Source organism: Ovis aries, chromosome 25 (assembly GCF_016772045.2).
Source record: "Ovis aries strain OAR_USU_Benz2616 breed Rambouillet chromosome 25, ARS-UI_Ramb_v3.0, whole genome shotgun sequence".
Lineage (NCBI taxonomy): Eukaryota > Metazoa > Chordata > Mammalia > Artiodactyla > Bovidae > Ovis > Ovis aries.
The window spans coordinates 2,969,434-3,036,694 of NC_056078.1; the positions used below are offsets into that span (position 1 = coordinate 2,969,434).

General features: G+C 47.3%; 1 protein-coding gene across 1 annotated transcript; it reads right to left on the reverse strand.

Annotated features, from left to right (window-relative positions):
* Positions 1 to 2,783: 2,783 nt before the first annotated feature.
* Positions 2,784 to 37,763, reverse strand: C25H1orf198 (chromosome 25 C1orf198 homolog). Its single transcript, XM_015104321.4, has 4 exons — positions 37,417 to 37,763; positions 21,545 to 21,595; positions 8,724 to 9,269; positions 2,784 to 5,676 (listed from the first exon to the last, which is right to left on the reverse strand). The coding sequence occupies exons 1-4, from the start codon at positions 37,738 to 37,740 to the stop codon at positions 5,620 to 5,622; spliced, it is 978 nt and encodes a 325-aa protein (XP_014959807.2). The 5' UTR covers positions 37,741 to 37,763; the 3' UTR covers positions 2,784 to 5,619.
* Positions 37,764 to 67,261: the final 29,498 nt, after the last annotated feature.

Here is a 67,261-nt window from a genome sequence, read left to right on the forward strand (position 1 = left end):
GGGAAAAATCACCCAGGTTGAGAACCAGTGTTCTATCCCATTTCTCCCAACACTTGGCATTATTGAGCAGTTTTCCCCCTCTGATTATCAACTATTTTAAGCAACTTCTCATAGGCTTGACAGTTTTTAAGGATTTTCTGTAATGTTCATTCTGTTGAGGTTGCTGGACTCTTTTTGTTGACTTGCAAGAGTCCCCTCTGTACTTTATCTATTTCTGGCTGCACGGCATCTTCATTGCTGCATATACGATTCTCCAGTTGCAGCAAGTGGGGGCGACTCTCTAGTTGCAGTGCTCGGGGTTTTCATTGCAGTGGCCTCCCTTGCTGCGGAGCACAGGCTCTAGGTGTGTGGGCTTGAGTAGTTGTGGAACATGGGCTTAGTTGCTCTGCAGCATGTGGGATCTTCCTGGACCAGGGATCGAACCTATGTCCCTTGCTTCAGCAGGCGGATTCTTAACCACTGGACCACCAGGGAAGTCCCCTGTGTAGTCCCCTATGTACTCTTAGTACTTGTCCACTATTGGAATTGACATAGCACATATCTTCTTCCATCATTTCCACTAACTCTACTGAAACTGTACTTCACTGACAGAAATCCTTAACTTTCATGTATGAGATTCATTAGTATTTTGCTTTATGGTTTGTGTTTTTGAACTTTTACTAAAGAAGTCCTTCCTTGCTCTTGCCCTAGGTCACAAGGCATTTTGCTCTATTAGCTTTACACGTTTATCTTTTATAAATTGGTCTTTAATCTTCCTGGAGTCCATCTTCTATGTAGAACTGTGTAAGAATCCATGTTGATATGTCTTATAGTGAATCCTCCTTTCCCCTGCCAATTTCTGGTGTCACTTTGATTGTAAATTAAGTCTCCTTTAATGGCTGCATTTGTCCCCAAGCTCTGCATTGATCTAATAATCCATTCCTGCACTAAGACCCATAAACATGTTTCATAACTGACACACAAGGCTTCTCTCATTTTTCAATAAACTATTATTTTTCACCTACAATTTAGTGTAAATCTATCCAATTTCCGCAAATGCCCAACTGCAACTTTTGTTGAGGTTACACTAACTTTATAAAATGATCGGAAGAAAATGATGTTTTATAATATTGTTACCCCACCTAGGATTATTCAGCTCTTTTTCTATCCCTTATTTTCATTTTATAGTTTTCTTTGTATAAAAAAAAAAAGTCTTTGTGTACTGTTAAAGTTGATTACTGGATACCTTATATTTTCACTTCTCATTATGAGTTGCTTTTCTTTTATTTGTGTTTCTAGTTGGTATCGCTACTGTTAATTTTTAATTTTATATTCAGAATTGCTCACTTGCTTTCTACCTGAGTCTTGGTGGGATTCAGAATCACTGCCTCCCTCCTATGGTGCGCCCCCCCAACCTTTGGGATCAAGGCACCTGTAAGTTCATCAGATTACATATAAGCGTATGATCAGACTAATGAATATTTCTAGACAAGCCCCTGCGAATACCCCCACCCCACAACCGAGAACATTCTTGTCCCCCAGATTCAACATCTTTCCTCCAGGCTGCGAAGTGTTGAATACACCCAGATATATTTTGTGTCTGTGCTGATGGCTCCCTCTTGCACAGAAACACTTTCATTTCCTTTGGTAGCTATGTTGTTTCCATATATTGAGCTATCATAAAGGTTACCAAACCTAGGGGAAACCTACTTTGCCTCTTCTCATACATACACTTGCTGGTCCACACACCTCATCAAATCACTGTAATACCAAAGAGTCAGCAAGTACAATCACTTGCTCACCCAAAAATCTGTGGTCAGCAAGGCCCCACCGTGCATGATAACTTATAAGCCTGACACCTGGAACCCCCATTTTCTTGAGGGGGTATTAGGATTTTTAAATTTTTAATTGGAGAATAATTGTTTTACAATGTTGTGTTGGTTTCTGCCATAGAGGAATGTGAATCAGCCATAGGTATACATACGTCCCCTCCCTCTTGAAGCTCCCTCCCACCCCACACCCCATCTCACCCCTCTAGGTTGTCACAGAGGACTGGGTTGAGATCCCTATGCTATACAGCAACTTCCCACTAGCTATCTGCTTTACATATGGTGATGTATATGTTTCAGTGCTACTCAATCAATTCGTCCCACCCTCTCCTTAGCCTGCAGTGCCCACAAATCTGTTCCCTATGTCTGCTTCTCTGCTCCTGCCCTGCAAGTAGGAGGTGGATGAACCCAGAGCCTGTTATACAGAGTTAGTCAAGAGAAAACAAATATCATAGATTAACACATATATATGGTATCTAGAAAAATGGTACTAAGAGGGTATTAGTTTTTAAAACTGACATCTAAACATTCTGTCAGTCTACAACTGGTAACCTACCATCTGCACCTTAATGAACAAAATAGAATTCACGAGCCACGTTTTTATTTCTTTCAAGAAAAATCAGGTTCGATCACATTCGAGGCAAAAGCTTTTGGGGAGATGGTATCTGCCCTTCTGAGTCACTCACTCGATGCCATCAGCTTGTCTTGGAAAGACATGCCCTGGGTTGGCACAGGAGGGCCGTATGAGAGCTCTCTGGGGTACAGCCCACCTCTTCTGCTGGAGGCTGTGCACCTTGGCTACTGCTTCCCACTAACCTGCAGGGCCCAGGCAGGACTGTGCAAAGCGGGCCTGCTGAAGCAAAGTTTCAAGCTGGTTTTAACAAGTATGAATCCTTTCATTCCCCTCTGGGTTCAACAGCAATCATCCTAGCAGGCTTTCTAACTCCAGCAGAGGTCCCAAAGAGACACACTGAACAAATTTTAAATGGCTTTATTAAAGGCTGTTAATACAAAATACAACCGAGTTACAAGTAGTCAGTAAGAATTCTTCATTTTTGAAAATGTATCAAAGAAGAGGCTGTTCTGACACCCACGGGGGTGCAATGGGGCTGGGTGCCATGCCCCACTGTTCCCACAGCAGGTGGAACCCCTAAACCTAGAGGGCAGAAGTGGGAAAGGATCCCAAGTGAAAGAACTGAGACTGGTTTCTAACTTCCTGGTGGAGATTTTGCAGTTACAGTCACCCAAAGCAAGACACTTGGATCCTTGAGCTCAAACTCAGGAGCAGACAATGGAGTGGCCAGGATGAAGGAGGAAGGATGCAAAACCACACTAGGCTTCAACTGAAAAGTGTGAGTTTTTACAATAATACAAATGTCTGGTTTTAGAAATGCCATCTTGATATGGGGCAAAAAAAAAAAAAAAAAAAAGGTGGCAAACGTGAGTTTAATTTTCCCTTACTTGGACATACCAAACATAGACTTCCCAGGAGGAAGGTGAAAGGCATCATCTTAACATGGATTGCCCAGGGTTAAGGGGAGAATCGTAGTTCAGGCAGGATGGTGACCCATGAGCATGCATCCTCCAGGCCATCACCGCTCCCTCTCAAGTTTTATTACTTGGCAAAGCAAAGCAATACAATTGCAGAACTCCTGCTATGATTTCCCAAACTGTGACTTTACATTTAATTTCAGGAGGCTGTACCTTTATGAAACTTTAGACATTGTTACAGAGACCTGAATACCACCGGGCACTGGACCCCAGATGATGATAAAAGAGGCGGAACCTTTCAATAATCCCCAAATCCCCTCAGCTACCAGGAGAACTGGATAGGAATATTGGGTTTTATGAGAAAGAGGAAAAGAAATTAAGAGTTCTCTCTCGAACAGATTGATCACCTTGGCTAACTGTGCCAGGACACAGATCCTTCTTTCTTGATATGCCAACACTAAGGAATGCAACTTCTGGACATCTTTTTTTCTTAAGCAGACCCTGCTTTCAAGCATGGTTTCTAAGACAGTCCACTGCGCTCAAAGCTGGAAGTGGAGACAGGCGGCAAGCCCAGCTCTGAAGCTCAGTGGCTGACCTGCAGGGCTGGTACCCAGCTGTGCAATTCCAGCTAGGATTTCTAGGATTCTTTCCCCCTCATCACCATGCTAGGAATCTTTTTCCCTTCAGTGTTTCAACTCTACTTAAACAGGGCAGAAAGAACTTGTGTTCACCACAGTACAGTCAGTCACCAGAGGAGGAAGGTCAAACTCGAGACCCCAAGGAGCCAAATGAAGTTTAGGGACATAATGCAATTGGCAGAAACCAAACCAAAAGCTGGCCAGGCCACAGTTTTGGCAGAAACTTTCTGGGAAAAAAGTTGCCATGTGCTTTACCTTAGAGCAAGGTAAAATATTCTAAAAATCATTTCAGAATGTCATATGAAACAGAAAGGCATTTTAAAAAGACACACTTTGATACTGAAACCAGGTGCTCACTGGCAGGATTTGCAGGGATTAAGGCGTCAGGTGAGAACACAGTGAGAGGCAACGTGGAGATCACACCAGGGCATGGATCACAGGCGCACACCACTTGGGAGTCACTGAGCAGGGGCTCTCCTCTGACCTTACGCCATCCCATCTTGGGTGGAGGACACCTCGCCCTTCTGCGTAGGCTCAGAGCTGTCCTAACCTGCCCCGCTCCCTACCTCCCCAGCAGCAGAGACCACAGCAGTCAGCCGAGTCCACCTTCAGGAGATGCTGTTGCCCTGACCACGAAGGTCTCCAGGGGGCGCCGCTGGGGCCATGCAGAAACGACTCCACTTCCGTCGGTGGTCAGGATTGAGGGAGGGTCCATCGTGACACAGCTTGACCAGTCCTTGGGATGAAAGACATACGCTGCCCCTGCCAGCTTCACACCAGAAGGTTCCAAAGCAACTAATCAGAAGAGCCTGGTCTTCCAGCAATGCCTGTCATCTGCCCTGACTGCTGCAGATGTCCAGGACAGAAAATACCTAAAAGGTCAGGAAAGTAGCAAAGAACTTCCAAGGGGACACTGGTACAAACCCAAGAAAAGCGGTAGCCCTATAACTGCTAAATCTAGATACAAAATCATGTAAAGTTAATACAAAACTTTAAAACATGCAACTTGTTAAACAAAGATGAAGAGTCTGAGTAAGTAGCATGGCAGGCAGTTTAAAGATGACCCTGCCACGTGCCCATGATCCGTTTCCTGGAAGTGAAGTGAGTGAAGGGTGGCACATGATACAGAGGCGTGGCTTCCGCAGAGGAAGAGGCGTGGCTTCCGCAGAGGAAGAGGCGTGGCTTCCGCGCGGGAAGCCGGACAGCTGGGGCTGCGGGTATGGACTTCAGGGGCAGGCAGGTCTCCCTGTGGTCACAGCGGGCGCCCAGTGCCATGACTACTGAGAACATCCTCAACAGCCACCCGTCAAAGGAGCCCCATGCATTTTTAAAAGGGTGGGGACAGAGAGGAGGTGGGAATCACTCTATGAATTTTGTGACATGGTTGAGGAAACTCTTTCTCGAAGGAGGGGGAAAATTGGGTGGAGCTAGAGCACTGAATTCCTAAGAGTTTTTAAAAATTCCAGATGTAAAATTTGTTATCAAATTGTTGAAAATAGCACAGATATCTGGTCTTACCAAAAAGGGAAAAATCTGGAGAGCTGGCCAAGGCAACATTTACCAGCATCCAAATGATTCTGGAAAGAGTGGGAATCCTGCCCTTGTGTTTAATCTCCCCCTTCACCACACCACTTTGGAAAATACTTGGGGATTCTTGGTTTGTTTGTTCTGTCTAATCCACTTTACCAGTTGTCCAGAAAATCAAATCCTGTCTTCAAGATGACATTACTTGAGCTGACCTGTAGAAGGGACAAAAACACCAAAGTAAGGCATGAGGCCTTTTTCAAGTCAGCACAATCTAAAAACAGCATCTCATTTAAAATGACCCAAATGAAAGAGAGTACTTCGTCTCAGAGGCTCCCTGACCTCAATTTGCCTCAGTGCTGGGAACCAGAAAATTAAATAAAGCTCAGTGCAAGCCAAACTCTGCCAGGATCCAACACGTATCCCTTTCTGTCCCCAGGCATGTCTGAGGGCAGCCTGTAGACCCCACCTGGAGAGAAAAGGAGAAAAATGTATCTTTTCTATTTCTGAATGAGGGGCATGTTTAAATTTAGTCACCCATGCAGTAAGAGAACAAGTTAGGAAGGTAGTCTTTCGAATACGAAACACACATACACAGTGACAGACAAAACAAGTCACCAAGTTGAGGGAGTGAAAAACACAGAGAAAGATGTAAAACTTCTTTCTTTCAGATTATGCGGCAGCTTCTGGAGTGATTTTCCCTGACCCAGGACCATTCTTCAGGTCACAGACTGCCCACTTACAGGACATGGGGTTGGTTTAAAGGGCCATCTGTGAGCTGACTCAGACACACTTCCACAGGCTTCCGCCAGCCACCTGAGAGACCCTTCTGCTAGGTCTAACACAAGTACATGTTTACCTGGTGGCTGCAGCCTTCCTGGGCAAGGGAGCCTTGCGTCTGCGCCCTCCACATGCTGCCGATGGAAGGCACCGCCACAGAGGCAACAGAGGCAACAGAGGCAATGGGCTAAGCAGCTCCCCTGAGGCAGGTCTCAGGCCTTCGCTGCCCCTAGGTTGAGCCAGAGCTTGAAACGCCAAAGGGGTGCAGGCATACATTCCTCTTTCTGGTTTCCTACCAGTGTTCTCAGCGCAGCAGCATTTCACTGTGCTCTGCAGTCAGAAATCAGCTCTTTCCGAGGATTTCATGGGCTCTGTCCCACATTCCACCCCACCCCCCACACACTTTCCTGTATCTCTTTACAATTAAGATTCTCACATAACTTACATAAATGCTTCCCTCAGAGGAAGACCCCACTGCAGACTCAAGAGAGCAGTGGGCTGCCTGAGTCTGTGAGAGGGAGCCACTGGGCAGGAAGCCAGCCTCAGGGCTAGCATCACAAGGCGGTGCTCCTGGGGGACCTGGGGGCCTCCATCACCCCATGGCCGTCCTCCCTGTGCCTCCCTAGAGCTAAGCAAGCACTGCAGCCCATCCAGAAAAGCTCTGAAGGTCAGGAAACAGTAAAGCTCTGGGAAGCGCCGTCCATCTCCATGAACAATGCCTTGCTCATCGCCTCACCCAGGTCCACAAGTAGGCCACCATCTTCCCCCAGAAATTGTTCTCAGATATGCCTTGTCCAAGTATCTCTTTGTTCATTATAAAACAATGTCTCAAAACCACAGCCTCCCTCTGAAATACCACTATCTGTTTATTTGGGCTTCCCTGGTGCCTCATGAAATTAAAAGACGCTTACTCCTTGGAAGAAAAGTTATGACCAACCTAGATAGCATATTCAAGAGCAGAGACATTACTTTGTCAACAAAGGTCCGTCTAGTCAAGGCTATGGTTTTTCCAGTGGTCATGTATGGATGTGAGAGTTGGACTGTGAAGAAAGCTGAGTGCTGAAAAATTGATGCTTTTGAACTGTGGTGTGGAGAAGACTCTTGAGAGTCCCTTGGACTGCAAGGAGATCCAACCAGTCCATTCTAAAGGAGATCAGTCCTGGGTGTTCTTTGGAAGGAATGATGCTAAAACTGAAACTCCAGTACTTTGGCCACCTCATGCGAAGAGTTGACTCACTGGAAAAGACTCTGATGCTGGGAGGGATTGGGGGCAGGAGAAGGGGACAACAGAGGATGAGATGGCTGGATGGCATCACCGACTCGATGGACGTGAGTTTGAGTGAACTCCGGGAGTTAGTGATGGACAGGGAGGCCTGGCATGCTGCAATTCATGGGATCACAAAGAGTCTGACATGACTGACCGACTGAACTGAACTGGTGGCTCAGCAGTGAAGAATCCGCCTGCAATGCAGGAGCCACAGGAGATGTGGGTTCAATCCTTGGGTCAGGAAGATCCCCTGGGTGGGGAAGATCCCCTGGAGGAGGGCATGGCAACCCACTCCAGTATTCTTGCCTGGAGAATCCCATGGACAGAGGAGCCTGGCGGACTACAGTCCATGGGGTTGCAAAGAGTCAGACACGACTGAAACGACTTACCGTGCGCACACACACACTTACTTATTTTGGATTTGGGTGATCCTTCAACACTAGCTCCGTTTAAAGTCCTAAGCAAACACTTCCTCTTGGCTGCATTTTCTCCAGTAGTGCAGGGCAGCTCACACTCAGGGCTCCACGCATAGGGAGACGTGGAGAAGACAGTCGCGCCGCCTGTTCTCTTACAGGGCCCTTTCTTCACGACTCACTGCACCTCGGCAGTGGGACTCTCAGATCTTTCTTTTCCTTCTCCTGCATCCCCGGAAAGAAGTCCTTTCCTTAGAACTCCACTTGGGACACCTAACTCTGTTTTGCTTGGAAACGAGAAGCTGCCCATCACTACGGAAGCGAGTCTCCTGTGATCTGCAAAAAGGCACAGCTGCTCCTGGTGGAGGTTTGGGGGTCCTGCCTGCTTCCCGCCGTGTCCTCAGGACACCTGCAGCTCCCTTCCTCACCCACAGAGCAGCCCAGCCTTGCAGGCCTGTGCATAGAGCTGGCAGTCAAACCCCACCCACACTGCCAGCTTCCCCCTTGAGTCCTCTGCTCATTGGCCCCACGATCCTCCATCACCTGCCCTCACACAAGCAGGGAAGGGCAGGGGGCATCTGAGACACAACCACATAGCAGGCAGACGAGTCATGGCACCCAGACAGGCGCACTGAACACGTTTCCTGCATGTCTGTTGGTTGCCAAGCTGAGTGACAACCCAGCAGGCTGCCGAGGGATGGCAGAGGAAGAAGGCATGGACATCTGTGGCCCACCCACCCACCCCTGTGAGGCAGCCCTCATCCCTTCAGCAATAAGACCCTGGCTGAAGCCAGACACCCACCTGTACAGGCACGGGTTCCAGGAACAGAGCATCCTCCATGTCCTCCGCAGCCTCCATGGCCTCGGGAGAGACGGGCTTTCCCACGGGCCCAGAGGGGCCGGCTTCGCCTGGGGGGCTGGCGCAGGCCTGGGCAGGCTGGGGCCTCTCGCACTCCGCGCTGACGCCGGGAGCGGCCCGCTGCTCCTGGCGGAGGGGGCTGGGCTTCTCCGCCTTTGCCTCCCTGGCCTTCGGTGCGGGCTCCTGCCGGTAACAGGCCGGCAGGACCTTCTCCCCTTTCTCCATAGACTTGATCTGGCTGGGGGTCAGCGACTGGAACTCGGCCTCAGGGCCCTCCCCACGGGACCGCTCTGCGTTGATCTTCCAGAAGGATGCCTCCTCTTCCTTCCAGGCAGGACCCAGGGCATCCAGGCTGGAGGACTTGCTGCCCTGCGGGGGCCGGAGGACCTGCAAACCCTGAGGAGCTTTGGATGGTGGCCTGGGCTCGCCGGCGGTGCTGCAGCTCGGCTCTTGGATGGATAAGGAGGAGATGCTGAACTCCATCTGACTCTAGCGGGGTGGGGGGAGGGGAGGAGAAGTACAGCAACACCTTCAGTCAACAGAACGGGTATGCCGGCCCAAACATCTCTCCAGGAGCAGCCGCCCGCCTGCTGTCCCTCTGCTGGGACCGTCTGTCGGTCCTCAGCAGTGATCTGCAGGGCTGCCATCACATCTCTGAGACACGGAGGAGGCTTTGAGAGCTAGGCCCTTCACTCTGGATGCTACAAACATCTGAGACTCCTGACTCTGACTGACGACTAAGGCCTCTGCTTGGTGAGCGGATCACCCACCTGGCTCGTCAAGAGAGATTCCCACAGCTTCCTGAGGAGGGTGACTCTCCCCTTGGCAACAACAAGGAAGGGCACACAGTTAGCATACAGACCACTGCAGTGAGGATCCAAACCCAAAACCAAGTCCCCACCTCACAGGCCTCTTCCTTCCTGATCAATGACAGCTGGCAAGGATGAAAAAAAATCCAGCAGTCAGACCCTGCTTTCCTGGACTAAACCAAGAAAGTCAAAGGCAGGCCTCAGTGCAGCTACAAAGATTTCACCTCCCCCCTCCACGCCCCTCCGTTCCATGCTCTGCCTTCATGCCTGCTAAGGACCGCATGTTTGCATGCCTCAAATTCCTAAGTCGAAGGGCTACCTTCCAAAGTTAGTATTTGGAGACAAAGCCTTTAAGAGGTTTAGGTGAGGTCATGAGGGTAGAGCCCTCATGACAGGATTAGTGCCCTTGTAAGAAAAGACAGAGAGATGCTCACTTTCTAACGCCTACGGACACAGTGAGAAGACAGCCGTCTGCAAATCAGGAAGAGGAGTCTCTCCAGGACCAACCTGCTGGCACTGTGACCTTGGACCTCTAGCTCTAGAACTGTGGGGAGTGAACGTCTGTTACTGGAGGTCCCCAGCCTGTGGCATCTGCTGACAAGATAGGCTGCCTCTCCTGCGCCTTCCTCAGCATTGCCCTGCTGCCCTCAGCCGATCCTGGTCCTGTTAGGTGGGGAACCCCCGAGGGCAGGGCCATACCCCACATCCAAGTGCCCCCCAGACACTGGCTTATTCTGACACTGCTAACCACTAAAAGCCGTAGGACTGAGCTGGGCGTACTCAGTCGCGTCCAACTCCTTGCAACCCCATGGACTCTAGCCCACCAGGCTCCTCTCTGCATGGGATTTCCCAGGCAAGAATACTCGAGTGGGTTGCCATTTCCTCCTCCAGGGGATCTTCCCACCCCAGGGACAGAACCCACATCTCTTGAGTTTCCTGCATTGGCAGGCGGATTCTTTACCACCACACCACCTGGGAAGGCCAAGGGTGAGCTGTATGACCAACAAATCACTGGGTGGAAACCTAAGCCCTCTGACAGTAGTGCACCCTGGAGGCTGTTCCCAAGTCCTACAGAGCAAGCAATCTGCTACCTTGATGACTCGTAAAAAAAATAAATAAATAAAATCAATCTGGGACCTTCCTCTCTTCCTCTCTACTTCTACTCTCGCATACATTCCCTTCTTCTTCTTCTTCTTAAAATAAAGGTATCAGGACTTCTCTGACAGTCTAGTGGCTAGGACCCCAAGATCCCAGCGCAGGGGGTCTGGATTCAATCCCTGGTCAGGAAACTAGATCCCACAGGCTACAACTAAAAAGATTCCACATGCCACAACTAAGACCTGTCTCAGCCAAATAAATAAATATTAAAAGAAAAATAATAAAAGTAGTAAAACTATATGCTAAAATTTGGGGAGTTAGAAAAAAACATTCATAAACTTTCCCTCTTCCCACAATCTCTATTTCTTTTTGTATTTTCATGTAATCTTTTTCAGATATGTGTTTTATGACATTGCAGTTCTGCTATGCATATAATTTCGGTATTGTTTTTTCACTTAGCACCATCATCAGTGGTGGGGTGTGGTCTTTGTAACTATTCATTTTAAAGGGCATAAGATATTTCATTCAGTGGCTGTCCCACCATCTACTTTCCCACTTTCTTCTTATCAGACAATTGGCTACTTCTAATTTTTGCTGTTATAATTAAGGCTGCCATGAACATCTTCTTATATATAGCTCTCCCCATTTGGAGTTCATTTAGTCAGATAGATTTCCAGAAGTGAAATACCAGACTACAGCAGGTTTAACCCTTTCTTCTATCAAGAAGATTTTGGGTGCATACCAAATTTGTTTGCCAGGGGCTGCCCCAATTTTTAATGCTGCTCACTGTGCATCAGGGTAGCAACTGTAGCCACTAGTTCCCTATTAAAACATGGTTCTCTGTTACTTTAATACATACACCTTCACTTAATAAATGGTGATTCCAAACTAGCTTTTATAAACAGCACTCTCCCAGGAGTCTCACCATTGCAATAAGTTTGTCAGGACAAGGACGGAAATACTGCTTTTCCCACAGAAGCTGGAGACCGGAGCCCAGGGAGCTGCATATGTTCTTTCTGGCTGAGACTTTTCCTCAAACCCCAGATTCTGATAGCCGGAGGCCACCCTTCGAGATGATGCCACGAGGAGCTCTAGCTACAAGCGCAGGCTGCGCGGAAGCTCAGGGTTGTAAGATATAAAACCCGAGAAATGACATCAAAGCTCAGGTACCGGGGCTCACCAGACACAGTTTCCTTTCTTGATGGGTCTTTCATCTAAAAAGTTTTTATTCTACAAAGGACAAAGACGGAGGTTTGGAGCAAAGGAATGAATTGTCCTAGGTCACATAAGAGACTGAGATAGTCCATTAAGAGATTGTGTGGCTGGGTTTCCAACCTGGAGCAAGTGATTCTAGGCTTGCAGCTATGTTGGGCATCACATCACATATAAAAAGCCAGTGGCTGCCATGGACAATGTCTTTAGAGACACCAGAGATCCTCGTATACAGCAGGATTTCTGTATGTCAGCAACCTAATCTGATTTATAGGTTTCTGAGGGAGTCATTCTCAAATACTCCATATTTCCATGCGTGCATGTGGGCGTGCTCAGTCGCTCAGTCGTGTCCAACTCTTTGAGACCCCGTGGACGGTAGCCCACCAGGCTCCTCTGTCCATGGGATTTTCCAGGCAAGAATACTGGAGCGTGTTGTCACTTCCTTCTCCAGGGAATCTTCTCAACCCAGGGAGTGAACGTGTGTCTCCTACATTGCAGGCGGATTCTTTACCGCTGAGCCACTTGGGAAGCCCACATATTTCCAAATTCCACAGTAAAATATTGGGAGAATGTGGACATAGAGATGATGAGTTCTTTAAATATGCAAAGTGCTAAAAAAAAATAAACTGCTTGGAATTGAGACTGAGAGAACTGAGTTGAGATTGATCTGGAAATTGTTGGGTAAGAAAAGTACTTATACTGAGCAGTTTATCAAACTTTAGGCTTTTTTAGGATCAACATTTCTCCAGTGGGGAGAAGTGCCTGGAAGCCTGGGCTGAACACAAGTCTACACAGAGGGCAGCAGTGGGCCAAGGCAAGGACCCTGGGGAGGGAAGCCAGGGACCCTGGGGAGGGAAGCCAAGGACCCTGGGGAGGGTCGCAGTGGCTCCGGGGCTGCTTCAGGCCCTCCATCGGGACGCCCAAGCAGCACTGAGCTGGACGTGACAAACTGCAACACAACCACGGAGGCTTCCGTGGCTCCTTGGGCCACCAGAGCCCTCGTGACAGCTCCTCGGGGGAGGGTGACATCTGGGTAGAAGAGGGGGCCATGCTGAACTGGGGTGGCTACCTGGTTTGGGGCGCTCTAAGGTGAAAATGGGAAAAATAAGAACTTACAGAAGAAATAAAGTTCTAATATAATTCAGCTTCGAAGTCTTTTCTTTTTTAACCAGGCATTTGTTGTTTTCCATTCTGCAAATAGAATTATGATTACATAGCCCCCCTTTTAAGAAACAGTCTTCCTTGATCAGCTACACTGGTGAGGGTCTCTTTTTTTCCTACTTCTCACCCCAGAAGGCAAAGGTTTGTGGTTTGTGTTGAAAACACATGCCTGGGGGCTTCCCAGGTGGTGCAGTAGATAGGAATCCACCTGCCAATGCAGGGGACATGGGTTCAATGCCTGGTCCAGGACGATTCCACATGCCGCAGGGCAACTAAGCCTGTGCAGCTACTCAAGTCCATGTGCCTAGAGCGTGTGCTCCACAAGAGAAGCCTCTGCAATGACAAGCTGGCACTCCTCAACAAAGGGGAGCCCACCACTCGCCACAACTGGAGAAAGCGGGAGCAAAAAGGAGCACTCAGCGCAGACAAAAATAACAGTAAGATAAAAAACAAAGTAACGTGCCTGTTGGGAAGCGGCCTGGGCAGAGGGGCGGGGAGCGGGCAGGAAAAAGAAGAGGGACAGAGGGCCTTTTTTTCCTAACTACAGTTCATCTTCCTTGGCTCCAAGACCCCAGCAAAACTGGACCAGGACACAGTAAAAAAACGGCTCCTGGTCATTTTCAAAGACACAGTTGTCTGGGTCACACAGAAGCAGCGTCTGCACTGCAGCCCCCTCTGTGCTTTAGAGGAGGCACCCTTGCTTTTGCTCCATGACTCCAGCTCCCTTGGGCAGTCCTTCCCTCCCAGACCAGGACTCAGCCTGCCCTGTCTCCTGCGCTTTCTCCTGGGATGTCCCCCGAGCCCCGGGTCCACTTTAGGAGAGCCTTCTGCTCACTGGCTCAAAACCAGAGCCACAACCACCTTCTTCCTGGAACCTGCTCCTTTCAGTAAAGGGCAAACACACCAATGACCCAACCCAAAACTGGGCTCTTTTCTTCTCCAGTAAAAACGGAGTAATGATTATCCTTACCTCCCTGGACCAGACTTGGCACATAGTAAGTGCTCAATAAATGCAGGCTACTGGGCTCTGCTCCTCTTCTGCTTGGTCAGAGGAGCCCCATCCTGGCCCACTATCAGGAGCAGAATGAGTAAGACACTCCCTACAGGGACCTGGTGTAGCCAGTGTGCTGTCCCGTAGGCTCCCTGCGAGATCTCTGACCTCACCTTTCCCCACACCCCGAGGCTAGGAAAGGGGGTCTTCTGACACTGGAGCTGATCAGTGAGAAGGAGAGGACAGCCCAGCCTTGGAACCTGGCAGGCCAGCAGAGGGACCACCTCCAGAGCCTGGGATGAATGCTAGAAAGTCAGGGAGCTTTCGTGCAATGTTCTCCGTCCTGGAAAAAAGTTTCTCCAGGTGCAGAGAAAGAGCTCTCAGGAACCCGGTAGCCACACTGAACTGGGTCCAGCAATGGGGTGCCTCATGTGAAAAACAGCCCAAGGTCAACAGCTCCCAACTCAGACAGCAAGCCCATGGGAGACTCAAGCCCACAGTCTCACACAAGAGGGCTGAGACGGGAGAGGTAGGAGTACTCAGGAAGCCCTCTCCCCTCACCCTGATGCTGAGGACCCCACCTGCAACCTGCCAGGTGATGGCGAGAGCCCAGGGCTGTGCACCTGGGGGGCTCAGGCCAGCTGGGCCAAGCCTGGGTGTCAGCTGCCCATGAGGGGACCTGGGTCTCAGATGGCCACGTCTGTTCTAAAAGCAGAAAGACCACAACTGAGCCCAGGCTCTATTTTTACGCCCCACTCACTGGAGAGGAATGTGTAATATTTCAGGAAAGGAGCGTGCAGGCAGCCAAAACTGACTGTTTGGCTTGGCAGCCCGCGGCAGATCTAAACTGCTGAGACAAAGGCTGTAGAAACATTGTTAGAAAATACAACAGTTTACTAGAGCAAATCCCCATAAACTCACAAACCGTTTCAAATTTACCCTCCCCACCTCCCCCTCCAAAGAAGGAAGAGGAAGAGGGGAAGATACTAAAAACTCAGAATCTCAAAATTAGCAGAATGACAACCTGGAGAAGAGACAGCAAGGACTAGCCACTGAGACGGGGGGTGTCAGACCCTCCAGGCAAGTGGGGCCTGGTGGATAGAGCCTGGGACCACCCACCCCTGATCCCCAGACCCCGGGTGTTTTCCCCAGGGAACTGGGCAGACAATGGGGGGTCCAGCTCCATTCCACCCGGCTGTTGGGCTCCATGGCAACAAGAGCTTGGAGAACACCCCACAGACGCCCAAGAGGAGGTGGGTGTGAGGAGCTGTAGTCATCAGGTCATGGGAGGAGCAGCCTCTGCCCTCCAGGCGCTTGTCGCCTCACAGGGATAAGATGCCCCAGCAAAGACCAGTACCAACGGCACGAATGAGTGCCCGTCCAGTGCGGTGCTCCTCAGAGGGGACACGGGAGGGGGACGGCCGCAGCTCAGGGTGAAGGGTACGGTCTGGGCTCGGACGCCCAGCCCACACACCTCACTCAGCCTTCAGTTTCCTCATGGGTAAAAGGGCGCATTGTCGGGATTTGTCAAGGAAAGGCCCCCAAGGTGCTCACCACAGATCAGGGGCCTGTGGGAGCCGCCAGGCTGCTGAGATGACTGGGCGAACCATAAGGAACAGGATCTGCTCTGGGCCTGCGGGCGGGTTGGATCTGCATGGGGAAGGCCGGGGGCTGGGCGGGCTGAGGGCAGGGGCGGGGTGGGCCAGGCAAGGAGGCAGGAGACATCGGCTCCGTGGGGCGGGGCTCAGGGCTGCAGGAGAGACCAGCAGGAACGACCCTTGGGGTCAAAGAAGCAGGCCAGGCCCTGGGCTGAAGGGGCTCACAGGTTACTACACCCATGAGAGTCTGGAAAGGTCAAGAGCAGGGGACCACAGGTCCCCTCTGGATCTCAGGAAGGTGAGAGACAGCACAGGGGCATCAGGGAAGGAGACTTCACTGCCGGGGTCTCAGGGGCTGCAAGCAGGAGTGTTGCTGTGCTGGGGGGATGGTACAGCTCCATGGCCCCCTGCTTCTCAGAAACTTTGGGCTGGCAGTGAAGAGGGAGAGTCAGGCAGAGCCATAACTGGGAATCCAGGGAACCCTCCATGTACGGATAACCTGATGGAACACCCTTCTGTCCCCCATGGGCAGGAGATGCCTGCAAGCCACGGGCAGATCCAAGCTCCAGTCTCTCTTCACTGATTCCCCCTGCCTGCCAGTTACAGCCTTCTCTGAGCCCCGCTGTCCTGGCCCACGCCAGGAGTGACACTGACCTCCCGGGATGGAAGACTTGGACGTGCCTGCAATTCCCTAGTGTGGACCTCAGTGTATGGAGATGCTTTTGTGCCCAGGCATTTACTGCTCCTGAAGAGGGGCCAGGAGGCCTCCCTACTGCGGGCACGGTCTGCACTGACCATCAGAGATCAAGGAGCTGATTCCCACCCAGCTTACTTACTATCCCCAGTGAGGCAGCTGAACCTCAGGGGAAGAACTGGGGCAGACAGAGAGGAAAATTCCAGACAGCCTGGGGGAGGAAAGCACAGTGGGGGTGGGGTCCCCAGAGTCCAGCTCCCCAGCGCCAGGGCCTGACCTGCCTCTGTAGGAGTCTCCTCTAAACTCCCCAGCCCAGAGGGACTAGGAATGCCAAGAATCCTCTCCTCCCCTCTGTGGGACATTCCAAGGCTGAGTGTTTTCCTCTTGAAACCTCAGGAGCATGAGACAGGAATCCACCGTGAGGCCCTCCAGGCCCCCTCTGCGCCAGCACACCTGCAAGGCTGACGGATGAGGGGAAAGATGACGACCAAGAGCGCCTCACCGGCTGCGACGGGCACTTCTGCCTCTGAGCCTCCTTTCACAGGGAAGATGTCAGAGCAACAGGGGCCCCAGGCCTGGCAGTCTCTGAAGGAAGCGACCCAGGAGGGGAGGGCAGGCTAGAAGGCAGAGCAGGAGCCAAGGAAGTGAGAGAGTCATCTCCTAGGCAGGCTGATAAGAAGTCTAGGGGCCCCCAAGGAGACAGGGGTCTGGAATTCTCAATGAGAAAGAAAAGACAAACTTTTTCGTCCCTCTATATTCCTTAGGATTATATAACAATAATGTATCCTGTTTGAGGACAGTCTCTGGAAAAAACCTTCTGGCTAATTCTGTCATCTTAAGGTGTAAATTGTGGGAGTAGGTCTAGTGAGGTCTTTACAACCTCCAGACATTCTTTTGATTTACTGTAATAACTAATCAGTATATAACTCCACTGCTAACACTAGCAGGGGGCACTCTTTCTGCCCCCTTCTGATGCCTATGTCAGAAGCTTTCTCTATCTCCTGTATACCTTAATAAAACTTCATTACACAAAAGCTGTGAGTGATCAAGCCTCGTCTCTGGCCCTGGATTGAATTCTTCTCCTCCAGAGGCCAAGAATCCCAGCATCTTTTCTGTGGTTCAGCAACAACCTTTCAGAAGATCGACCGTGCTTGCCCAGCATTAAGGCGTCTCCTGATCAGAGCTGCCTTTCAGGACAGACGACACTAGCTTGTCCATCCTCGGTAGGTCTCTGAGAGGTCCTCTGCCACAAGCCAGCCTCAAGGAAGGAGCCTTAGGCAGAGGTGCAAAAATTGGGACGAAATCCCAAATCCCTGAGATTAACTCTGTGCCGGACAGTCGTGACCTCGGCTCAGGCTGACCCCAGCCTCAGCTAACCTCTCAGTGGCTGCTAACCAAGGATCCAACCTGTGCCCCCTGAATTGAAAGTAGAGTCTTAGACACTGGACCACCAGGGAAGTCCCCCTTTCTGCAGTCAGAGCCGAGAAAGAGCTAGGCCCTGAGTGGCCGTCACTAAATGTCTGCAGAAGTGGTGGTCTAATGGTTAAGACTTTGTGCTTCCAAGGCAGGGGGCATGGGTTGGATCCCTGGTCAGGGAATTAAGATCCCATATGCCGTGTGGCACGGCCAAAAAAAGAAAACAGGGAAAAACGTCGCTGAAGTGAACAGCTGCAGAAGGCATGAGATCGTATCTACCAACGTGCATGTAGATATGTGTTAACTGCATGAGGGAAAATAACTGAAGGAGTGACTGTGTGCCTAAAGCTGTCCTCCTGTCCCCAAATGCACTCATCCCCACACGGGGCTGTTTTCTGAGAGCAAGTGATTACTCATCTCTGAGTTTAAGCATAATGCCTGACCCAGAATAGATGTATAATCAATGTCTACTGAATTTCTGAAAAATCAATGAATGGTATCATAGAGAAAGGAAGTAGAAGGATGGTTACCAGGGGCTGGAGGAGGGGGAAGACGGGTTTCTGTTTATAGGGAATAGAGTTTCAGTTTAAGGAGATGACAGACTTCTGGAGACGGACTGTGGCGATGGCTGCACGCCAGTGCGCACTCACGAATGGTTGAGATGGTACGTTTCATGTTAGGTATATTTTATAACAAAATTTAAAAATAAAAATTTTTTAAGTCAGTGGACAATAGATAATCAAATGAAACGACCTGGTGTCAGGGCTGTCAGAGTCTTAGATTCAAAACGGCACAAATGCTCTGCGACTCTCCATCAGAAGCTGCAATACATGTCCTCAAACCCCAAACCTGAGCTGGACCAGGCCTCAGTTAGACCAGCAGAACAAAGCAGAGGGGACACCTTGATACCCACGCCTAGGACTAGGAAGGCCTTGTCAGCGTGCACTCTCACCCAGGGGAACTCTTCAGGTACCATGTAGCTCACTGGATACATGCGGCTCCAACCGAAAATGGAAGAGAGGCTATCCTCGAGCAGCTGGTTCCCATTAGCTGTCTGGTAACAGGTCCATGGAAAGGCCGGCAGAAGAGCAGTCTAGCTGAGCCCTGCCCAGACCACTGGCCCACAGAATCAGAAGCAAAGAAACGAACGCTTCAAACCATGAAACAGTGGGGTGTCTGTCATGCATCAAAGATTTCAAATGACGAAGGGCCACCAGCCCTGCAGCTGGAGGTCAGGGCCAGCCTGCCCTGGCTAACCTGCCTCCTGCAAGCAGCTCTCCAAAGAAGTTCTCACGAGTCTCTAAGTCCTAAGGAAGAGTGTGACAGCTCAGGGGGGCAGGCACTCGACTTTTGGCTGGGGCGAGGCGAATGTGGAATGCTGACTGGTAAGGACAGGGTAGGGGTGCGGTCCTTTGCACCTTGGAACACTTTCTGTTACTTCTACAAAGTCCTGACTTTAAACCACGTAAGTTTGACTTTGAGAGCTCAGACAGACAGGTGAGGACAGAGAGAGACTATCAGTTCATGAAATAAGCTGGTTCTCTCATTGGAAGGGAACATGAAATGGAATTCTGAGCCACAAAGACTATACCTTTTACTGAAAAGATATAAGTTAAAATGGGCAAAACAAATCGACGTGATTCTACCAAGCCTTCTCGATTTATGCAGGTTCCCAGGAGACCTGGATGCCATCTGTGACAATTAACACCAGCACAAGCGTAACCCATGCTGGATTATGCCAGCACACTTTGTTCTAGAGACCTTTTCCAGGCACCTGTTCTCACACTGAGCCTCATTCACAGCAGCTGCCCCAGGCGCTGCCCCCTCTGTGTCCCAGAATGTCATCTGCATTGTGTTAGTAACAGAAGAAACAGCCCATCCCACAAAGGGCTGACTCGGGAACAGTTAACAAGCTGAATTCTTATGAGAGCAGATATCCTCAGGGGAGCACAATGCACGTAGGGCTGGGGCACTTTAACTAATTCGATTTCTCGGTCTTCGTCACTGAGACATCATGAAACCTATGGCCCAGTCCTGGAACATCTGTGCTGCCTCTGTGCCCCTGTCTACTCCAACCTGCAGACTGCCCATCTGCCTGTTACGAGACGTCATCTACAGGGTTAGCGCTTCTCAGGCCCCCATCTGGGGGACCCACGGTGGCGGCCCTGATGAATGCCAACGTGGCGACGTACTTTCCACCCATCTCCAACTCCCTCTGCCCTGTTACTGCACAAGGGATTTGTTGTTGGATTTCAGAGCTCTGAAACTGCAGTTCCAGGCTGCTCCTCAGTATCCCTGGCTCCCTCCCACCTGCCCTCGGCCACCCCTTAACCAGCGCCCATATCCTGAAGGATTTAGCTTCCAGGCACAACCATGTCACTTGGCCTACCCTCTGTTTAGACTTAGGTCATCTGCCTCAGAAATGTAAAAAAATAAAAATAAAAAGTCACACAGGATGCAGATGTTTGCATCTTTATTTTTAGGACATTTAGGACCCATCGTTCTGGTTCCCTGAAGGCAGGAGTCTGTGCTTGCTGAATGAACATGTTCATCTGCATTAATGCTGCTGCTGCTGCTGCTAAGTCACTTCAGTCGTGTCTGACTCTGTGTGACCCCATAGATGGCAACCCCCAGGCTCCATCGTCCCTGGGATTCTCCAGGCAAGAACACTGGAATGCTCAGCTCAGTTAAGTATTCTCAAAAGCCGCGATCTACTCTCACATGAGAGCCACCTTGGCTTTCGCAGGTTTCCTCATCCTGGGGCATTGCATCACTTGGGGCAGTCAGTGTTGGTTACAGCGCCAACTGGGGGCAAGGATGCCAGCTGTCCGGGTCCGCGGAGGCCCTTGTCAAGTCCATCATTCATTCTTAGACACAGAGCCCCGTGTGAGGCCACTCAGACTGGAGTCACTTGCGGACCTTCTCATTGCTTCACCCCACTCTGACCCCCTCTGCCTACAGCCCCGTGAAGGCCATTTCTACTGGGATGAACAACTGTAGAGACCAGAACCAGCCCCTTCAATTATCAGTGCTTGAAAGCCCTGATCCGACCTCAAGTCTAAGCCCCAGTCCAGGCACTGAGCCACTATGATCACCTCCATCAGGCAAAGGACCCTCCAACACACAGCAGCAAGTGTCCCAGAATTCGGAGAACCCTGGTCTTTTTCCTTGGATTTGAGACACCTACCTCTTGGTCATTTTGCTACTTATTAATGCACTTGTTCTGGGACAACTAGGGAGAATGGGGAAATGGATCAACCCAGTGAAGCTTGATACTCTTGAGCAACTTCGGCAACAATACCACTGATAGCAATGAATGAATGACTGGACACCAGCATTCAGGGATCCAGGCTGGGTTGTCCATGTGTATCCACTGGCTATTCCAGCTTCACAAGGTACAAAGAACAGTCTCTCCCTCCTCTCTTCCACGCTCAGGACTCTCTGCCTTAGAGCTGACTCTTCCGGGCAATTCTGATGGGTCCACACTCTTGCCCCCTCATCCACCCAACTTGCTGTCTCTGTTGCCCTTCTGATTTCATTTTAATAACAGCTGCTCTTATCCCACCCCCTCCCAAAAGCTTCCCTCAAGGCTTTGTCATATGGACCCTTGTGCCACCAACCCCCTCACTTTAAATCCATCACCTAACCTAGCACAGGCCCTGCCCCACCGCCTCTCCTTTCCTACCAGCAGGGGGTGCATCTGACCTCCTAAGTGCTGAAAGGAAAATACCTAACCACATCACTTTTTATAAAAGATAAACAAATCTAAATTTAATCCAACTTACCCTTGTTTCCCAGGAGAAAGGGGCAGAGTGCTCATCTTGCCAAGTTATGTCCTGAAATAAAAATTCAAGAATAAATCTGAAATCCAAACCCAAACATACCCTGTGCAAACAACCACGCAAGGCCATTGGGGAACCAAAATTTAGGAAGAATCCCAACTCCTGGCTCTGAACAATCCTGACGTCATCACACTCTGCAGAGAATGTGTTGACCTTCTGGGTCTGGCTTCCCCTCACTCTGCGGACCAAGGCTGCCAGGCATGCCTGTCCCCTGCCAAGCAGATATTAGATGGATGCCGGGGAGTCCCAGGACAAGCTTGGTGACAGGGAAGCTGAGCAGAAAGGGAACAGGGCTTCTGGGCTCAGGCCTCAGCCCTACCAGAGATTAGCCATGTGGCCAGGGGATGATGACTTAGCCTTTTGCGCCTCAGTTTTCTCATCTGTAAAAGGAGAATCAAACTTGCCTTGCAGGGTTGTCGTGAGGATTAAATGAGGTCACATATGAAAGGAATGCTTTCGAACACATTGGAAAAGACCCTGATACTGGGAAAGATAGAGGGCAGGAGAAGGGGACGACAGAGGATGAGAAGGTTGGATGGCATCACTGACTCAATGGACGTGAGTTTAAGCAAATTCTGGGAGATGGTGAAGGACAGGGAAGCCTGGCCCGCTGCAGTCCCTGAGGTCTCAAAGAGTCAGACACAACTTTGTAGCTGAACAACAGTGAAAAGAATGTCAGAAAATCATTTGCAGTTAACACCAGTACCCAATTTTTAAATTGAGCCCCACCCCGAATCCTAGTAAGTGCCTCCCAGAAATGTGAAAGGCAATGATCAGCAAATCAATGAAGAAAATGCAATTATAATGAAAATTCAGAATCATTCTGACCCTCACAAGCAGAACAGGATAAAAGGAGCCCTTCAAAACAGTCAGGAGAATTTGACCTTGCATCCACCAGCCTACACAAAGGCTTGTAAAAATCTCCTTCCCTTGGCCACTTCTCCAGCCTTCCACCTGTATTCCTACACTAGCAAATGTCTCATTTGCGCCTAGCTTCTATTGGGGATCATATTTTCTGAACCAAAAACTGGGATGTCTTGGGTGATCCAGACTGAAAATGGGATTAGATAATTGAATGACTGTCCTTGCATAAAGCACCCCAGGTACATGGTGTCTTCCCACCCAGAAGCACTCCCTGCCCCTAGAGGTAGGTCACCTGGCTCCCCCTCCTCCAGGAGGTGGCCCAGTTATGCAAAAGGGCCCACTTTTTTTTAGTACAAACTCCATTCCCAGGCTCAATCTCTAAGCTATGTCTCCTATCACTCCTGACTCTCAGGCAAAACTTCTAAAACGCGAGGCAACATGGGCCACTGTGTTCCTATTGTGCAGTGAAGCCCACGTTTATGCCTCAATTTACAAACTGTCCCTCCAAAAGTAGAAACGTGAGCTAACAAGTCTCAGCTAAGGGGGCCCTGAGTCCAGGTATGTGTGGTCAGGAAGTGGGAGAAAAGTGTAGTTGAGCTAAATGACCTGAAAGTCCTTAAAATTCTATGATCTCAGGACTCTCTAAGTTCCTCTTAGAAGCAATACAACAAGAAAGAGTTTGTCAGATGGGAAAAATAAAGGAGGCTGATGGGACATAAGTCCCCTTTATTCTAGATTTGGACCAGGGGAAAAAGGACAAAGGGAAACCAACTGGCAAATGTGTTCCCTCTGTCCAGGGGAGGGACACCCAGTGGCCACCTCAGGGGACAGAGGAGGTGCGTGGAGATTCAGTGGGCAGGCAGAGACAGAGCAGGGGCAGGATCACTGGTGAAAGCAGGACACATTCCTTCTCATGTGATATGATCAATTCTCTGAATATTAATTATGCAGCTTGAGTCCCTTTGAAATCTGCAAAGAACAGAGTAAGAAGGTTTGGGGGTCTGGAAGGTGAATGAGTGCAAGACTCTTACGAACAACGTTCTTTTCTATTTTCCCAGCTTTTTTCTACAGTAATCCTGGCCTATCTTCTTCCCTACCAATATACATATACAAGTTATAAATGTATTCCTCCTTAGGTAATTTTGTGAATGAAAGAAAAAATGAAGATGAAAAAACAATATTACATGAAACACACAAAAAATTGAACAGGAGTAAAAGAGGGAACCAATGAAATACACTTTCTCCAACAGTGCTTCATTTGAGCTATATTTGATCATTCTCATTCACACTGTACACTCTTAAAAGAATTATTCCTCATAATTCCTTGTTGAAGAAATTGGGAAACAGTAAATATATTTTATAAAACCTGATAAACAAACATGAAAGGAAAGTTTTATTGGTAGTCATCTCTGATTGACATGGATAAGATGTCTAAAATTTGTATATGTACTCATGGAGTAATAAAGAATTAGTTGTTTAAAAAAAGAAAAAGACTCTTAGGAGCAAAGACGTAGCCTGGAGCATGGTAAGCCAGCAGGCTCCAGTGGCTGCAGCCCGTATTGGCTGAAATTCCAAAAGGGCTGCAGACAGACGGGCACCCTGTGATTTCTCCACAACTTGATGTCAAGTCAATAATCTTTTGTTTGCTCCAGCAAGAAACTGAGTCAAGGGGCAAATTCCTTGGATTTCTGCAGTTCCAAGCTCATAAAAAAATAATAAAGCACTTAACAAAAGTAAACATGCCAAACAAAAATGCGATTGAAGCTCTGACGTCAGCCCCTGGCCGGCTGCAGACCCCAGCCCCAAGCAGCACTGGCAAGCAGGCGCGGCTCTCCGGCTGCTGGGCGCACAGCGGCGTCAGAACCGCAAGGTTCTAGAAAGGGACCGTGGTGGTGGCAGCTGTACAACATCGTGAGTGTAGCAACTGTACACCGAAAACAGTGGTGAGAATGGTCAACTTTACGTTATGGATATTTTACAATTAAAAAAAACTGAATGTATTATATGACTCAGACTATACGACATTCTGGAACAGGTAAAATTATAGAGACAGTAAGAAGATCAGTGGTTGCCAGGGTTAAATGGAAGGAAGGATGAGAAGGCACAGAGGATTTTTAGGACAGTGAAACTACTCTGTATATACTGTAATGGTGGATCAGTTCAGTTCAGTCACTCAGTCGTGTCCGACTCTGCGACCCCATGAATTGCAGCTCTATCACCAACTCCCGGAGTTCACTCAGACTCATGTCCATCGAGTCAGTGATGCCATCCAGCCATCTCATCCTCTGTTGTCCCCTTCTCCTCCTGCCCCCAATCCCTCCCAGCATCAGAGTCTTTTCCAATGAGTCAACTCTTTGCATGAGGTGGCCAAAGTACTGGAGCTTCAGCTTTAGCATCATTCCTTCCAAAGAAATCCCAGGGCTGATCTCCTTCAGAATGGACTGGTTGGATCTCCTTGCAGTCCAAGGGACTCTCAAGAGTCTTCTCCAACACCACAGTTCAAAAGCATCAATTCTTTGGCGCTCAGCCTTCTTCACAGTCCAACTCTCACATCCATATATGACCACTGGAAAACCATAGCCTTGACTAGACGGACCTTAGTCAGCAAAGTAATGTCTCTGCTTTTGAATATGCTATCTGGGTTGGTCATAACTTTTCTTCCAAGGAGTAAGCGTCTTTTAATTTCATGGCTGCAGTCACAATCTGCAGTGATTTTGGAGCCCAAAAAAATAAAGTCTGACACTGTTCCACTGTTTCCCCATCTATTTCCCGTAAAGTGATGGTGGATACTTTTCTCAAAGCCCAGAAGCTACAGCAGTGAGAGTAAACTGCAGTGTAAACTATGGGCTCAGGGCAATAATGACACGTGGGCTCATCCACTGTGACAAATGTCACACTCTGGTGGACACAGTGGTTTTGGAAGAGGCTGCACACGTGTGACGGTAGGGAGTGTGTCAGAAATCTATACTTTCTACTCACTTTTGCTGGGAACCTACATTGCTCTGAAAATTAATTTATTAAAAAAAAAATGTGACCCCTCCCCACTCAAAAAAAAAAAAAAGAAAAGAAAAGAAACCTGACAAGGGTAACGAATACTAAAAACGTCATTTCATAATTACTTTAGTCTGTCTTCCTATCATCTATGCTCCTGACATCACTTATATCCATTGTACTTACAAGATAGAAAGTGCATCTGTAACAGCACACAGTGGGGTTGCTGCACCTCCCTGACAGGCTCTGATTCCGTGAGCCACCCTGGGGCTTAGACGGCACCCAGGGGAGCATCTCCATGGCAGCCAGTGGGTGCTCCACAGCAGGACTGCTCCCCTCACTGCCCTGACGCCAGATGCTGAACATTTCCCAACACGGCACAAGCTGCAACCAATACCAGACACCCTGAAACTCACTACATTCTACACTAGAGGCAATTTTCACTATTAAAGTTTTTAAGGATTTTGGTCATCTTGTCTTTGAAATTATTTGGCGACAGTCACTCATCTAGAATGGGTTGGTTTCTCTGTAAAAGTCATGACTATTCCAAAATTATTCTAAAGTGAGAAATTCTGGACTTAAAATTCATTTCAAAGGTGAAATATTGTAAATATTAGCCTTTCCTCTAGAACTGGATACTAATGAGTCATTTCTTCCTTTATAACTTCCTTCCCAACTTCAGAGCCAATGAACTTCATTTCACCTCCAGTGTCAGGGGGACAGCACCTGTGGATGGCAGCATCCACAGCGGACGACCCTCGGCTGGGCCCAGAGGCCAGCCTGAGGAAGCAGAGCCAGGAGCACGGGCATTACAAAGCAACCCTGAGCTTCCCCTCCACAAAACCAGGTCACTGGCAGCCGGCAGACAGGGAGACGCGCCTTGACTGCAACAGTCAAAAGATGTGCTCCCCGAAGCACTCTGAGAGTCTTGCTTCCTCTCCAGGCCTCACTGAGGGACAGGCTGGGGACCACTCTGCCACCTGAGAAAACTTCTGCAGATGCCTTCTCTCTGGCACACCTGTCCCAGGCAGCCTGAGGGGATGGCCGTTTCCTAGGTCCTTATTGGTCTTGGGTCCATGCTTGTGGCATGCATAGACATCAGATTCAAGGCTCTCTAAAGAGCACTCTTAGCTTAAAGGTTTCAGATCGAGCTGTAAATCAGAATCACCTAGGGTGCTGTTTTAACAGGCAGAAGCTGTGGGTCCCACCTGACATAGTCATAGAAAACCAACAGCTCCCTGTGTGTGTGCTTAGTCACGTCCAACTCTCTGCAACCTCATGGACCGTAGCCCGCCAGGCTCCTCTGTCCATGGGGTTCTCCAGGCAAGAATACTGGAGTGGGTTGCCAGGCCCTCCTCCAGGGGATCTTCCCGACCCAGGGACTGAACTTGCATCTCCTGCATCTTCTGCACTGGCAAGCGGATTCTTGGCCACTGGTGCCACCTGGTTATGATCCAGCAACTCCCTAAGTCATTCTAATGCAGCTGTTCCCATGGGCAGCTCACCTACTTCAGTCCTCCACAGGACACCTGACTCCCGCTTCTCATGGAGGCACCTGGCCACACAGGCTGCATGTGCTGACCTCCAAGGCTCAGGCATCCACCTCTCTGCCCAGGCCACCCCACCTATAGAGGTGGCCTCAATCAGTACTGCTACATGGCTCTCATCATTCCCAAGTAAGGATTTCTAGTAAGCCAACCTGGATGCTGGCTGCTCTCACAAGAGGCCCACGGTTTTCTGGGCTGGCTCTCACCCACCCCACTTTGAAGCAGGCAAAACCACGCTCTGTGTCATCAGTATAATAACCAAAGCAAATAGTCTCCTAAACACTGCAAGGCCTCAGCAAATCGCGTCTAAACAGTGCTAAAGAAATATCAATAACCTCAGATATGCAGATGATACCACCCTTATGGCACAAAGCAAATCACCTCTAAAGGCCTCAGCAAATCACGTCTAAATGCTGCTTTAGAGATAAGAAAGCCTCTCTCAATGATCAATGTAAAGAAATAGAGGAAAGCAATAGAATGGGAAAAACTAGAGATCTCTTCAAGAAAATCAGAGATACCGAACAAACATTTTATGCAAAGATGGGCACAATAAAGGACAGAAATGGTATGGACCTAATAGAAGCAGAAGATATTAAGAAGAGGTGGCAACAATACACAGAAGAACTGTACAAAAGAGATCTTCATGACCCAGATATCCATGACAGTGTAATCACTCACCTAGAGCCAAACATCCGGGAATGCAAAGTCAAATGGGCCTTAGGAAGCATCGCTACAAACAAAGCTAGTGGGGGTGATAGAATTCAAGCTGAGCTACTTGAAATCCTAAAAGACGATGCTGTTGAAGTACTCCACTCAATATGCCAGCAAATTTGGAAAATTCAGTAGTGGCCACAGGACTGAAAAAAGTTTTCCATCCAATCCCTAAGAAAGGCAATGCCAAAAAATGTTCAAACTACCGCACAATTGCACTCATCTCACACGCTAGCAGTGTAATGCTCAAAATTCTCCAAGCCAGGTTTCAACAGTACATGAACTTCCAGATGTACAAGCTGCATTTAGAAATGGCAGAGGAACCAGAGATCAAATTGCCAACATCTGCTGGATCATCGAAAAAGCAAGAAAGTTCCAGTAAAACATCTACTTCTGTTTTATTGACTAAGCCAAAGCCTTCGACTATGTGAATCACAACAAACTGGAATATTCTTAAAGAAATGAGAATACCAGACCACCTTACTTGTCTCCTGAGAAATCTGTACGTAGGTCAAGAAGCAACAGTTAGAACCGGACATGGAACAACAGACTGGTTCCAATGGGGAAAGGAGACGTCAAGGCTGTATATTGTCACCCTGCTTATTTAACTTATATGCAGAGTACATCATGAGAAATGCTGGGCTACATGAAATACAAGCTGGAATCAAGATTGCTGGAAGAAATATCAATAACCTCAGATACACAGATGACACCACCCTTATGGCAGAAAGTGAAGAGGAACTAAAGAGCCTCTTGATGAAAGAGAAAGAGGAGAGTGAAAAAGTTGGCTTACAACTCAACATTCAGAAAACTAAGATCATGGCATCCAGTCCCATCACTTCATGGCAAATATATGGGGAAACAGTGGAAACAGTGGCTGACTTTATTTTGGGGGGCTCCAAAGTCACTGCAGATGGTGACTGCAGACATGAAATTAAAAGATACTTGCTCCTTGGAAGAAAAGTTATGACCAACCTAGACAGCATAGTAAAGAGCAGAGACGTTACTTTGCTAACAAAGCTCTATCTAGTCAAAGCTATGGTTTTTCCAGTAGTCATGTATGGATGTGAGAGCTGGACTATAAAGAAAGCTGAGCACCAAAGAATTGATGCTTTTGAGCTGTGGTATTGGAGAAGACTCTTGAGAGTCCCTTGGACTGCAAGGAGATCCAACCAGTTCATCCTAAAGGAAATCAGTCCTGAATATTCATTGGAAGGACTGATGCTGAAGCTGAAACTCCAATACTCTGGCCACCTAATGAGAAGAACTGACTCATTGGAAAAGACCCTGATGCTGGGAAAGATTGAAGGCAAGAGAAGAAGAGGACGACAGAGGATGAGCTGGTTGGATGGCATCACTGACTTGATGGACATGAGTTTGAGCAAGCTCCAGGAGTTGGTGATGGACAGGGAAGCCTGGTGTGCTGCAGTCCATGGGGTCGCAAAGAGTCAGACACGACTGAGGGACTGAAGTGAACTGAACTAAAAGGCTGCTTTCATTTCATTCTTTCCAGAGTTCAAAGATTACACACAACTGCTGCAACAGCATTTCTAATAATGCCTCTGCATAACTACAATAAGTATGCAATCATAAACACTCTGATGTCGCAGATTCAAAATATGGCGTGCTGTTTGTTAAATTTCTCCTGCCGCCTAGATGGCTGAGTCTCTTAAAGTTAGAATCCCAACCGTTAAGCTCCCCAGTAATACATCTAATTTTTCTGGAGTGGTTCAGAAGCAGTGCTCACTGGAAACATACATCATCATTGTCCTCCTAAGTCCATAAATTGGGGGCAGTTTCCAGTTGATTGATAGATGGTGGCATTTTGGCTTAAAGTTAACAAGTTTAAACTGTGAAATACTCCAGACTAGAGACATGACGCTCAGATGGCAGAGCCTGCAGGAGGAGCCACAGGCACTCCCCGTGTTGCTGACTGTCTCATCCCTTCAGGGATGTCGGCTGCGCTGGGCCTCTTGGCACATCCTGCATCAAGCACCTTCTTCCTGATGATCTGCTTAGTGTCAGGCTGTACCTCAGATTCACAGGAGCATGTTAAAAACAGAAGGGAGGGAATCATACTCGCTGGTATTTAGCCAAATGGATTGAAAACTTCAGTTCAGTTGTTCAGTTGTGTTGGACTCTTTGCGACCCCGTGGACTACAGCACGCCAGGCTTCCCTGTCCATCACCAACTCCCAGAGCTTGCTCAAGCTCATGTTCATCAAGTCCGTGATGCCATCCAGCCATCTCATCCTCTGTCATCTCCTTCTCCGGCCTTCAATCTTTCCCAGCATCAGGGTCTTTTCAAATGAGTCAGTTTTCAAATGATTTGTGTCAGGTGGCCAAAGTACTGGAGCTTCAGCTATAGCATCAGTCCTTCCAATGAATATTCAGGACTGATTTCCTTTAGGATTGACTGGTTTGATCTCCTTAGGTCCACATAAACACCCACACATGGCTGCTTATAGCAGCTGTAGTCATAAATGCCAATACTTAGAAGTAACTAAGATGTCCTTTCGTGGGTGAATGGCTATGAATGGCTAAGAAAACTGTGGTACATTCAGGCTATAGACTATTATTCAGTGCTAGGAAAAATGGGCTATCAAGCCATGAAAAGACACAGAGGAAACAATGCATATTACTAAGTGACAGAAGTCAATCAGAAAAGGCTGCATACTCCATGATTCCAACCATATGTCACCTGGAAAAGGCAAAACTATGGTGGTAGTAAAAACATAAGCAGTTGCTAGGGGCTGGAGGGGAGAGAGGGATGAACAGGAAAGGCATACAGGGTTTTTAGGACAGTGAAATACTCTGTATGGCACTATCAATATAATGATGGAATTGTGTCCTCAAATATTAGTGCAAACCACTGAAAGTCCAATATCAAGAGTGAACTATAGGGCTTTCCTGGTGGTGCAACGGATAAGAATCCACCTGCCAATGCAGGAGACACGGGTTCGATCCCTGATCCGGGAAGATCCCACATGCTGCGGAGCAACTAAGCCCACGCACCACAACTAGGGAAGCCCAGCGCCTAGAGCCTGCGCCCTGCAACAAAGGAAGGCACGGCAGCGAGAAGCCCGCACCCCACAGCAGAGAATCCCCCGGCTCTGCTCACTGCAACAGAAAGCCCGGGCCCAGCAACTAAAATCTAGCGTGGCCAAAAATTAATTAAATAGATTATTAAAAAATAGTGGAAAATATAAATTTAAAAAAAACTGTAATGTAAGCTACGAACTGGGTGATGGTGTGTAGGTTCACTGATTATAGTAGATGCACCGCTGTGACAGGGTCTGTTGATTCTGTGAGGGGGAGGGGCTGTGCATGTCTAAGGAGGTGGATATATGGAAACCTCTGTACTTTCTGCTCTGTTCTGCTGTGAACCTAACAATGCTCTGAAAAATAAAGTCCACTTAAAAAAACAAAGGGAAGGAGTAAGGGAGAAGAATATGCTCTTTTTTTTAACCAACTGCTTATTCTTAGGGACTATTGTTTATATACTTATGGAATCCATGCTTTCCCCTTTGACCTGCTAGCTGAAACTCCAATACTTTGGCCACCTCATGTGAAGAGTTGACTCACTGGAAAAGACTCTGATGCTGGGAGGGATTGGGGGCAGGAGGAGAAGGGGAAGACAGAGGATGAGATGGCTGGATGGCATCATGGACTCAATGGACGTGAGTCTGAGTGAACTCCGGGAGTTGGTGACGGACAGGGAGGCCTGGCGTGCTGCAATTCATGGGGTCGCAAAGAGCCGGACACAACTGAGCAACTGAACTGAACTGAACTGAACTGATTGCATACATTTAATTCTGCTGAGATAAGACGGTTTCCATCAGCGGAAGTAGGAAACTGCAGTTCTGACAACAGAAAAAGAGTTACAATTTAACTACTGGGCAGGTTCCACCATGAACACAAGTACAGAAACTCAGGCCTCCGCAGACCTTAGGAGAAACAAAACCTGGGTCCCAAGGTGGTTACAGGGAGGTGGCGGGGCAGAGTTAAAGGAAACAAACAGGAGAGCGGAGTAGGAAGCTGAAGACAGGTCTGGCCTTGATTTATTTTTCTGAGAAATGGATTATTTTTTCTTACTTTAGAATGTTAAAGTAACTCCCGTCAATTTCAAGATGACTTTTGATGTGCCAATAGGCTTCTCAGCTCTGCCCCTCACCCTGGGAGACAAGGAGCAAGTCATTTCACTCTTTTGCAAAACCTGTTCCCTGGTAATTACTGGGCCACACACCCACAGTGGGGGGTGCCAGGGTGCCAGGGGGAGCCAGTGTGGCTGCCTCAGCTCCCAGGGTGAAGGTTTCAATACCCTTCCTCCTCCAGAGGCACCAGCTATGCAGGGTCCCAGGCCAGGTGCTTCTCTAGACAGAGAACTATCTGTCTGCAAAGGGAAGCCTGTGGGAGACCCACAGCCTCCTCCTCACGGCCTGTGGAGGTGGACACGGACCCACGGCCAGGTTCTCAACTCCTGCTTGGAGCCAGGGCACAGGTGCCAGGACATGGTAAACCACATCCACCCTGTCATCTTTTCTAAAGAATGCATGCATCTGCCAGACAGATGTATGGGATTCACAATTACACATTCCACCTTTCTTAAAAATAAAAGGCCAAACAATGAAAAAGTAACTCTCAAATTTCTCATTCGGGGGCCCAAAGGCTGAAAAATAAAAAGCCAAGCTGCTGAAGCAAAAGGGAAAGAGGTGATCTCACACATCACAAGTCCTGTATCAGGAAGCCACAGAGCCAACCAAACTCAAATCTGACGAAGATTTAATAATTGAGGAATGTTCTGGAAGGACTACCACATGCTTCATAATGCTGCTTCTGCACTGTTTGAAACTTTTAACAGTTACATACAGGTATGCTGGGCTTCGCTGGTGGCTCAGTGATAAAGAATCCACCTGAAATGCAGGAGATGCAGGGGACGTGGGTTAGATCCCTGGATTGGGAAGATCCCCTGGAGGAGGTCATGGCAACCCACTCCAGTATTTTTGCCTGGAGAATCTCACAGACAGGGAGGCGTGGCGGGCTACAGTACATGGTGTCACAAACAGATGGACACAAGTGAAGCAACTTAGCATGCATGTACACACAGGTATGTCAGTTTAGAAACTGTATAATTATTTAATTAGTTTATTTTAAAACACAAACACCTAGGCTGTCCAGCCTAGACACTAAGGAGAGAGGGCAAAGTGACCCTTTGCATGGCCTGGATGCCAGCAGCTCATCAAAGTCTGCTGACTGGGGGGCTCCATACTGACCCCTTCCTCCTGAGCACTTCAGGGAAGGGTGCTTCACCAGCCATGGGGGAGCAGGAGCTGGACAGGCAGTGGGGCTGTGGAAAACTGAGGGGCCTTCAGAGGCCTGCAGAAGATCTCCCGGCTTCCTGCAGGAGTCAGGAAGCCCCAGAAAAGGAGGTGAAGGCCAGGTGGAGTGAAAGAGCAGCCAGCCAGTCCTCTGGTTCCTGCAGGAGGGGGAGGGACACACGGGCTGGGGGAACACCTCCTTCCAACAGCAGCTGGTCATTAAGCTGCTGAACAGGAGGTGGAGTTGTCTGGCTCCAGGGCTTACAACCCGCATTCTCCAGCACTCAAAATCCAAATCCCAGTGGCACATGGAAACATCCTTCCTGCCCAGCCCCACTTACTTTATAAAGAGGTGAAACAGGCAAGTAGGTCCATGAGAATCAACACTCCGGCTGCCCAAATTTCTGAGTTCACCTACTTATGGCTTATCTGGAGCATAGCTGTGGCACAGAGCTCAGAACCCTGAATTCTCAGATCCTGCTAGACTGGTGGCAAGAGTCTGGGAGTAAGGGCAGGGAGCAAAGAGCTAAGCATGCCTAGAAAGTCAGGGTTTTGTTTTCTGTTTTTGCTATTTGATAACAGGAAGCTGTGGAGGCAGACTGGAGTGATACCTAAATCTCCCTAGATGAAAGCTCTTCATCTCCCAAAATAAGCCATTCCCCAGACTTTTACTGCTGTAGGAAGAAGGCAGGAATTGAGAAGCAAAGGGCAAGTCAAACTGCTGAAAGCACCTATTTGCAAGCATGCCAACGTTCAGACCAAACGTGATGCAAACGCCAAGTCCAATGTCCCTGTCTGTTCCAAGCAAGGCCTGTAAGCCCGAGAGGGACGGTTAGCTGGGGATGCTCGGTCACTCAGTCATGTCCAACTCCTTGCGACCCCATGGACTGCAGCCCTCCAGGCTCCTCTGTCCATGGAATTTTCCAGGCAAGAATGTTGGAGCAGTTTGCCATTTCCACCCCCAGGGGATCTTCCCGTCCCAGGGATTGAACCTGCATCTCTTGCGTCTCCTGTATCGGCAGGCGGATTCTTTACCACTGAGCCACCCAGGAAGGCTAAGCATCCCTAAAGCATGAGTGGCTCTAGTGTGTAACATACTAGGCTTAGGGAGATAGTCACTCGGTTGACTGCCAAGGCGGTAAGAACCAAAAACCTGATAGAACCTTTCACGGCTTCCAGGCTCAAAGGCAGGCAGCCAGCCTCCCTCTCTGCGTCAGGCTTGTCCTCCCAGCAAGGGTGGATCTGGGCCTGGACACTGGTCCTCTTGCTTTACAGACAGCAAACGTAAAAAGGAACACACAGATGGCATGCTGCCACACGTGTCCCACAAAGAGCAGCCCCATATGTGTCAACTGGACGTGTGAGCCGAGCCCTGACCACACTCCCTGCCACCAAGATCCATGACCATCAATACACAAGCAAGTTTCCACTTGCTTGTTCCTGCAACACATAACAATGACTGGATAACAGTCACAGCTGAAGGCTGTATTCACATGTTCTGACGTAAAATGTGGCTGTCTGGGATGCAAAAATGTTACTGGCGACAGGGTAGAGGGTATTCAAAGAAATAGGCAATGTCCTGGTCCTTCACGATAGCTGAAAGGGGGGCACAATCTGAGGCTGGAATGATGGCTGATCAGGAGTCAGGGCACCTCACGTCCACACTGTGGACAGAGCAAGCCCAGCTTTCGATATGTGCCCCAAGGTGAATCCCCACAGCTCATCAGAGCAGAGCTCCTTCTCACGTGGGACTCTACACGGCCAACTCTAAGCTTAGCAATGGGAGGAATTTATTTCATGGTAGTGATTTTCAAAAGTGGACATTGACAGACTACAGCTAACAACCTTAATATTGACATTTTCGCCATTGGCAGCAGCAGCCATTTTTAATCCCATAGGCCTTTCCTACACATAAGCTCTACTATCATCCTGTTACTGTTCTTCCCACTGTAGGAGTTGAGAGACATTAATGAATTACCACAGTCAAAAAGTTAGCTGATGGGAAAAAAAAAAAAAAGTTAGCTGATGGGGAACCAAAGCAAACCCAAGACTCACAACCAAGCCCAGGTGCCTCCTATTATAGCTTAGAAAAAGCCCTGGGAGCCCAGTATCCCAGATGGTCTTTCCCAAGTATCTACGAGGCCCACCCTGCCTGTCATCCAAGGTCAGACACTGGCTAAAGCAAGAGCTGGGGTTCACCTGAGCACCCATCCTTCAATGAGCCAACTGTGGAAGCTGGCAGTGGTGGAGGCCAAGGAGCGTTCTCTGTTCCAAGACTGGCTGTGGAGGCCACAGAGACTACATCTGAAGGCAGATCAAACTGGAAGGGACAGAGCGGCTGACTCAGTATGGTTCAGGGCCCTTTTGGGTAAGCCTGGGGCCACCTATTCAGGCTACTCTGCCCAGCAGCCATCATCACCCCTTGCACCCAGGAGCCAACCCTCCTCCAAGAACAACCGTACTCCTGGGCATGAGACCACCAACTCTACTCTGGTGCCAAGTCGATGTAACACACTTTAAACTCCCTAGTGGGATTAAATCACTGTAGCCAAAAAGACAAAAAAGCTCTGGGCAATGTTCCTCTGTACCTTTCTTCAAACTCATTGTGTCTCTGCCACTCATGCTGAGAGCCTGGCAGGAGGTTTGCAGATCATGCTCCCAGGCAGCTTTTGCAAAGCTGAGTGCAGTTCTGAAAAACAGGGCTCTTGTGCTCCTGGAAGAATACGCAAGTACCACAACAAAAAGTTCTATTGGCTGTTAAATTGCTTTGGGTTTACAAATTCACAAATGGCTCAGTCCGGTACCCAGTTAAGGAATCAAAGTACACAATTCACTTGGTCACACATGGCACAGGCCTTTGTGGATATTCTTAGCCAGACAGCTAGTTAAGGGAAAATGACAGTGACTCTCCAACATCTGTAAGTACTTGCAGGTTTATCTCCTCTCACAGTTTATTTACTCATTACGTTTCCAAGAGGGGCTGCCTGCTTTTCCATCACCCAAATCTGAGCACCAACACTGCAAACATCTTTAGAGATGCTTATTTTCACATTAAATATGTTTCAGCTCTGGGATTACATTTTAAACGTATATTCTCATCCCTTCCGTTACCACACCCTCATTTTTCCTGGCAAAGCCTTTAGAGTTTAAAATCCAATGATGACTGTTCATCCTGTCAGAATAAAGCCATGTGGGCAGCATATTTCTGCCTCTCACACATCCCTCACAATAAAGTGGGTTTATGACCACAAGCATTTTGTATTAATCAACGTTTCCGCACACCCACGCCTGAAAATCAGATTAAAACCTCATTCTCCACTAGAATTCCTTCCGCAGTCCACAACTTCCTCAGAAAATCTCCAAGCTTGGCCCCTCATCCTTGCAGCCTCAAAGCACGCGGATTTCATTGTATATTGCTTGCTGCTTTCGACTTAGACCAAAAGTTGAGTTTGAAAAGCCCAGGAGCCACAAATTTGGCACCAAACAGGTTTTAGTTAAACACATTTCCAGGAAAAAGCCAACTTTCTGAGCAGCACAGAACACTCAGGCCTTTGTGACTTTCCATGGGTCATCCCTGAGTTTTTTCTAGCTTCAGAGTTTCTTCCTCCAGTGACCACCCGTCTAGAAGTCCCAGCAGAGTGTCTAGGTCAGAGGCCCAGACATGCCCTTATATGTACCAAAGGTTTGCAACAGCTCATTTAAAGGTATCCAGTGTTTTTCAATGGAAAAGAGGGGCCACCACACTCACTCCCAAAACAAAACTGCACATGGGGCTCACTCGGAAACATCTTAGGCTTTGGGAAATCTTGGAAGGCACCTCTTTATTCTTGTTATCTTGCTTGACAATTTCAGTCTCCCCACACAACTCATCACAAATATTAATAATATTATTACGTATAAAATGCTGACTACCTTCCCTAGCAGGGTTGGGGTGGGTATTACTATTCTTGGGGGTACCTGAGATTCTAAAAGGTTAGGTCACTCACGGCCAGACAGCTAAATGGAAGAATAGAACCTAGGCTGGCCTGGCTTAAAAATCCCCTGTTGCTGCCAATTTGGTCTGCCTCGCTACCAGCAACTGCCTCCAGCTCTGGGAGAAGTCTCGAGTCCCCTGCGGCCGGCCGGGGAAGGTCTAGATGGAGGGTCTTGAATGACCTCCCTCCTTCGCTCGGCGGTTCTCCACAGACTCCCCCGGGGAGCACCCCCAGCCCCCGACCTCCGGCTCCAGGCCGCCCCTTCCACCCACCCGGGTGCTTGCGCCTTCTCTCCAGCCCCTGCCCGCGCGTCTGGAGGGGACGGCTGCTAGCCGGCAGGTGTCAGCCCGGCCGCGGGCGCCCGGCGTAGCCGGGGAGGGGTGGAGGGGACGCCGGCCCGTCCGCACCTACCTCGTCCCCGAAGCGCACCACCTTCTGGCCCGTGGGCCCGCGCAAGCCGGGGAAGCGCGCGAGCTCCTCGGGGTCGCCGGGCGCCGGGGCGCTCGGCCCCACCAGGCACCGGTCGATGATCTCGTCCTGCTGCGCCGGCGGCAGCCGCGCCCACTCGGGCCCGTACTTCTCCCGGATCTTCTCCTTGTCCTGCATGATCTTCCGAGCCATGGGGCTTAGCGACGAGAAGTAGCTGAAGCGCTTCCGCTCCCGGTCGTCCAGAGGCCGGTTCGCACTCATGACTGCCGTGCGCGAGGCCGCAATCGCCGCCGCCATGGACGCCATGCCCTGCCTGCCCGCAGCTCTCCGCCCCCGCCCCGGCCCGGCCCCCGGCCCCGGCCCCGGCCCCAGCCCGGAGGCCCGAGCACCGCCCCCGCCCCGCCCCCCGAACAGCGCCCTTCCGCCCCCGGGAGCCCGGGCTCCGCCGCCCCAGGAGCCCCGCCTCCGAGCCCGCCCAGCTCCCGAAGCCCCGCCCCACTCCCGGGGCTCCGCCCTCCGCGCCCCCACCCCGGGAAGGCCGCGGTCGGTACCCCACTGCTTCCCGAGCCTGCCCTCCGCACTCCCACCCCGGAACCTCAGTCTGGGCGCCCCCACCCCGGGAACCCCGCGGCCCGCATCCCGCATCCCGCATCCCGCATCCGCCCACCGCCGGGAACCCCGCCCTACGCGCAGCTCCCCGAGCTACCCTCTTAGGCCTTGCTGTGTCCTCCAGATCGGCTCTCTCATGTGTTCCCGCGGTGCCCCCACTCTTCGGGGCTCCCCTTGACCAGCGCAGGAGGTGACTGGCACGTCCCCAGGTCCGCGCCTGGCAGTCTGATGGGATTGCTGCCGGTGACCGCCATAGCGCCACGTGGTCACTAGTTTGACAAAGGAAACTTTTCTCCCTCCCATGTGCCTAAAAAAGACCGGCATTTCTGGACCGAGCCACAGGCCACCTTATTCTTATCCCTTTCCCAGCTGAGCCATCTTTTCCCTCTTTCTTTGAACTGTCCCCAAACCTGGACCAAGGTCTTGGCGCGGTGAGCTGACAGAAGGGTTGAGCTCGGGGCAGCGAGGACGCCGAAGATACGAGCTGGGGAGACTGGACTAAAGTCTGGAGTGTTGAAAGTATCAATTTCCGCGGCTCCAAAAGAGAGAGGAGTACAGTGAAGTGTCGGGTACCTCATAGTGCCTTTGGCTAAGAAGGAGTTAGGAACTGCCCGGTGGGCATCTGGGGCCCGCGGGCTAGTGCACCTGTAATTCGTTTTGCTTTTGCGGGTGAAGACTTCCCCAAACCTGTCGCGTGGTCTTTGCTTTCTCCAAGATTCCTTTTGGAGTCTCAGAAATCTCAGGGACTCTAGGCAGCTTGATGTTTGCAAACAAACTGAAGAGCAGCAGGAAGTTTTTTCATAGGCAGAGGAGTGACATCCCAATAGTGTGAGGGGTCAGGTGTGCCATTTTGATGTATGTCTCAGAGCCCAGCCGTTAAAATTATACAGAGTCCTCATCTGCTTTACTGTCTGGCTGGTTTGAACAAGACTTAACAGGGCTCAGATGAGAATTAAATGTCCTCGTTTAAAACAAAAAAACACTGCATTTCAGCTGTTACTTAGGGTCATTGCCTCTGAAGTAACACTTGGATAATTCTGAAATTTACATAGTGTTATATACCAGTTACCTCAAATAATAATAATAATAATAAAACTCTTAGAAAATTCTGAACACAATTGTAGCAATAAATTGCAAAGTTCCGTTTTAAATGTGTGATAGCTTTATCTTCTGGCTCAAAATTCCTTAGAAAATATTTTTAGAATGTCATGAATGTGACAAGCTCTACAATAACAGATATTGCTATGAAGTGTTATTAGCATACCATATTGAAAAGCAGTGGAAAAAAACCACCAAATAATTGCTGGGGTTGCCCAGTATTTGAAGGACTACTTACCAAGCCAGTAGGTTGAGTTTTTTGGTACTAGTCTATTACTAGATAAGTCTATGCTATACAGGTCCAATCTGAATCCTTCTTTCTTACCTCGAAAGCTTGTTCAATAAGGTGGGTGATGTTTAAAGATGTATTCTTGAAATTAACATCTTCGAAGTTGCTTTGAAATTCACATAGAAAGAGTTCAGTGCTGTTAGAAACTTGGTCCCCACACGGTTTTCACAGCAATTGCAAAAATAAATGGTCTTTGCAAAAAAGCATAACCCAATTAAGTGTTTAGATCAAATATAATTTATTTCCAGAGAAGTCATAATGTAAATGCAATATCAAATGAATCAGGGACATCAGCCAAGCTATGTAAAATCCATTATTTGGGTAATACTGCTGCTACTGCTGCTAAATCGCTTTAGTCGTGTCCAACTCTGTGCGACCACATAGACAGCAGCCCAACAGGCTCCCCCATCCCTGGGATTCTCCAGACAAGCACATTGGAGTGGGTTGCCATTTCCTTCTCCCATGCATGAAAGTGAAAAGGGAAAATGAAGTCGCTCAGTCATGTCCTACTCTTTGCGACCCCAGGGACTGCAGCCTACCAGGCTCCTCTGTCCATGGGATTTTCCAAGCAAGAGTACTGGAGTGGGGTGCCATCGCCTTATCCAAGATAAATAGATTCAGAGAAGTAAAGATAGTTAAACTCCAAATATGTAATAAGGTAAAATAGTGGGATGATTCTAGTGCTAAGCATCTTTCTTAGGCAAGAATTTGAATAGAGGCAGCCTGCCTTGTTCTTTGTGGATTTCACTTAGCCAGTGGGCTCTTTACAAAATGAAGAGGCGACCATGTGGTCACTGACCCTCTGAAATGCTTTAAAACCTTGTGCTATTCCAAACAGCGTTTCTTTATTCATCAGCATCTTATTGAGGTATTTGCTGTTTGTTCCCAGAATACTTTTCTTAGAGACTGTATAGAGACACATACCAAAAACTGCTTTACCTAAGGATTAAACTGTTTCAATGTCTTGAACTGTGGAGTTCTTTCTTGGCACATGCCATTTCAGCTGGTTTTCTCAGAAGGGTTCTTGAGTCCCTACCAGAATGTAAACTCCACAACAGGGAGATCCTTATCTGTCTTGTTTACTCTTGGGAACCATAATGCCTCCTGATTCAGAGTAAGGCTTCAAGTGACTATTTGTTGAATGAATTATGAATGAAGAAATGAATCAATGTTATATATTTTACATTATTGTCCCCTGTTTACAGATAAAGATACAGGGGCATCAAAGGAAAAAACCTTGCCTGAGATTATCCCCCATCACCCTTCACGGGATGAAATGAAGAGACACAGAACAGTGGTCCCTTTACCTTTTTTAAAACCTCTTAACATTAGATCAGTCTGTCTAAGTTAATCACTGGGTTATTGATAATAAATTGGGTTTATGGCTATAATTTATTAAATCATCTAAATTACTCATTAGTAAAACACAGCATTAATATTTTCAGTATAATAACTGAATACCCAAGATGATCACCAACATTTCCATTACACAGCTGACATCTTGGCTAATAGTTGCTGTCCTGGAGCTTCTCTCCCCAGGTCAATACCTTCCTTTAAAATCTATTAACAGATGGTGGGAATGCAAACTAGTACAGCCACTCTGGGGAACAGTGTGGCAATTCCTTTAAAAACTGGAAATAGAACTGCCATATGACCCAGCAATCCCACTGCTGGGCATACACGCTGAGTGAACCAGAATTGAAAGAGACACGTGTACCCCAATGTTCATCGCAGCACTGTTTATAATAGCCAGAACATGGAAGCAACCTGGATGTCCATCAGCAGATGAATGGATAAGAAAGCTGTGGTACATATACACAATGGAATATTACTCAGCCATTAAAAAGAATACATTTGAATCCGTTCTAATGAGGTGGATGAAACTGGAGCCTATTATACGGAGTGAAGTAAGCCAGAAAGAAAAACACCAATACAGTATACTAACACATATATATGGAATTTAGAAAGATGGTAACAAACCCTATATGCAAGACAGCAAAAGAGACACAGATGTATAGAACAGTCTTTTGGACTCTGTGGGAGAAGGCGAGGGTGGGATGATCTGAGAGAATAGCACTGAAACATGTATATTATCATATATGAAACAGATCGCCAGTCCAGGTTCGATGCATGAGACAGGGTGCTCAGGGCTGGTGCACTGGGATGACCCTGAGGGATGGGATGGGGAGGGAGGTAGGAGGGGGGTTCAGGATGGGGAACACATGTACACCCATGGCGGAATCATATCAATGTATTGCAAAACCAATACAATATTGTAAAGTAATTAGCCTCCAACTAAAATAAATAAATAAACTATTAACAGAGACACAAAGAGCAAAGCTATCCCCCAAGGTTCAAGCTTGCCCTGGGGGCACTTCTGGGACACCTGGGGGCTACCGAGACCCAATGGCTTTGGGCACAGTCCAGAGGCGCTGAAATTGGGTGCGCCTGAAGTGGGGCACTGTGGTCAGACACCTGGTCACCACAGAAGCGCTCAAAACCTGCTGAAGCCTAAATTCCTTCACTTTTGCTACAGGGGAAACTACACCAGCCTTCAGGGGTAGCATGTCAAGAGAGGGAGGGTGACTCATGTGGAAGCCTCTCTCTCCACCATGCCAGTGAAGCCAGCCCTTTGATATTGCATCCACCCGGCCTGTATCTGTTATGGTTCTGGACAGGTCAGGCCCCTTTATGTTTGGTGTTTCAGGAATCAGGTCTTTGTAGCTGAAGACAAGGGCTGGACTCCTTCCTCTTCTTTGTCTCAACCACCACAAAGTGCCTTCTTCACAGCTGACTCTCAAGTATGCTGTTAGTTCAGATGTCTGTTGAATGAATTTGTTGTTCCAAATAAATAATCTGTGAGCCCACTCGCCCCGGTGAAGACCCTGCCAGGTCATGGAAAACCATAGGGCAAAGCATTCTAGCCCTGCTAAAAGTCAAGTAACCAGCTCTTGCAAGCCAGTTGTTGAAGCTCATGGTGAAATTCCAGGCACTGTGGCAAACAGCTGACAATCTGGGGAAGGAACTCTATTGGAGACGTAGCAGGCAGTCAGCTGGTAGACCCCGCCAGCCCTCCTGACTGACGCTCTCAGCTTGGAGGCAGGCAGGCTCCCTGAGGATGATGACTCATTCCTACATCTGTTACTGGTTATTCCAGATGCTCCCCTGAAAGAGGACAGTTCTCTGCTCTTCACTCCCACACCCAGAAAGAACAGGAGATGGAAGACAGTCTTCATGATGTATCTGACTCCCTGTGTGATTGGAGGGCAGTGCTCACGATCAAAGCAAAAAAAGGATGAGGCAAGAAAGAAACTACAAGGAGGTGGTTTCACAGATCTACTTTTTGGCAGGAAATATGCTTTGCCTATTTTAAGGGGGTGGGTTATTTTTCCAGTTGGAGGGAGGTTTTCATGGAAACAACCACAGTCTGTCACCAAGTCCAGGCAGGTGTGAGGCACTCCCTGGGCCTGTAAGAACAGAATCACCTTCTCTGCGTAAAGCCACAGGACTCACATGGGGCTCGAAACTGGGCCCTTCCCTGTCAACACCATACTTCACATAGCAAAGACAGCCGGCTCATCTGCTCCGTGGAAAATGCTAAAAGCCCTCTTGAAAACAACAGGAAGAATCTGTGTGAATTTTACATTTAGAAAAGCCTCTGAGATTTTTAGTCCTTTGGAAGAATATAGGTCTAGAAGCAGTTGTTCACTTTTCCCCCTTCATCTGAAATTCCCACCCCATTATCTCCCACTATAGAAATTCGATCCTTAAGACCTAGTCCAGGCACTTCCCTGGCGGTCTGGTGGCTAAGAATCCACGAGCCAGTGCAAGGGACATGGGTTTGATCCCTGATCTGGGAAGACCCCACATGCTGCGGGGCAGCTAAGCCTGTGCGCCACAGCTGCTGGCCTGGGCTCTGCAGCCCATGAAGCCCGAAAGCCTGGAGCCCATGCTCTGCAGCGAGAGAAGCCACCACATTGAGAAGCCCCTTGCCAGAACTAGAGAGTAGCCGACTGCTGCAACCAGGGAAGCCCTGTGTGCAGCAAGGAAGACCTAGCGCAGCCAAAAATAAACAAGTAAATAGGGTTTTTTAAAAAAAGACCTCGCCTAAATGAAATCCTCATGATCGCGCCAAAAAGAAGGCAGGTAGGCACAAAACAGACAGTGTCTCCTTTGTAACTTGATTCCAGGAGACATTGGTGTCCTGGGAAGAACAGTGCCAGGATTTTTGGCACTATCCATGTGTGTTATGGGTTATAGTTCAAATCCATATGTGAAAACTCTAATCCCCAGCGGAATGGTATTTAGAGGTGGGGAGCTTGGGGGCTGATTAGGTCCTGAGGGTGGAGTCCTTGTGATAGAATAGTCCCCTGATAAGAAGATACAAGACAGCTCGCCTGTCTCACCACCCCCAACCCTGTGAGGACACCATGAGAAGGTGGCCGTCTGCAAACCAGGAGGCAGGCAGACATCGCATCTGCTGTCACCTAGGTCTTGCATTTCTCAGTTTCCAGAATTATGAGAAATACTTATTTGTTGTTTAAGCTGCCCAGTCTGTGGTATCATTGTTACAGCAGCCTGAACTCAGATAATGTGAAAATGGCTTCAAATTCATATAAAATCGTTGGCTTAATGAGAGTGTATAAATGTAGTTAGAGAGATGAAGGAGATAAAAATGGCTGATGGAGAGGAGAGATGAAAGTGTGGCAATGGGACTCCCCTGGTGACGCAGTGGATGAGAATCTGCCTGCCAATGCAGGGGACACAGGTTCGATCCCTGGTCTGGGGAGATGCCACTTGCTGGCAACTAGCTCATGCACCACAACTACTAAGCCGGAGCTCTAGAGCCTGTGAGCCACAGCTACTGAAGCCCGTGTGCCCGAGGGCCCATGCTCCGCAACAAAAGAAGCCGTCTGTGACAGCCCAGCCCCGGGAAGCCCATGCACCCCAACGAGGAGGAGCTCCCACTCTCCACAGCTAGAGGAAGCCTGCACACAGCAACAAAGACCCAGTGCAACCAAAATAAGTAAATAAATAAATTTTCAAAGTATGTGGCAATGACTGAGAAGTAAAGCGAATTCCTCTGTCTTCCTCTAAACAATCTGTTCTCAACTTCCACACACGCCCAGACGTGGAATGCATTTTTCTTCCTTCTGTTGTTCTCTTCGTGCTGCCCTGACATTTGTTAAATGGGCCCCTGGCTCTTGCACTGTGAATGTCACCCCTTTGAGGTCTGCAGATGGTCATCCAAGCTCCCTGGTGGAGTTCAATGGAACTTGCTGGAGCTCTCTGCTCAACAGGAGACGTGAGCCAGCTTGCTCCTTGCTTCTTTCATCATTAGCCAGACTGCAGGCACTTGGCTAAATCTTTATGAAGCTAAAAACACTGACTTTCAGGAACCATGGCATTTTTACTCTACTGTGACTGCTTGAATTTGATCTATGTCCTTGAATCTTTTTAACTTATAATATTATCAAAATTTATTGTCCAGTTGCTAAGTCATGTCCAGTTCTTTGCAACCCCATGGGCTGTAGCATTCCAGGCTTCCCTGTTCTTCACCATCTCCTTGAGTTTGCTCATGCCCATTGGGTTGGTGATGCCATGCCAAGATGCTATGAAGAATGGAAATGAATATGGAAAAATGAAAACCGTTGTCTATTAAGTTTCTGTGATTGTATTTTACTTTTTAATTTCTGTGAAAATATTGTTTAGTGCAATAGATACATTAAAATTGTCAAGTACTGTGAGTCACTCTCATTTCCAAACAGTGAGAGATGCTGCTGACACTGAAAATATGAAACGTGTTCTGTTGTCAGTGACCCTGACCCTGACCCTGTCTAACCTGCAAGACAGGAAGCAAAGGAAAGCAGCTCCTGCCTTTGAGTAAATGGCAGTCACTGGCCTGTGCCCAAGGGTGCCTTTCATAAGCACTTTTCAAATGGATGAGAGGTGGATGGAAGAGGAAATGTCCCTAGTAACTTGATTCTCATCATGTTGTGATGGAGTTCACAACTTCATCCTAGAGGTCTACTCGGTAAACAAGGTGTATCATATTTGTAATGGTCTTCAAAATATCACTTTGTCCTTATTCCATTGTTCCCTCCATACTCCAGGTCTCATCCTCCACCCTGGCATGCCTGGCTTTCCCAACTCCAAGCCATGCCCTCCAAACTGCCCTGTGTGACTCTGCCAGCCTCCTCCTCCCTCACAACGCCTCCAGTTGGGTATCTCCCTTTCTGTTATGACTTTAGGCCCAAACTCTCTCTGGTCTTCCTGGGCCTTCGTCCTTCCCAGCACATCACCAGTCATCCTCATTCCTAGCTCTGTGCCCAGCCATCTAGTTGGTTACAAAGTCTTTATTCCTCATGATCACCTGTCCAAATTCTACCTGTTGTTGAAAGTTTGGTTTAAATGCCATCTCGCTGACCTCACTGTGTCCCCTCTCACTGTACTCTGGTGGTGTAGCATCCATGCCCACCAGCACAGGAGAAAGCACATCATAGTTATTGATCTGAGTCCCTCCAAGGAGGCCAGAGTAGTTACGCAGGTGGCTACATGCCCACCTATGGCCAAGCCATCCACTGGGAGCCTGCCTGTCCACCTCATCTGCTGACCACTCTCCCTCTGGTACAGCACCTATAGGCTGTCACTGTTCAGTGACCTCCCTCAGTCCCTAGAAGAATTATTAGGCTAAAACCCCAGTAATATAGACAGTTTTGATTAAACTGTTTTGAAAACTTCAGAAAACAGAGACCAGAGATGTCAAGGAAACTACATCGCAGAAATTCTAGTTATACTTTTGTATCAATAGCCAAGAGCTAGATGGGACAAAATATTGCACAAGCTCTGCACTCACCTCTAAACTAGAGTTAGAGAAACAAAAACTAGGCTTGCTGTCTATCACATATTTGGGGGCAAAGCCAAGGGATTTTCTGAAGGTGATCTCATCTGTTTAATAGAAACTTTCATCTAAGAAGCTCTGAGTGCTATAGGCACATTAGCACCACCTAGGTCTTGATAACATCCCTATTAAGAAAATGACAGGGCTTCCCTGGTGGTTCAGTGGTTAAGCATCTGCACTGCAATGCAGGGGAAATGGGGTTGATCCCCAGTCTGGGAAGATCCCACATGCTACAGGGCAACTAAGCTTGTATGCCACAGCTACCAAGCCTGCACTGTGTAGCCTGCAAGCCACAACTGCTGAGCCCACGTGCAGCAACCACAGAAGCCCACACACCTAGAACCCGTGCTCCACAGCAAGAGGGCAGCCCCCACTTGCCACACAACTAGAGAAAACCCTCACACAATAATGAAGACCTGGAGAGGCCAAAAATAAATAATTTTTTTAATGTGTTGACAAAAGAGGATTGGCCCTTCATTCTTCTGGGTGCTTTTGCATCTTCCCTGCATCACTGACTCAATGGACATGAGTTTGAGCAAACTCCGGAAGACAGTGAAGGACAGGGAAGCCTGGTGTGCTGCAGTCCATGGGGTTGCAAAGACTTGGACACGACTGAGGGATTGAACAAGTTCATGGGGCTAAATGTTCCCCAGCCAGAAGGTTGTGTCTCCCCCAAGTAGAGAGGGATGGACTGGGAAGGGAAAGGGTGGTTTCACAGAGGCAGGGTGTGGAGTCTGGAGCCAGGCTGCCCACATTCCGGTACTGCCGACCACTGTTCATGTGGTGCGACATGGACACGTTTCCACATACATAGAGCACTTAAGGGGCTTCCCTGAGGGCTCAGACAGCAAAGAATCTGCCTGCAATGTGGGAGGCCTGGGTTCGATCCCCGGATTGGGAAGATACTGGGAGGAAGCATAGCAACCCACTCCAGTATTCTTGCCAGGAGAATCCCCATGGACAGAGGAGCCTGGAGGGTCACAGTTCACAGGATCACAAAGAGCTGGACAAGACTGAGCGACTATGCACAGCACACAGAGTACTTAAAAGAGTGCCAGGAACAGATTAGGATCTCAAAGCTATTAGGATCTCAAAATTAAATCCCATCACCAGAGCAAGTGGGAGGCGGCTGGATGGCACGTGTTCATGAGGTATGCGGTATGGAGAGACTTCTCCCACCCTTGGGGGCCAGAGAGGAAACTCTAGGAGTGGGTAGACTTCAGAGATATCTGAAATACAAAGCCGCTGTGAAGGGTGGTGGAAGGAGCAAGAAGAGATTGGGATCATGGGGCAAAGAGTGGGAAAGAAGGGAGGGTGACATGGGAGGGTGGAAACCAGCCAATGAGGAGGGCTGCAGTCACAGGGAGGGAGTGGGGAGCAGAACCTCGGTGGCTGGAGGAGCTAGATGTGGGGAGACCTGGCGCACAGAGGCCTCAGTGGTCCAAGGGGAGACCCCAGCTTGCCCAGGAAGAGCCACTACTGCCAGGATTGCCATGATCTCAGAACCATAGGCAAGGGAGATGGCATCCAGATGGGTCTTCAGGCAGTGCAGACTCCTACCGTGGAGCCCCTCCTGTTATATCCAGACCAGGAATGTCCTCACTTAGGCCAGGAGGCTGAAAAGGAGGAGGCCCTCTTTGTCTTAGCTGTCAGCACCTCTGAGGCCAGGGAGCTGAGCCCAGGGTGATGGAAGAGAACCGATGGCCGTGGTAGCCTGCTATGGGGAGGGGTTTGGGGTACACAAGATTATTGCAGGAGGGTTGAGTATTTTCACCTTATGAGGGACCAAAGCTGCCTCTCCATCTCCAGGGACAGAGATTTCTGGTTGGCCAAACTTCAGTTAGGCAGACTCCTGAATCTTCTCCTAGGCTCATCTGTGTACTTCTTTGCAAAATTCAGTTTCAGCAAGAACCTTGCTAAGTCAGTTTAATGAGAACCCCATCCTCAATATCTGATAGGGTTTCTCACCATCCCCACCCCATGTCCCACAGATGACCTCTGACCACCCTGAGCTGTCTTCAGCTAGAATTCTGTTAGATCTCTTTGGCCAGACACACTCTTCCCCAACTTACCCTGATGTCTCCTCCTAGTAATTTACCATCCACTGGTCCCCATTCGGCTCCTCAGCTATTAACTCCCACTTGCCCATGTCTTATTTGGAGTCGAGGCCTGTTCTATATTGAGGTATCTTTTCCCCTATCAGTTCAGTTCAGTTCTGTCGATAGCAATGTTGAAATTGGTGATGGACAGGGAAGCCTGGTATGCTGCAGTCCATGGGGTCACAAAGAGTCGGACACAACTGAGCAACTGAACGTACTTAATGTTGAAATGATCAATTGCTAAGTCATGTCTGACTCTTTGTGATCTCATGGACTGCAGCATGCCAGGCTCCTCTGTCCTTGACTATCTCCCAGAGTTTGCTCAAATTCATGTCCATTGAGTCGGTGATGCTATCTAACCGTCTCATCCTCTGTCGTCCCCTTCTCCTCTTGCCTTCAATCTTTCCCAGCATTGGGGTCTTTTCCAATGAGGCAGCTCTTTCCATCAGGTGACCAAAATATTGAACCTTCAGCTTCAGCATCAGCCCTTCCAGTGAATATTCAGGATTGATTTCCTTTATGATTGTCTGGTTTGATCTCCTTGCAGTCCAAGGGACTCTCAGGAGCCTTCTCCAGCACCACAACTTGATGACCTATGGTGCTGGTCCCAAATGAAATATGTTTTTATTGCTTTGACTGCTGTCCTGCTCTGGTTTTCCTTTGACCTAGGCTTTGCTCTCACCCTCTGCCCAAGGTCCTTCTGTGCGTCCCCAAAAAGCACAGGGTCTGCGATGCTGCCTCTGTGGTCCCTTTATCATTCAAATGTGTGCGGAATATCTCCTAGCTGTTTCATCTCTTAAAATCTATTTCTTTATTTACTTCATTCCTTTTTCTCACCCCTTTCAGATTCTTGTCATCTTTCCCCTGCCCTCTGTCTCTATAGGGCAGGGCCCCCCGCCAACCCCAGCCACACACACACCTTGTACTCTGTCGCCTAAATGCCAAGCCTCAGGGTCCTCCTGCTGGATGAGACAGCCGGGCCTGGTGGCTCTGCACGTGGTGGGAAACTCGTCTCTCGGTTTCCATTACTGTGCTGCTATCCTGGACTTCTCACCGTTCCCTCTCTGTTCTTATTCTTCTCCAAGGCCCAAGTCCAGGCCTTCTGTTCTCATCTTCCCTGTCTGAGGATTACCTGTAGCACTGACTGCCTCTCTCCCGACCTTCCAAAACGTGTTCCTTAGGATTCCAAGCAATAGTGAGTCAATGTCCCTCAGGCAGTTGGAAGTCTGCATTTCCACCCCACTTCCAGGGCTGAGGCTGGGGACCCGTAGACTACACCTTGAGTAGCAAAGGTCTAAAAAGCAAAGTGCCCTGTAGAAATCTAAAGTCCCCACCAAATGATGTAACGAGCATTGGGGTTTCCTTGTAGCATCTTCTAAGAGAGGAAACCAGAACTTCCCTGGTGGTACAGTGGATAAGAATGTTCCTCCCAATGCAGGGGACACAGGTTTGACTCCTCATCTGGGAAGATCCCATATGCTGAAGAGCAGCTAAGCCCACAAGCCACAGCTACCGAGCCCAAGTGCTTCAGCTGCTGAAGCCCATGAGCCCTAGAGCCTGCGCTCCGCCTGAGAAGCCATCGCAGGCAGAGGCCCACACACCACAGCCAGAGAGTAACCCCCACTCACCGCAAGGGGAGAAAGTCCAAGAGCAGCACTGAAGGCCTCACACCGCCGAAACTAAATACATAATTAGATAATAATAAAAACAGAAGGGGGTGGAGGAGCTGGGAAGGTACGTGGAAGAGATGGTTGAGAATAGCCGCAGAGTGTTGCAACCATGATTCACAGATGGCAAGGCCCCCACTACCTTCAGGAAAAGGTGCTGAGTATGCAGCCAGCCACCCTGACGTTCAAGGGCTGGAGCAGGAGGGCAGGTAGAGCGTCACATGCCCTATGTCTAAACAGCTAAACGTTATAAATCAGAGTAGCAATTCTCTCACTTCACTGTAAAGAAAGAAGCACCTTTGGTGTGTATGGAACAATGTAATCATCTTTTTCCCACTGAATGTTTCTCTCTCTCTGACTTGTCCACATTTTCCAATCATACTTAATAGTAGAGTTATTGCTATTCCTAAATTGCACACAGTATTTAAATTATACATTTAAAAAGATGTTTAAAAATCTGGCTTCTAAAACAATGTGACTTCAGACCAGGAACTTTTTCAAAATACTGACTTCAAGTGAACGTCTCTCAGTTGTGTCCGACTTTTTGCAACCCCATGGACTACACAGTTCATGGAATTCTCTAGGCCAGAATACTGAAGTGGGTAGCCTTTCCTTTCTCCAGGGGATCTTCCTAACCCAGGCATTGAACCCAGGTCTCCCACATTGCAGGCAGATTTGTAACCAGCTGAGCCACTGAATTTAAAGAAGCATTTAAATAGAACATTGTAAAATTTTAAAGTAGTTAATTATTTCCCCAAACTGTTACTTATTCTTTTTAGGTAACCTTTTATTACATTTACTTATATGATTCTAGAAATTGTAAATATCTGATTCAGGATATAAGTTGAATTTTTAAAATTTCCATCTCAGGTAAATTTATTAATTTGTCAAATAATTTAATAAAGTTACTTTGATTATAAAAGTCATAAATATCAACACAAAGTATTTGAAAATAGAGAAAACACACACACAATGTATATATGAACATTTTCTTTTGTAATCTTTTCTCCATGCATCTGTGTACATACTAAAAACAACAGTAAAATTATTTCCATTATGTAATAGTTATTTTTATTATATAATGAAAAACAAATGTTACTCTGTAACTTGCCCCTTTCACTGAACAATATTAGGAACATTTTTCTAATTTTGCCAAACATTTTGAAAAATGATTTAATCGTATTTCTAAATTAGGGAATACATAATTTATCCAATCAAACCCATATGTTGGGACTTTTATAAATGCCAGAAGGAAGGTCCTCAGTAAAACTCACTTCCCGAAACAATACCTCCTGCTCCCGAGGTGGGTAGCTGGGTTTTATACCTGTGATCCTGTCTCCTTGATTGGCAGCAGGGCAGGGCCAATCAGACGACTGCTTTTAGGAACCTGAAACTGGGACTCAGAGACAGGTCAATCTCTGGGCAGCAGAGACTGACATAGAGAGGGGGGATCCTATCTTTCAAAATGTGATTTTGAGAAAGAGAGCATAAACATCTGACCTTCTCTGCAACCATCCCTTCTTTGGGGCCTTTCCTAAGGCCTAGTGGTAGGAAGCACAAAGGATGGGCTTCTGCCCTTGTGGGAAACTCTCCCCTTTCACCTATGGTTATCTTAAAGAGATTCCTGCTTCTTTTTTCCATTTTTATTACTTTATTTTTTGTATTTTTTTTTGTTTTTACTTTATTTTACTTTACAATACTGTGTTGGTTTTGCCATACATCAACATGAATCCGCCACGGGTATACACATTTTCCCCATCCTGAACCCCCCTCCCACCTCCCTCCCCATCCCATCTCTCTGGGTCATCCCAGTGCACCAGCCCCAAGCATCCTGTATCCTGCATCGAATCTAGACTGGCGATTCGTTTCTTATATGATATTATACATGTTTCAATGCCATTCTCCCAAATCATCCCACCCTCGCCCTCTCCCACAGAGTCCAAAAGCGTGTTCTATACATCTGTGTCTCTTTTGCTGTCTCGCATACAGGGCTATCGTTACCATCTTTCTAAATTCCATACATACGTGTTAGTACACTGTACTGGTGCTTTTATTCTTAACTGGAGGATAATTGCGTTACAATATTGTGCTGGTTTCTGCCATGCTGTGTTGTGCTGTGCATAGTTGCTCAGTCTTGTCACTCTTTGCAACTCCGTGGACTCTAGCCCACCAGGCTCCTCTGTCCTTGGGGATTCTCCAAGCGAGAATACTGGCTGGAGTGGGTTGCATGCCCTGCTTCAGGGGATCTTCCTAACCCAAGGACTGAGGTCTCCCACACTGCAGGCGGATTCTTTACCATCTGAGCCACCAGGGTTTCTACCATGTATCAACACAAATCAGCCATAGGTATACATATGTCCCTGCCCTCTTGAACCTCCTTCCCGCCTCCCACCCTGAAGTTTGTTTCTTGCCACTCAAAGGGATCTACATAATGATATAAAAGTTTTTAAGGATATGACACCTGTTGTCAAGCTTTCCTCCAGAAAAGTTATGTTGTATGTTTACCGAATTCTGATACAGAGGATCTTTACTGGATATAGTTCTTGCTAGGAGGCAAGTCCACTGTTGAACAGTAAGTGCTACCAAAGGGAAAGCAGGAAGCGTATTCATTTGCAAGAAGTCAAAAGAGCTTCAAATGCATTTACAGGGTTGCATGCTGTCGTCATAGTGGACATACGTAGGCACAGGACCCAGAGTACAAGTGAAATTTTCCTTGTGAGAGGCTGAAGCTGGGGTAATTTTCTTGATTCATTTGAATCTGAGAACAGTTCCTGTGAGTTGCAGTAATCAAAGCCCATTGGCAGACACTGGGCCTGAGCTGTCATCTAAGCTCATTTTAGCAACTAAAGGTTAAATCCTCATTCTCTGGTGAGGGGGTCTCTCCAGAGGAGGACTGAAGCCCAGGAAAGGCAAGGCAGCCTCTATTGGCCATACCCATGGGACGGCCCATGGATGCCATTACCCTGCTGTTTGTGAGTCTTCTTACTCAGAACTTCCATGACTCCTCTTTTATCGGCTTGCCACCTCTTGCTTCTCATGATTTCTAACCCCACTATTTGCTTAGTCATGCGACACTCTGACTTCAAACCAAGGCACAGTGGAGAAAGGTGGTGGAAAGAGCCTCACGTGCCTCACGGGAGACTGGCTGCACCACACAGCTCAGCCTGCTTTCCTGCTCCTTTTGAAAGGAGAAATTCCCCTGCAGCTCTTAGGCCCTCGAGTATCAGTCAACTGACAGCTGCTAAGAACCACGTCCCATTTTACAAGGAAAGATAAAAATTTCTTTTTTTTAATAAATGATATGAAAATGTATAAAGATCTTTAAAAGTGATGGTGATAGTTTGTTTTTACACTTGTATTGTTGCACTAGAGTAAATAAAGGATGGGGATTTGTTTTAGGATGAATTGGTAAAATGATAATGATTGCTAAAGAGGGTTTCCCTGATGGCTTAGCTGGTAAAGAATCTGCCTACAACATGGGAGAACTGGGTTCAATCCCTTGGTTGGGAAGATCCCCTGGAGAAGGGAACTGCTACCTACTCCAGTATTCTGGCCTGGAGAATTCCATGGACTGTATAGTCCTTGAGGTCGCAAAAAGTCGGAAACGACTGAGTGGCTTTCACTCCATTGCTAAAGGACTAATTATATGTATATGTGTAGCTGGTTCACTTTGCTGTACAGTAGAAACATAACATTGCAAAGCAAATATACTCCAATAAAAATTATTTTAAGAAAATAATCTTTCTATTGCCCAAAGTTAGCAAGTCAGGGGATGCCTTTTCCCCAGCCCTCAAAACTAAATTATTTATAAGGTCCCAATACCAAATTAATGAAAGTAAAGTGAAACCAGAAGTATCTGTCAGGTGTGGACAGAATCACTTGTCTGCATGGAGAGAAGACCTGCCCTTTTCTCTACAGCCATCTCTCTGGGCCTCAGTTCCCAGCCCTTTTCAACTTTGCATTTCAGATGTCAATATTCCCCTGTTCTGTTGCAGCCCTTCTCTCTCTCTTGGCCATAATTACTGATTTCCTGCAGAGACACCTGCCACCTGCTGAATCTGAAGAAGACATGGGCTCTGGATCACATGGCCAAGGCTCAAATCCCAGCTCCAATCACCTGCTGGCTGTGTGATCTTAGGTGACTTTCTTTAAGAAAGAAAAATAGTTTATTTATTTGGCTGTATCCAATCTTACTTGCAGGGCTTCCCAGGTGGTGCTAGCGGTAAAGAACCTGCCTGCCAACACAGGAGACATAAGAGACATGGGTTGGGACGATCCCCTGGAGGAGGGCATGGCAACCCACTCCAGTATTCTTGTTTGGAGAATCCTATGGTCAGAGGGGCCTGGTGGGCTACAGTCCATAGGGTCGCAAAGAGTTGGACGTGACTGCAGTGACTTAGCGCACACGGTCTTAGTTGCAGCACACAGGATCTTCACTGCATCACGTGCGGCATGCAGAGCCTAACTGCGGTGTGCCTCAGGGGCACGTAGGCTCTCCAGTTATGGTGCATGGTCTTATCTGTTCCACAGCATGTGGGATCTTAGTTCCCAAACCAGGGATCGAACCTGCACCCCCTGCATTGCAAGGAGGATTCTTTTTTTTTTTTTTTTTTGCAAGGTGGATTCTTAACCACTGGACCAGTACCAGAGAAGTCCCAACTTTCTTACATTTTCTCAGCTTGTATTTTTCCATGCATGTTATTTCATTTCGCCCTCTACATGTCTCACGTGAGAACTAAATAGGACAATACAAGTGTGTGCTTAGCACAGTACCCGGACAAGAGTAAATGCTCAACAAGTCAGCTGTGATTATTATGGTTGCTTGTCTATTTCCTTAACTCTACTGTAAGTGGGCAGAGATTGCGTCTTTCTCATTTCTGTTCCCCAGCATTTAACTCAGTGTCTAGCACTTTGATGGGCTCTCAGTAAACACCTGTTGGTTGAATGGCTGGGATGAATGAAAGGATGTCTGACGTCTAGACAGAGAGGCTTTTGCAAGCAGCATCCTGTGTCACCTCTTGTTCCCCTTTTTTTGTGTTGGAAAAGCACCTATAACACTGAGAGCCAGAATAGGGAGAGGTTTCCTAGCATACGTTCCTCCTCATCCTTATTTGGTGGACATTGTGCACCTTGTCTACCATGTGACAGCCTGAAAACCATCTTTTCATCACAGTCACCAACAATTTTCCCCAGACAGAAACTAATTGCCTATACTTATGACCAAGAAGGTTGAATAGATAAGAGCTATGGGTTAGCTACCTCTTCAAAAATATGGTTCTATAGGATCTGTTTTTTCATGATGTAAATAGCTGCAGATATAGCCATGAGCTTGCTCCTTGGAAGAAAACCTATGACCCACCTAGACAGCATATTAAAAAGTAGAGCCATTACTTTACCAACAAAGGTCCTTATAGTCAAAGCTATGGTTTTTCCAATAGTTATGGATGGATGTGAGAGTTGGACCATAAAGAAAGCTGAGCGCTGAAGAATAGATGCTTTTGAACTGTGGTGCTGGAGAAGACTCTTCAAAGTGCCTTGGACTGCAAGGAGATCAAACCAGTCAATCATAAAGGAAATCAACCCTGAATATTCACTGGAAGGACTGAAGCTGAAGCTGAAGCTCCAAAACTTTGGCCACCTGATGTGAAGAGCTGACTCATTGGAAAAGACCTTGATGCTGAGAAAAACTGAAGGCAAAAGGAGAAGTGGGTAGCAGAGGATGAGATGGTTAGATAGCATCACTGACTCAGTGGACATGAGTTTGAGGTAACTCTGAGAGACAGTAAAGAACAGGGAAGCCTGGAGTGCTGCAGTCCATGGGGTCACAAAGAGTCGGACATGACTTGGTGACTGAACAACAACTAATGAACTACAAAGAAAAAAAAAAACTTTTTAGTTATACCAAAAGCATATAAAAAGGAAAAACTATTTTAAATTAGCTCTGATTTTTATGAATCTTCTCAAGTTAGCTAATTAGAGATCATTTGGTTTAAGGATTTGTAGTTAATCACTATACAATAAAAATTTTAAGGCCCTAACAAACACTGTGGGCTGTTTAGTTCCATATTTTCATTTTCTGTATAAAGTAACACCGGAAGAATTAAGTGGCTTGCTTGGCGGTAGGCAGCAGGGCTGGCTCAGGAACCCAGGTCTCCTGACTGGATGCTGCGCACAGCTCATGTGCCTGCCTTGGTCTGAGCACTGTCTCTCGGGATTGCTGACTGTGAAATCTCACAGGGTCCCTTCCAGGGTTCTGAGCACATGCTGGGGTCCCCTGCACAAGGCACAGCGTGCCCCTGTGCACCCCCCGAACCGCAGACTCTGAGACGCTCACTCAAAGACTGACCTCGGATGTGCTGGGCCACACTTGGTCACTCAGTCGTGCCTGACTCTTTGTGACCCCATGGACTGTAGCCCACCAGGCTGCTCCGTCCATGGGGATTCTCTAGGCGAGAATACTGGAGTGGGTGCCATGCCCTCCTCCAGGGGATCTTCCCAACGCAGGGATCAAACCCAGGTTTCCCGCATTGCAGGTGGATTCTTTACCATGTGAGCCACCAGGCAAGCCCATGAGGTGGCCCAGATTCACCACCAGAAAGGCGTCCTGATGCACCTCTCCCATCAGCTGTCATCCGCCTGATGATGAACTTCTCAGCTTTGGACGGTGCAGTTGGTAAAAAGAAGACGTACATCCAATATGGCAGAGTCTGCAATTCTGAGGTTCATGTTAGTGGTCCATACTTCATGGGGTTATGTTTCATCCTTTCTAGGTCTGTCCCAGTTTCCTCAGCAGAGCTTCTCTTGGGCCCTGTTGGCACCACGTTTCATAGGCTGTGACCTCATCTGTGTTCTCTCTCCTAATAGAGCCATGGGCTCCTTCAGGAAAGGGTTTCTTACTCAACTCCACCTCTAGCATCCAGGATATTGCTTGGCCTCTAATAGTTGCTGGGACCAAATGATGACCAACTGGGTCTGGAAGGAAGTTGTCATGTGGACCAAACAAGAATAGAAATTAACATTCATGTTCACGAATCAAAAGGCCACTTGTCATCAGAGGCACTGTATGAACTCTCATCTAAATCAGAGTATCTTTGAATGAAAAGGGGCACCATTCATAATTACAGTAGGACAACAGGCATAAACCAAGATGGTTCTGAGCAAACCAGGGTGTATGGCCATTCATCTTGTAGCTTAGGTTTGGAAAGTTTCACCTCTGGAAATAATGCTCAGTTAGGAAAGATCCATTATTCTAAATACAGATAAAGGTATGACTTGAAACCACTAAGAAGAAAGGTCTGCTGAACAAAATTAAACAACTAAATTTTCTCAAAGCATATTGGATAAATTGCGGATTTTCAGCCCAGCAATGCCCATGCCTTTTTGATGTTACTACATGGTCATCACAGGACTCTACCCTGTGGCCACCAGTGATAGTTCCTCTATCGGTGGTCACCTGGCACAGCAGAGTCCTTTCCCTGACACCATCCTCAAGTAGTACTGAGAGTCACGGACTGTCTTTGGGTCCCCAACACAAAGCCTAGTGCTTGCAGTAGTCCCAAGCCTGCCATGTGGGGAACGAGGGTTTGCAGACAGCTACTGAAGAAGAGAAGGAGAACACCAAATTCCAGCCCAGCCCTAATATTCTCAGGGTCTGAAACAGGCTATGGACAGAAGCCCACATTTCATATGACTAAATATTTGAAAGTTATAAACTTATTGTCAAACAGAATACATTGTATCCTTTTATCTTAGTACATTTCAACAACAAAAAAAGGATAAATATATGTAAGGGTATAGGTTTTATATACTTCAAAGTTGGCAAAATACCAATGATAGCTGAGTTTAATCAGTATTACATGTCTGGGTGTTCTCCATAGGGTGTGAAGTCTGCCTGAGTAAGAAAGATAAACATAACTTATAAATCACATTAGATCCACAAATTATCCTTCTTGACTTCAATTCATCAAAGTCATTCTGTTTTTATAGCCAGGATTTACAATAATTTGTGCTCTAGTAATAATCTAAAAGGATTATCTCATTGCTTGGTGGTAAAGACTCCACCTGCTAATGTAGGAGACATGAGTTTGATTCCTGGGTTGGGAAGGTCCCCTAGAGAAGGAAATGACAACCCACTCCAGTATTCTTGCCTGGGAAACCACATGGATGGAGGAACCTGGCAGGCTACAGTTCTTGCAGTTGCAAGAGTCAGACATGACTTAGCAAATAAACAACAATAATCTAAAGGACTAAAAAAAAGACGTAATTGCATCAATGTATACAAAATTTGGATATATGTTATAATTAATAAATTATAATTTGTTTTATAATTAATAAATTATAAATTTATTAGAAATTAAAGTTAATGTAAAAATGTTTTAAACTTTGTTTCGGTTTTTCTTCTAAAATGTTCAAGATTACCTAGTAAAATTAAAAACTATTCCAATTATAATTTATAAATATAAATTAAAATCAAACTTAAAATCAAATGTCTTTTAAAGAAAAGCAGAATTGTTCATTCAGTTTTAAAATATAAGTTCAAATTTAAATGTAAAAGTCATTTGCAATGCTTGTGTTCAATATCCATTTGGTTGCCAGTATAAAGAACTGGCATCCTGCTCCTCATATCTGGTGCCCAGCAGTTAGCATGTCGACTCACATACACTATACTGATCATGAGAACATCTGAAATCAGGACACAAAGCAAATAAAAAGATGCTCAGCGCTACTGGGAAAAAACATCTCACCTAAGAATTCATTGTATTCATACTGTTTGAAGGAAAGATTTGACAAGACCGTTCTCTTCTATATAGGGCATTTTGATTGTTCAAAATGGTTTAAGAGAGTACTTTCCAGGTGGCTCAGTGGATAAGAATTCGCTTGTCAATAAAGGGGATACGGGTTCAATCCCTGATCCGGGAACATTTCACATACTGTGGGGCAAATAAGCCCGTGAGCCACAACTACTGAGCCCAGCATGCCATGATTTATGAAGCCCGCACCCTCTACGGGGCTTCCCTGGTGGCCCAGCGGTGAAGAATCCACCTGCAATGCAGGAGACCCCAGTTTGATTCCTGGGTTGGGAGGCCCTGTTTTGATTCCTGAGTTGGGAAGATCTGCTGAGAAGGGATAAGCTACCCACTCCAGTGTTCTTGGGCTTCCCTGGTGGCTCAGCAGTAAAGAATCCACCTGCAGTGTGTGAGACCTGCACCTCTAGGGCCTCAACTACGGAGGCCCACGCGCCTAGAGCCTGTGCTCTTCAAAAAGAGAAGCCGCCACAATGACAAGCCATTTGGCGGACATCGTGTCCCTTGTCTACTGTGTGATGGCCTGAAAATCATCTTTTCACCTCAGTTGTTATGCAACAAAGAGTAACCCCTACTCGCTGCAACTACAGAAAGCCCATGCAAGGCAAGGAAGATCCTGTGCAGACTAAATAAATAAAAGTTAAGAAGAAATGTAGCACTGTGTGATCTCAATGCTTTCTGGCCTCATCCTGTGCCACCAGGGTCTTGGGAAGCTTGGGACTGCTCTGGCGGAACCAGTCTGGGTTTCACCAGGGGAGCTGGGGCTGGGCTACCACACATGTACATCACCAGTGTTAGAATACATTTCAGTTGATCCAAAGGTAGAGAGGAAGAAGATACATAAAGGGAGAGTGGAGAGGTAAGTAACATGGGGATTGATGAAGATAGCTTTAATGAAGACACTCTTGATATGGAATGAACTGCAGAAGTCATGATTTTACTAGTCAATAAAGGCACTTCCTGGGTGTTCATTGGAAGGACTGATGTTGAAGCTGAAGCTCCAGTACTTTGGCCACCTGATGTGAAGAGCTGACTCATTTGAAAAGACCCTGATGCTGGGAAACATTGAGGGCAGGAGGAGAAGGGGACGACAGAGGATGAGATGGTTGGATGGCATCACTGACTCGATGGACATAAGTTTGGGTAGGCTCCAGGAGTTAGTGATGGACAGGGAAGCCTGGCGTGCTGCAGTTCATGGGGTTCCAAAGAGTTGGACATGACTGAGCAACTGAACTGAACTGAAAGGCACTTAAGATGCAAATATTCAAAGATCAAATATTTTCAAAATTACAAGTATATAATGCCAATTATTATAATTATAGAATTTAAAATTGGCAGCATGAAGCCTAGAATAAGCTTGAGATATTATATAGTTTTTCTCATTCAGTTCAGTTCAGTTTAGTAACTCAGTCGTGTCCGACTCTTTACAACCACATGGAATGCAGCATGCCAGGCTTCCCTGTCCATCACCAACTCCCAGAGCTTTCTCAAACACATGTCCATTGAGCTGGTGATGCCAGCCAACCATCTCATCCTCTGTCATCCCCTTTTCCTCCTGTCTTCAATCCTTCCCAGCAGCAGGGTCTTTTCCAATGAATCAGTTCTTCATATCAGATGGCCAAAGTATTGGAGTTTCAGCTTCAGCATCAGTCCCTCCAATGAATATACAGGACTGATTTTCTTTAGGATCGACTAGTTTGATCTTCTTTCAGTTCAAGGGCCTCTCAAGAATCTCCTCCAACATCAAAGTTCAAAAGTGCTCAGCCTTCTTCTTTGGCACTCAGCTTTCTTTATGATCCAACTCTCCCATCCACAAATGACTACTGAAAAAACCATAGCTTTGACTTATATGGACCTTTGTAAGCAAAGTAATGTCTCTGCTTTTTAATACACACTCTAGGTTGGTCATAGCTTTTCTTCCAAGTAGCAAGCATCTTTTAATTTCATGGCTGCAGTCACCATCTGCAGTGATTTTGGAGCCCAGAAAACAAAATCTGTCACTGTTTTCATCGTTTCCCCATCTATTTGCCATGAAGTGATGGAACCAGATGCCATCATTTTAGTTTTTTGAATGTTGAGTTTTAAGCCAGCTTTTTACTCTCCTCTTTCATTTTCATCAAGAGGGTCTTTAGTTCCTCTTCACTTTCTGCCATAAGAGTAGTGTTATCTACATATCTGAGGTTATTGATATTTCTTGAAGCAATCATTGGATTAATCCTAATAAGAAATCACTTATCAAAGGGAACTGGAAATAAAAGAATTAACAAGTTAAGTATAGCCACTAGGAGATCAGTGGAATCAAGAGGAATTCAGGGATGACTGACTCTGGAGGATGTGGGGTTGACTTTACCTCGGAGTGGCAGCTCCTGGCCCCTGCTTAGAAGGGAAAACTACCTGGTATCAGTGGAGTATCAAGTCAGCAAATCTGGAACAAAGAGAATCACCATGGACCTAAGAAGATGAAGACACCCTAATCCAGAAACTGAGGAAGTCATGTGCAGTCACACTGGCAAATCCAAAATATGCTGAAGAGGATATATTCTGTTCAAATATATGGACAGACTGCATTTTGGAATATTATTCATCAGAGCAAAAGTTGTTTTCCTTTAAGGCCAAATCATGATGCATTTCATTTACACAGGAAGCCTTTGAAATCATACTTAAATGTAGTCAACCAGAGTAGAAGCTGTAACAAAAAAAAGCCTGCTGAGTTTACTGGAAATAGGAGATCCTTTCTCCTTGCTAATCATGGCAAATTCATACTGAAATTAAATGTCAGCAAATACACAAAATAGAGAATGCCCATGAATGTACTGAACGTGGAAAAGCCTTCCTCAAGAAGTCTTGGCTCAATGAACATAAGAGAATTCATACAGGAAAGAAACACCATGGATGTAGTGTATGTGGGAAAACCTTCTCCAAGAAGTTCAAGCTCACCAAACACCAGCGAACTCACAAAGAAGAGAAACCCCATGTGTGCAGTGAGTAGGAAAAGCCTTTTTCAGGAAATTTCAGCCTACTGAACAAAAGACTCCTATGGGAAATAAACCTTATGTACGCAGTATATGTAGTAATGTATTCTTCAGAAAGTTCAAGCTAACTGAACACCAGAGAACTCATACAGGAGAGAAGCCCTATGAATGAACTGAATGTGCAAAGCCTTCTGAGAAAAGGCAAAGCTATGATACATCTGCCAAACCAAAGAGGAGAAAAACCCATATGTGCAGTGAGCATGGGAAAGATTTCTCCAGAAAATTGTGCTAGTTTTGCATTAGAAAGTACCTACAGGTGAGAAATCTTATATATGTAGTGGGAATGTGTAAAAGGTTTCATGCAGAAGGGCAATCTTATTATATATCTATGAACTCACATCAGTAACCCTATTTTTCTTTATCTGATCGACTTAATAAGTGGACATATATTTAGGGGTTAAGGTGAAGGGAGGGTGGAACCCATCCCCACTGCTCCACTTCCCAAGTAAGTGGCAAGCACTTGGGCAAAATTCAGGAGCTGTATTGGGTAAGTCACTCCCCAATCTGAGCCATCAAAGTGGAGATAACACCAGTGCTTACATCCTAGCACTCTTAAGGCTATTAAATGAGCTAAGTACAGCGATTAGAAATATGTCAACCATAGTAAGTGCTCAAGATGTGTTAGCTTCAACAGGTTCCTCCCCCACAGAAGATGCTCCCAGCCCCAAGAAGGCCCCGCCCAGCACGGTTGGAGGGCAGAGGAGCCACAGCCCACAAGGGAGCTTCCAGAGTGAGTGGACAGGTCAGCCCCATCTGGCATGCTCAGTACAGTCTCCAGTGGCCACCGAAGAGAAGGAGAGGTGGGGCAGAGCCCAGGATGTGAGCCAGTGCTGGCCACAGCAGTGATTGCAGATGGAGCCGGAGCCCCAGAGCCCAGGGCCCTCTGCACCCAGTAAGAACTGGTCACAGTGCAGCAGCTGAGCCACCAGTGCAACAAGGCAATTGGAAACTGGAAATGCCCAGTCACCATGATTTGAGACGGTTTATACCGTGGAAGTGAGAAATAGATTTAAGGGACTAGATCTGATAGAGTGCCTGATGAACCATGGACAGAGGTTCATGACATTGTACAGGAGACAGGGATCAAGACCATCCCCATGAAAAAGAAATGCAAAAAAGCAAAATGGCTGTCTGGGGAGGCCTTACAAATAGCTGTGAAAAGAAGAGAAGCGAGAAGCAAAGGAGAAAAGGAAAGATATAAGCATCTGAATGCAGAGTTCCAAAGAATAGCAAGGAGAGATAAGAAAGCCTTCTTCAGCGATCAATGCAAAGAAATAGACGGAAAGAACAGAATGGGAAAGACTAGAGATCTCTTCAAGAAAATTAGAGATACCAAGGGAACATTTCATGCAAAGATAGGCTTGATAAAGGACAGAAATGGTGTGGACCTAATAGAAGCAGAAGATATTAAGAAGAGGTGGCAAGAATACACAGAACTGTACAAAAAAGTGCTCATGACCCAGATAATCATGATGGTGTGATCACTCACCTAGAGCCAGACATCTGGAATGTGAAGTCAAGTAGGCCTTAGAAAGCATCACTATGAACAAAGCTAGTGGAGGTGATGGAATTCCAGTTAAGCTATTTTAAATCCTGGAAGATGATGCTGTGAAAGTGCTGCACTCAATATGTCAGCAAATTTGGCAAACTCAGCAGTGGCCACAGGACTGGAAACGGTCAGTTTTCATTCCAATCCCAAAGAAAGGCAATGCCAAAGAATGCTTAAACTACCGCACAATTGTACTCATCTCACATGCTAGTAAAGTAATGCTCAAAATTATCCAAGCCAGGCTTCAGCAATACCTGAACCGTGAACTTCCAGATGTTCAAGCTGGTTTTAGAAAAGGCAGAGGAACCAGAGATCAAATTGCCAACGTCCGCTGGATCATGGAAAAAGCAAGAGAGTTCCAGAAAAACATCTATTTCTGCTTTATTGACTATGACAAAGCTTTTGACTGTGTGGATCACAATAAACTGTGGAAAATTCTGAAAGAGATGGGAATACCAGACCACCTGATCTGCCTCCTGAGAAATCTATATGCAGGTCAGGAAGCAACAGTTAGAACTGGACATGGAACAACAGACTGGTTCCAAATAGGAAAAGGAGTCCATCAAGGCTGTATATTGTCACCCTGCTTATTTAACTCATATGCAGAGTACATCATGAGAAACACTGGGCTGGAAGAAACACAAGCTGGAATCAAGATTGCCGGGAGAAATATCAATCACCTCAGATATCCAGATAACACCACCCTTATGGCAGAAAGTGAAGAGGAACTAAAAAGCCTCTTGATGAAACTGAAAGAGGAGACTGAAAAAGTTGGCTTAAAGCTCAACATTCAGAAAATGAAGATCATAGCATCCGGTCCCATCACTTCGTGGCAGATAGATGGGGGAACAGTGGGAACAGTGTCAGACTTTATTTTTGGGGGCTCCAAAATCACTGCAGATGGTGAGTGCAGCCATGAAATTAAGACGCTTACTCCTTGGAAGGAAAGTTATGACCAACCTAGATAGCATATTGAAAAGCAGAGACATTACTTTGCCAACAAAGGTCCATCTAATCAAGGCTATGGTTTTTCCAGTGGTCATATATGGATGTGAAAGTTGGACTGTGAAGAAAGCTGAGCACCGAAGAATTTATGCTTTTAAACTGTGGTGTTGGAGAAGACTCTTGAGTCCTTTGGACAGCAAGATCCAACCAGTCCATTCTAAAGGAGATTAGTCCTGGGCGTTCTTTGGAAGGACTGATGCTAAAGCTGAAACTCCAATACTTTAGCCACCTCATGTGAAGAGTTGACTCATTGGAAAATAATCTGATGCTGTGAGGGATTGGGGGCAGGAGGAGAAGAGGATGACAGAGGATGAGATGGCTGGATGGCACCACTGACTCAATGGACATGAGTTTGGGTGAACTCCGGGAGTTGGTGATGGATAGGGAGGCCTGGTGTGCTGCAATTCATGGGGTCGCTAAGAGTTGGACACGACTGAGTGATTGAACTGAATTGATACTTTTCATTACTGGTACAAATTGGAGCCTGTGAACGGAGTTGTATTCAATTATTTACATATATATTTGCATACCCAACCTTCATGGATTACCAATTACACAATACTGGTAAAGTTTAAGCTGACAAATTGTAGAATGGAAGTGATTTTGTATTTGTGGGAACATGGCTTGAGAATAGAAGACCTACCATAATTCACATCACAATTACAGTATTATTCAAGAAGATACTTGGTTCTATGGGGTTTCATAAAGGGGACAAAAAAAAATTCCCAAGGCAGCAAAATGGGTTTTCTTGTCCTAGCTTGTTTCTCATGTATGGTTCCTGGACCACCAGTGTGTGCATCTCTTGGGGGAGGACCCTGACTTCAGGCCTCTCCCCAGCCCCCAGAGGCAGTCATCAGTGGATTTTTCAAGCTGGTGCTAGTGATTTCCTTTCTCCTCTCTCCCATTTATCTCCCTGCACCGCAATTAAACTCTGTGGTCTTTACCAGAAACGCCTCAAAACCTGTACTCTTGCTTAAAACCACATGGACTCCCATTCTAATTATTGTCTGATGCACAGGTGTGGAGGGGTGGTCTGTTTTCAGGGTAGCAGCACCGTCCAGGTACAACTTCCTGTGATGACAGGCATATCTGCCCAGTCAAATATGGCAGCCACCAGCTGCTTCTGAGCACTTGGGATGGGGCAAGTGTGACTTAGATCCAAGTGTGAACCTTCATTTATTCAACCACTTTAGATTTTGGTGTGACAGTGATAACGGCTGGACAAGAGCACATCTGAGACATTTTAGATGTAAACTTGACTGGACGGGTCAGACATAAGAATGGTCATGAATATAGCCAAGTCTTGCTGGTCTGGGACATGACAGGTTACTTTAGGGGATTTTGCTGATCTCTGCTCTCTCTATACATCTTGCTTGGAAGGCAAGCACTAGGGAGCTGGAGGTTATTTCCTGTCCCTCACACTTAAGAGAAGGCAATGGCACCCCACTCCAGCACTCTTGCCTGGAAAATCCCATGGACGGAGGAGCCTGGTAGGCTGCAGTCCATGGGGTCGCTAGGAGTCGCAGACGACTGAGCGACTTCACTTTCGCTTTTCACTTTTATGCATTGGAGAAGGAAATAGCAACCCACTCCAGTGTTCTTGCCTGGAGAATCCCACGGACAGGGGAGCCTGGTGGGCTGCCATCTATGGGGTCGCACAGAGTCAGACATGACTGAAGTGACTTAGCAGTAGCAGCACACTTAACTCACTGAAAATGTTCTACAAAAAATTCCTAGTTTGCTAACAGGTTTCCTAGAGGATGTTTTAGTCTTTTGAAAGATTAAACATGTTATTGATAGGAGCAATCTTACAAATAGACCTGAGATATTCAGAAAAATCTGTAACAAGTTTACTTCAGTTCAGTCGCTCAGTCGTGTCTGACTCTTTGCAACCACGTGGACTGCAGAATGCCAGGCCTCCCTGTCCATCACCAACTCTCAGAGTTTACTCAAACTCATGTCCATCGAGTCAGTGATGCCATTCAACCATCTCATCCTCTGTCATCCCGCCTTCAATCTTTCCCAGCATCGCGGTCTTTTCAAATGAGTCAGCACTTCGCATCAGGTGGCCCAAGTTTTGGAGCTTCAGCTTCAGCATCAGTCCTTCCAATGAATATTCAGGACTGATTTCCTTTAGGATGGACTGGTTTGATTGCCTTGCAGTCCCAAGGACTCTCAAGAGTCTTCTCCAACACCACAGCTCAAAAGCATCAATTCCTCGGCACTCAGCTTTCTTCCCAGTCCAACTCTCACATCCATACTTGACCACTGGAAAAACCATAGCCTTGACTAGACGGACCTTTGTTGGCAAAGTAATGTCTCTGCTTTTTAATATGCTATCTGGGTTGGTCATAACTTTCAAGGAGTAAGCGACTTTTAATTTCATGGCTGTAGTCACCATCTGCAGTGATTTTGGAGCCCAGAAAAATAAAGTCTGACACTGTTTCCCCATCTATTTGCCATGAAGTAATGGGACCAGATGCCATGATCTTAGTTTTCTGAATGTTGAGCTTTAAGCCAACTTTTTCACTCTCCTCTTTCACTTTCATCAAGAGGCTCTTTAGTTCTTCACTTTCTGCCATAAGGGTGATGGGTCATCTGTATATATGAGGTTACTGCTATTTCTCAGGGCAATCTTGATTCCAGCTTGTGCTTCATCCAGCCCAGCGTTTCTCATGATGTGCTCTGCATAAAAGTTAAATAAGCAGGGTTACAATATACAGCCTTGACGTACTTCTTTTACTATTTGGAACCAGTCTGTTGTTCCATGTTCA

What these genes read in the sequence shown, in the direction of transcription:
- C25H1orf198 (XM_015104321.4), bottom strand. Translation starts at nt 37,740, where the DNA reads ATGGCGTCCATGGCGGCGGCGATTGCGGCCTCGCGCACGGCAGTCATG. An exon ending in TGGTGCGCTTCGGGGACGAG is followed by an intron (nt 21,596 to 37,416) that starts GTAGGTGCGGAC and finishes TTTTTATTTCAG; the next exon opens with GACATAACTTGGCAAGATGA. An exon ending in TGGAACCCGTGCCTGTACAG is followed by an intron (nt 5,677 to 8,723) that starts GTGGGTGTCTGG and finishes TCCCTTCTACAG; the next exon opens with GTCAGCTCAAGTAATGTCAT.